At 39.6% G+C, this 53,670-nt stretch overlaps 1 protein-coding gene across 1 annotated transcript; it reads left to right on the top strand.

Moving 5' to 3' along the window:
• The first annotated feature begins 17,041 nt into the window (after positions 1-17,041).
• Positions 17,042-49,829, top strand: BVES (blood vessel epicardial substance). The gene is made up of 8 exons (XM_039255696.1): positions 17,042-17,088; positions 20,918-21,153; positions 24,084-24,208; positions 27,224-27,411; positions 28,158-28,266; positions 34,018-34,185; positions 35,077-35,218; positions 49,592-49,829. The coding sequence occupies exons 2-8, from the start codon at positions 20,928-20,930 to the stop codon at positions 49,714-49,716; spliced, it is 1,083 nt and encodes a 360-aa protein (XP_039111627.1). The 5' UTR covers positions 17,042-17,088; positions 20,918-20,927; the 3' UTR covers positions 49,717-49,829.
• Positions 49,830-53,670: the final 3,841 nt, after the last annotated feature.

Here is a 53,670-nt window from a genome sequence, read left to right as displayed (position 1 = left end):
ACAACATGGGTGTCTTCCAGGGCACATGGGTGGCTCAGTTGGTTGACCTGCTCTTGATTTCAGCTCAGGTTGTGACAGCTCAGGTCATGATCCCAGGGTGTTGGAATCAAACCCTACCTCAAGCTGAGCATGGAGCCTGCTTAAGGTTTTCTCCTCTCTTTGCCTCTGTCCCTCTCCCCTGCTCTCTCTCCCTCTCTCTCTCAAAGTGAAAACAACAACAAAACACACTGGAGTCTGCCTTACAGCAGTCCCTTCAGAGTCAGATTGCTCAGTCACAGATCTGATCCCTATCTTTGGAAAACACATTTTCTGGAGATCATATGCAGGCCATGCTCTTTGGTTGAAAGATAAATCATCATGCATTTAACAAATATGTATTGAGCACCTACAAAGGCTCTAGGTGCTGACCTTGGCACTAGGGATACATGAGGTAACAGAGATTCCATCCCTCATAGAACTTGCATTCTGGGAGTGAGAGGGCCAGATAATAAAATAAAACAGAAAAGCCTAGAGTTAGAAAGAGTGTCATAAAGATAAGTTAGGGAAGGTAGGTGGGAAGGAGCACTGTAATTTTAATAGGATGGTCAAAGAAGCCCTGAATGAGAAAGTAATATTTGACCAAAGATCTGAAAAAAGCAGAGGAACAATCCTTGCAGACAACCGGGGAACAAGCAGTCCAGGGGGAACAGACAGAAGAGCAAATGAGGAGGCCTTTAAACATGACCAGGGGCAGCTAGATGGCCTGGATGGCTACCACGGAATGAATACTAGGGAGACAAGGCAAAGAGGTAATTTTGGGCAGATTTGTGGAGGCTAATAAGTCACAGTAGGGACTTTGACTTTTATTCTGAGAGTGACCAGAAGTCACTGGGGAGTTCTAATTAGAAAGGTGGTGTGATCTGCCCTATTCAATAGAATTACACTGGGTAGCCTAGTGAGACTAGACTGGGGGAAAAAGGGACAAGAGTGGACTTGAAAGGGAGATCAAGGTTAAGTGCAAGATGCCTACTATGAGACACAGAAGTAAAATAAATAGCTGGATGAGTCTAGAATTCTAAAGAAAGGTGTGGGCTAGAGATAAAGATTTGGGAGTACGTCACTTACAGATGATATTTAAAGCCATGAGACTGGATGAGGTGGCCAAGAGACTAAGTGTAGATTCAGAAGAAAAAATGTTGGAGGACCTTTCCTTGGGGCCTTCCATTGTTCAGAGGGCAGGGAGACGGGGAAGGGGCAGCAAAGGATACGAGAAGGAGCAGCTACTGAGGAAGGAAGAAAATCAGGAGTGTGGAGGCCTGGAAGCCAAGTGAAGCAAATGGTCAAGGAGAAGGGAGCAGTGAACTATCTCAAATGTGGCCGGCAGGTCAGGTGATGTGAAGGCTGAGAATAAACCGCACGGTTGAGCAGCATGGAGGTCACTGGCGAATATGACAGAAACAGTTTGAGAGGAGTATTTGGGAACAGACACTTGACTCAAGTAGGCTGAGGGGAAATGAGAGGCGAGAAGTTGGAAGAGCAAGTATAGGTAAGCTTTTCAAGGTATTTTACTGCACCAGAAAGTAGAAATTAACAATAGCCTGAGCAGAAGGTGGGGTCAAGAGAGAGGATGGTTTTGTTGTTGTTGTTGTTGTTGTTGTTTTTAAGATGAGAGAAATAATAGTATCTTTGTATGCTGATGGGACTGGTCCCGAAGAGAGGGATGAATTGCTGGAGGAATGACCTTGACCAGGTGAGTGATAATAGGATCCCCTGACCTTGAATAGGAACATGGACAATCAATCATCAGGAAGGAGAGCAGGCAGAAAATAGGTGGGAGCACACTTGCTGGCACGTGAGAGATGTACTGGGGGCTTGTGAAAGTTCTCTCATAATTACTTCTATTTTCTCAGTGACCTAGGAAGCAAAGTCAGCAAGGAGGGTGAGGGAAGAAGTATTGGGGTTATGTAAAGTACATTACTTTTCTGTACATTAGCATCTGTCTTAAGCTCGACGATATGACAAGGTCTGAATCATTAGTCTGGATGAGCTACTGAGCTCATCAAGTTCAGCATGAGCTGAAGGAATAGTCAGAGGGGTTCTGTCTCCCAGCCATGCACAGCCATCATGGGCAGTCATCACACAATCAGACACAATGGCTGCTCTCTGCTAGATACAATAGAAGCCTCTCAAATATTAAAGTCCAGAGCTCCCCAAGGAGAATCCACACCTTAAGTTAGTACCAGCTAGATAATTCAGTAGGGGTTAATTATCAGATAGCTATCTAACTGTGAAGGTCCACTGGGAACAAAGCCACATGGAAATGGGATGTAGATTTTTGGCTCAAATCGTGTTGGTGGAAGGAGAAGAAGAATTTTCATATGAGTTGTCCAGAAATCTAACCATGTTTAGGATGAGGAGATAGGAGTACAAACAGAACAGGATAAAGGGATGTTGAAAAAGAAGGTACAGAGATGAACCTCACCATCTTCACACTTGTGTGTAAGGCTGGACCCAGAACTCCTCCATAGGAACAGACACCTATTATCCAACACTTTGGTTTGCACCCTAGTGTTCTCACTTTAGCAACAAGAAAATATGAAAAATCCTAGAGTAACCTCTATGTAGATACTCCGTATGTTTGGTTTGGAAAGTCTAGCAAACCACATTTTACTATCTCAAAATTCTCTGATTAGACGAGATGGAAAGAAGAAATCAGAGATTAAAAAAAATAATAAGTACCTCTTATTTATTATTATGCACAATATCACAGTGCACTTAAATTTTAATTTCTATTAAAAATTGGGCTCATTGTGGGGCACCTGGGTGGCTCAGTTGGCTGAGCGTCCGGTTTTGGCGCAGGTCATGATCTCATGGTTCGTGGGTTCGAGCCCCGTGTCGGGCTCTGTGCTGACAGCTTAGAGCCTAGAGTCTGTCTTTGGATTCTGTGTCTCCCTCTTTCTCTGACCCTTCCCTACTCACGCTGTCTCTCTCTCTCCCTCAAAAATAACATTTTAAAAAAAAATTGGGCTCATTGTAGCTTAATAGTTTCCAGCCCTAAATTCCTTTGATTCACTTATTACTGGTAAAAGTACAATAAAACGAGGAACTGGCTTTTTCCCTGTGTTAAAAATGATTTATGGCTTTGTACACAAGATCTGTATATGCATAAATAAATGAAACACCTTGTTCAGAAAGTATTAAGAATTTTAAGACCAAGAAAGTAGGCCAGTGAACCAAGTGCAGGGCTTTTGTTAAGTCTGACACCCTTTGCATGCCCATGGAGCTGGCCCTGGAAAAGAGCTGGCCCTGTGACCTAAAGGAATTGGAGTGGCTGAGATTCTCTGTCCTAAATTTTGTGGTCAGGAAGGACCCTGAGAAGTAGCCTCAGGGGGCAAAGAAGTGGCTTAAAATGAGCCCATGAATATCCTCATCTCAATCGCCAGAGAAGTTCCCAGTTTATACAGCCTTTACTTCAACTGGATATTTGGAGGCTTCTAGTCCTCCTCAAGAGCTCGTCCTTTGAACTTGATTTGACCTCAGTACAAAAGTGCCCTTATGATTTGCCCTGGACTCTGCACCCCTAGGAACTCATGGTGCTGAGATTAATCTACCATAAAGCATAGTATGATGCTCTCTCAGCACTTACGGGCTGAAGAATTTTCTCTCTTCTTCAACAAAGGAGCAGAAGGCAATTCAGTTGCTCTCTGCTCATCTGGATAAGCTCTGGATGTCATTTTGTTACACTGCACAGAAGCAGAAGGACAGAACTGATCTGACAGAACAGTTATGAAGTGGAATCCTTTAACTAAGCTGGCAAGAGCCATAAGAAAAACGTACCAAGCAGACAGTACAAATTATAATCAGAGAAATACATTATACATCATGTACTTGAGACTCATGGTTTGACCAAGGGCATAAAAATACATGTGGTATTAGATTGCACAAACTGGATTCCACATTATTATACTACATATGGTTACAGAAGAAATGATCCTTCAGAAACGGGGTTCCCAAATTAATATTTTTTAGTAAATGACACCTTACTAAACTGTGGGCCATCAGTGGGCCCAAGTCCATTATTTTTCTTCATTCTACCAAAATTTCAATACCTAACATATCAATAAAAAGTACAAATAAATACCAGTATCTTATAGACTTATAATAAAATATAGGTTTAATTTGATAGAACTGCATATTTTTTGAGGTTCAAAAAGTCTTACAATAATGAAATGATGTGGCAAGAGGGAAATATTACTTTAGCTCCTGTAGTCATCTCACTGTATTACCATCATTCTACTGTGGATTGTGCATTTGCATATAACATCAGCATCGTTTCAACATAATTTGAAGCTTTATTATTATGCTAAATTTGACTAGTTTTAAAACCTGCTAGCTATTAAAGATTGACAGGAAATTTTTTTCCCCTGAAGAACTGATCATTTGTGTCTTGAAGTAAAATTGTTCCCATTTCTCTATTTCAACTCAACCTTTAGTGATCTTAATAAATTAATTTTATTTTATATATTGGATTCCAAAACTTTGTTTTTACATAATTTTATGGTAGGATTTTAGCTCTGTTTGATATAACAAGATATTTTGAGCTCCTTAACTTGTGATAACCACTGTTATTAAATATAAAATTATCTCCCCAATTATACAATTAACAAACAATATCTTACATTGGTTTAACACTTCATTGTTTACACAGCATACCTACATATGACTTAATTTGCTTGTTTCTTGGAAGAATTCCACTTTATGGGTAAAGGCAGAGAGACTGAATCACAGTAAATTGTGACGCTCAACTTAAGCCAGTTCTTCCAAATCAGTGTCCTTGCATTTTTCATGCTACACTGGCCAATGGCCCTGAGTGATTTGAAGAGAACTGAAACGCCCCCAATCTGAACTGAAAGAAAAGTCAAAGCCAAAATGATAGTTATACATCTGCTGAATTTGTTGGTGGTAGTCCAGGGAATGTTATCTAAACATGAACCTTTCTTCTTCAAAACCATCAGCAACTAGCTTGAGCTCAATGCGGTTTACAAGTAAAATGTGTAATTAAATGTAACTCTGTTAAAATGGCTATATGTTAACGTAATGAAAGAGCATGGCCAACCTTCTTTGATGCAGTTTAAATAAATTCTTTAAAATTTTGGATCTGTCCAATATCATTTCAGATATTTCCATGACTCATTTGAGATCTCACAGAAATTTACTGAGAAGCCTTCCTTATCTCAGGCCACCAAGCTTGACGCGCCAGCTCCCTAACTTATAGGTAAATTAATTTAGTGTACCCTTGTAGCGCTGTTTCTGTCTCTTTTCTAAGATGGAAAAAACTTTATGTACAGTGAAACTTTGTAAACTGAAACATCTTCAAATAGTAGCTAGTACGGTCCCCAAGATACAAAAGATATTTTTTGGTGGACGTTTCTGAAGAACGGGGCATTACTATGGGATATAAATTGGTTCATCCAAGATAAAAGGTTAGCCAATGGATGAGCACAATATCTATTTTTTTTGAGAAAAGGAATTTTCTTTTCAAACTCCCCCACTGGCCTATATCTGTTTAGGAACAGTGCCTGCACATGGTGGTTGCTTTGTAAATATTTGTTGAAAGGAAAGTAATTGCAACTGTCCCTGAATCCATATATAACTTTTAACACCAACTCCCCCTCCCAACTGGACTTCACTATGCAGTGCCATCGGCAGTTTTCTCATGAAATAAAATTAAAGACCTGTGATAATATCATTTTTCCTACATGTCATTTTTTCCTGCATAACACAGAACTATCATATCTTTAAATGATTTCAAAGCCACATTCTTCCAACTGATATTGTTGAAGGGAGTTTGAGCAGCACTTGTTCAGAATGCATGGTTATTAGTTTTCAGGTTCCAAGATTACTCTATGGGTTGAAAATCTGTAAGCTGATTTAGCTTAGAGACTCTTGGTGTTAGAAACATGCAAAGGATTATTTGTCCCCTGAGAGTAATTCCATTAAATAATATAGCTGTTTTTGTATTTCATGATTCCCAAAAATAGAGTTTGTATAGTTTGAGCTCCTCTGACCTCACTTAAAGCCAGTCTCCAAACTTTTACTCTAATTAAATTTTTCCTATGCAAAACCCATTAAATGGTCACTAAATTATTTTTTAATGAATAAAATATACAGCATTATAAAATGAGAAAACACTGGTCAGGCATGTGCAAAACACACCTTTCTTTTGTTTATTTTTTTAATGTTTACATATTTTTGAGAGAGAGGCAGAGAGTGAGCAAAGGAGGGGTAGAGAGAGAGGGAGACACAGAATCTGAAGCAGGCTCCAGTCTCTGACCTGTCAGAACAGAGCCTCACACGGGGCTTGAACTCATCAGTGGTGAGATCATGACCTGAGCCAAAGTCAAACACTCAACCAACTGAGCTATGCAAGAGCCCCAACATACCCTTCTTCTAACCTGTTATTGACTTCATCCTGTTCTCATACCCTCTTCTCCATGGTGGCAGAAAATTCTTTATCCTATCCTTAAAAGTAGTTTCTTTTCATTTTAAACAGTCATTTAAAGTAATTCCATCAACCTTTCTGCTTCTCTTCTTGTTCTACGTACAGAGGCAAGTTTACAAGGCCCCATGACAGAGCAGGAACATGTTTAGCCGCTCTCTATTTTCTGAGTCCTCCGTGAATGGACTGCAATGTTGCTTGGCCCCTTGGTCTCTAGGACTCTGGGCTGATGGACCCAAGAGTGTGACTGGTCCTGTCCGTGCCTCTGACATTGAGATCTCTGCCTTCTTCCTCCACTGCACCCTGACCCCAGGCAATTTTCACCATTCAACCACTCATTATTTCTAAATGAATGAATACATCTCAGGGTTAAGCCATCATCTCTTCTTCTCCTTCCAAACCTATCTTTTCCAACTTGTTCCTGTTCCATCATAAATCAGCTCGATGGGAAGGGGAAGGAGAGGAAGGTGGTGAAGGGGGAGTATGAGGGGGTCAGGGGAGTGAGATGTCAGTGTTATGGCAGAGAGGTCACCACAATTCTAATAAACTGATCTAAATCTAGTAGAACATTAAATGTCATTTTGTTGTTATTTATTCCTAATATGTGACCATATTATAAATAATTTGGAATGGAAAAAAAAGGACAATAATTCCACCACTCCAACACAACTTCTATTAACATATTGGTATATATTTCTTCTGTTATTTTCCCCATTCATAAAACAAAATTTAAAAAAAAAATTTAGTGTTTTTTTTTTTTGGGAGAGAGAAAGAGCACAAGCAGGAAAGGGGCAGAGAGAGGATGACAGAATCTGAAGCAGGTTCCAGGCTCTGAGCTGTCAGCACAGAGCCCAACGTGGGGGTCGAACTCACAAACTACGAGATCATGACCCAAGCTGAAGTCGTATGCCTAGCCAACTGAGTCACCCAGGTGCTCTAAATAACAAAATTTTTAAATATTTACTCTTTCCTCTATTGGAGAATAATAGTACTTGAAACAAATGCACTCAATTATTCCATCAACTAATAATTACTGAGTTCCAAATATATGCAAATCAAGTGCGAGGTACCATGGAGATGTGAAAGATAAATCAGACACACTTCGTACCCTCCAGAAATTTACAACTTAAAAGGAGGAATGACTTGTACATTGATAGGCAAAAGATAACAAGTGACAAAAGCAATAACAGAGATAGAGACTAACTGCTCTGGAGAATGTCATTTCTGTAATTTCACTTTGAAATGCATGAGAATCACATACCCATATTAATATTAATAATCATTAATAGTGTAAGTACCAAATGCCAAAGGCATGTTTAATGATTTCATCATATGGCATCTTCTAATGGTCATTAATAGCAATATCTTCTACTAGATTTTTCCCTATTCAACATAAATCTTCTAGGTACTGAAGTTTTATTTGTTTGATTAAAACAGTCACATGAAGTAATCCGCAAGATTTCCTGAGTCACTTTGAGATGCTTTGTTGCTTTTAGATGCCATTTTCTGAGCTTATAATATATTCATTATACTTCTCTCAGAGAGCTTGAAATGGTGTGTTAATGTAAAAAAATACTAAGAAATCCCTTAGTGGTGGCATGCATTACAACTGCATAAGAACAGTTTTGTACATGGTATGAAAACCAAATTGGTGTTCTGTGAGAAAATGTGCTTCTCCAAAGTATTTCTATCCTTCCCTTACTTCAGAGACTCAGTGATTCTAAAATCCTTACCTTGTCTAAGCACGACCTTTTTCTCCTATGGAAGTGTGTGAGGGTCTCTATAGATATCAAGCCAAATACCATCATAATCATTTCGTGTGGTTCTAAATTGTACCGAATATGTTTGATCTTGGACTAAATATCTATTTCATGTTGTTTACCACTTTTTATGCCAAATGATAAAACTGCTGGTAGCGGGCTCACAAATTTTTTATTAGATTTTATATATGCATTAAACTCAGGACATGTCTTATTTTCATGAATTTATTACAATAATTTAAGTAGTAGTAGTAATAATAATTTGCATCTAAACAATTCTTTTCTCCTGAGAACTCTGAGTGCTTTTGCACATCAATTAATGCCGGATGGCAGGGTCATTATTCCCAACTTTATTTTATTATTCCATCTTTATAATGTGTTGTTCTGGGTTTTTGTTTTTAGCTGAATGTCAATTACTAGGCTGGCTATTATAGGACTTCACATTTGCCTGCAAAACTAGCCCTTTTTGAGGATTAATTGCATAATGGAATGATACTGCGCAGTAGAAACTCTATGACTCAAGTTCTGCTTTCACCAGGTATACATTAAAAGTCAGGCCATGGCTTCACCATCCATCAAAACCTTGTCTATACCACAGATGACATGTTATCAACAGCTGCTGGAAGTTATTTTTCCGTCATCAGCAACTTTTCCTTTAGAACCACCAAACGCCTCTTATAACAAAGTTATTTACACACTACAAAAAACAGTACCTTTGAAAGTGTCCTCCTCAGAACTGTTGTGTTTCTCTTCTTTAAAAGTAGAGGCGCTGAACTGGAAATTCAGAGACAAGGTTCAGTGGTCTGTGAATTTCTAGAAAGTCCCAAAAGGGAAAGAACAAAACACAAGAAAGGTCATCACGGTGGTTGGAACCAGACTTCTGAGACTGCTGTTCTGGGGTATCTGCTGAGCTCCAAGACCCAGTTTTGTTTTCAGGAGCCAACTGGGCCCTGGTTTGAGGCCTTTTTGGGAAATGATTGTGAATTCAGAGCTACTTCTCTGATCATTTTTTCACACTTTTTTAAAAAAAACTGTAATTCTGTTATGCTCAGCTTCTTATAATAAATTCATTCTCTTTGAAATAACTTCCTAGAAGATTAGGAAATCTTATTACATGTTTCATCTAGGGCCTTTATTTGTTGCTGTTAATATTTAAGGCAAATAACTCACAAAAAATCTTCTAGTTTAGAAGGAAAGTGATGTGAGGAAGAATAGAAAGAAGGAACATCAGGCCTCTACTCTTTGACATTATAGTCACTGTATGCATGTTTCTGCCAACCCCAAGATGGTAAATTACTGTAACTTAGCTCTGCCAAGTGCCCGGTTGCTAGAATCTATACTACTGCATATTTCATGAGTTTGCTTTTGATGCCAATATCTCATTTCTGGCTACTCCAGGGAAACCCCAAACCACTGGAAATTTTAGCATGTGCCAAAGTTTTGCAATTTACAAATTTTGTTTGAAACATCAGTCTTGTACGTAGGATATATTCCATCTATTTTAAACAGGCAAACACATAAAAAATAAAATTACCTCTTAGCTATTTCATGTGTTCATAGAATATTTCAACTATTTCATCAGGCTAGGGAACTTTGATGATTAAAATTCTAATAATTTTTATTGATCATGTACCATGTGCAGAGCACAATAAGGGGATAGGAAAAAATATACAATTAAGCTATCAAAAACTTGATGCCAGACATTTTTTAAAAACATGGTCTCTAAAGGTCAAGATAATCCCATCAACTAAGAATCATTTGCCTGAATTTACAGACAAGTAATTGAGGCTCAGAAAAGTTTAATATATGATTTCAATTCACCCAGCTCATTAAATATAAAACCATGGTGTGAATCCAGCTGCTGGTTCCAAAATCCCAACCCGCCCCCCGCCCCCCGCCCCCTGCCACTTTTGATTACCTCCATAATTCACTGTCCTCTTAAAGTTCTGGGTCACTTTTCACTTAGGAGTTTTACCTTTGGGGTAAAAGCTCATTTTTTAATGAATCAAATGTGATCCAACTTATTTATGAATTTAGAAATATTTAGTTAGACACTGTTTTAACCATTTCTTAAGACTGTGAGCTTTGGCATACAACAATAAAATGAAAGATCACATCCCTTTGCTTTAAGATATTCCTTGATTTTTATTCAGTGCATAACCTGTTCAGTTATTTTGAACAAATTAATCAACTGAGTCCTTTTAAAAAGCAAAAAACATGCCCACTAAAATGACTAAAATAAAAAGCTTCGATAATACCAAATGCTAGCAAGAATGTGAAATAGCAGGATGTCTTTCACTCATTGCTGGTGGTAAATAGAAAATGGCACAGCTACTTTGGAAGGCAGTTTGGCAGTTTCACATAAAGCTAACACAGTCTTCCTATGCAATCCAGCAACTGCACTCCTTGGTATCTACACAAATGAGTTGTAAACTCATCCACTCAAAAATCTGCACACAAATGTTTATAGCAGAATTATTCATAATTTTTTAAAAAGTTTTAAGTTTATTTATTTATTTTGAGAGAGAGAGAGAGAGAGAGTGAGCCTGAGTAGGCAAGAGCAGAGAGAGAGAGGGAGAGAACAAATCCCAAGCAGGCTCTACACTGTCAGTGCAGAGCCCAAAGTGGGCTTTGAACTCATGAACTGTGAGATCATGACCTAAGCCAAAATCAAAAGTCAGATGCTTAACCCACTGAGCCACCCAGGTGCCCCGATTTATTCATAATTGCCAAACCCTGGAAGAAACCATATGTTCATAAAATGGTGAATGGATAAACAAACTGTGGTACATCCATCCTATGGAATATTATTCAATGGTTTTAAAAATGAGCTATTAAGAGTCAAAAAAGGGGTGCCTGGGTGGCTCAGTCAGATAAGCATCCGACTTTGGCTCACGTCATGATCTCATGATTCGTGGGTTCGAGCCCCGCTTTGGGCTCTGTGCTGACAGCCAGCTCAGAGCCTAGAGCCTGTTTTAGATTCTGTGTGTCTCTCTCTCTGACCCTCCCTTGCTCACACTGTCTCTCTCTCTCTCTCTCTCTCTCTCTCTCTCTGAAATAAATAAGATGTTTAAAAATATTTTTTAAAGAGTCAAAAAAAAAAAACAACAAACCATGGAGGAACCTTAAATGCATGTATCTTAGTGAAAGAAGGCAGTCTGAAAAGTCAATATTCTATATGATTCCAATTATATGACATTTTGGAAAAGGCAAAACTATGGAGACTGTAAAAAAATATCAAAGGTTGCCAGGAGTTAGGGAAGGGAGGAAAGAGAGCAATGAATAATTGGAGCACAGGAGATTTTTAGGGCAGTGAAACTATTTGGTATGATCCTATAATGGTGGGCTCATGACATTACTAAAGGAAAGCTCTATTTCCTCTACCTAACACTAGACATCAAGTGTGTGTGGGGGCGGGGGGGTTCCTCACACCAACCAGTTCTCCAACTCTCCAGACACCAAAAGGATGTCCTACAATTCAATTCTGACACTAACTACCCAGAGTTAGTGCAGTTCCCACTTGTTAAGGTCTCAGTTCCACAAGAGTACCTCTTTATTTCAGATGCCAATCACAAGCAGTGGACCCCGGGGTCACAATTCTGTCTGGCGTGGCTATAAAGTGGGGTTCCCATGACCTCGCCCTTAGGTTTGATAATTTGCTCTAATTACTGACAGAATGCACGGAAACACATTTACTGGTATATTATAGGGGATATAATAAAAGACATAAATGGACAGCCAGATGAGGAGTATAGAAGCTTCTGTCCCTGTAGAATTATGGTACACCACCCTTCCAGTATGTGGATGTGCTCACCAACCTGGAAGCTCTCCAAACACCTTAGGTTAGGGATTTTTATGGAGGCTTCATCATGTAGGCAAGATTAATTATTCATTCAGTCTTCCAGCCCCTCTCCCTTTCTCTGCAGATGGAGGGTGGGGTTGAAGTTCCAAGCTTTTAATCATGGTGACCAGGTCCCATCCAGAAGCTACCCAGAAGTCCACCCAGAGTCATCTCATTAGAATGAAAGATGCTCCTCTCACCCAAGGTATCTAGATTCCAAGGGATCTAGGAATGATGATCCTATCATCCCCATTCCTCAGGAAATCGCAAAGATTTCAGAAGTACTATGTCAGGAATTGAGGGTCAAAGACTAAATATTAGAACAAAAGATGCCCCTAAAACCTCTACTCTAAGGAAATTACATATAAGGATTTTAGAAGCTCTGTATGAGGAACTAGGAAAAAAGACTAAATATATATTTCTTATTACATCACAGGTAGATACACGATATTATACACTTGGCAAAACCCTGAGGACTATACAGTACAATACAACCTAAAGTAAGGTTTGTTAATAGTAATGTATCAATATTGGTTCTCCAACTGTCACAAATGTATCACACTAAGGCAAGATGTTAATAACAGGAGAAACTGAGTAAGGGAGAAGAGGGTATATAGAAACTTTCTATACCACCTGCTCAATTATCTGTAAAACTAAAATTGCTCTAACAAAACAAAGTCCGTTAATTATGAAAGGTTTTTTAATCAATTTTTGTTAAAGAAAGAGAAATTTTAAAAGTCAATCAGGTTGGTTGTCAAACTGGTCAATGAAAAGGTTAATGCAACATTTAATGAGAGGGATTTAGGTACAGAAAGAATCTAGTTAAGTCATTGTTTAATAATCCAAGTTTGATCAGAACTGTCTGCCTTGAGCCCATATCAGAAGAAGCTTCGGTCTCCATACAGTAAGAAAGTCTACACTAATATAAACCATAGGCAGATATAGATATGAAAGATAAGGCTATGTACTTCTAAAACCAGTGACTCCCTCGGGTCTTGTTTTATTTTTACAAAACTTATTCTATCTGAATTTTGAAATTCCATCAAGGCTTTGCCCAAATAGAAAAAGAAGACTAGGATGCCCATAGAGAAATAAAGGGAGAAATAATTATGTCAATATAAGCTGTGATAGCCAGAGTAGTTGCAGAGGAGACAGGCTGCTCTATATATTTTTTTACACCTTGTGTGCTTTTCCTTACATACTTCTGTGCAAGTTACTTCCTTGTATCATACCAGTTTTCAAATAGTGCTCAGAACCTTTCAATATGACCTTTCTCCATGACCAGCATGAAGAGACCAGGGAGCCTAAAAGGCATTCCCAAAACCAACTTTTTTTTTTAATTCTTTTTTTTAAAATATTTTTTTATTTATTTCTAGGAAAGAGAGAGAGAGACAGTGTGAGCAGGGGAGGGTCAGAGATAGACGAGATACAGACTCTGAAATAGGCTCCAGGCTCTGAGCTGTCAGCACAGAGGCCAACGCGGGGCTCAAACCCACAAACCGCGAGATCATGATCTAAGCGAAAGTCGGATGCTTAACCGACTAAGCCACCCAGGCGCCCCCCAAAACCAACTTTTGTGCCTAGAATTCTTATTTTAAATTTTGTAGAATTAATATTCATACGTTATTGATAAGTAACTTAAATATAGGGGTGCCTGGGTGGCTCAGTTGTTTAAGTGTCCAATGTTGACTCAGGTCATGGTCTCACCATTCATGAGTTCAAGCACACCGTTCTGTGCTGACAGTTCAGAGCCTGCAGCCTGCTTCAGATTCTGTGTCTCCCTCTCTGTCTCTCCCCTGCTCATGCTCTCTCTCTCTCTTTCTCAAAAATAAACATTACAAAAATTTTTAAAGAAACTTAAATGTAAAATCCTGTTTTAATTCTTAGATGGGTTATAGTGAGGGTCTTAGGTTTCATTCAGTCTCCTCTTTCTGTGGAATACATACTCAGAGAAAACACAGGCTCTATCAAATGCCAGTTCTCAAGTCTTATCATATTGAATCCACAACCCTTTTCATAAAAATATACAATCTTTATATGATCTAAATGCCTTACAGGCATCTTATTCTGCAAGGTAAGGAATGAGCATGTCCTGTAGCAGCTGACTCTGTAATCATACCTCTGGAGTCTGGCCTTCTCATCTGCAAAAGCCAGAACCTGGGCTCTACTATTTTAATAAATGTCTTTAAATTATTACAAAAGTACCATATAATCGTCATTGAGGAAAATTTAGCAGAAGGAGAAGCAGGAGGAGGAGTGGGAGGAGTTGGAAGAAGAAGGGGAAAGGAAGGAAGGGAAGAAGGAGAAAAAAAAGAAAGATCACTTATAATCTCCCCACTCTGCGGTAAGGGTAACGGTAAGGGTAAATGTAAGCATTTTAGGTTTTATCATTGTGGATGACTTGTAATATCCTACATACTCTTGTAACTTAGCCTTTTTCTACCGACATCTTTCTATGGGAAGCAGTGGAACTAAAGACAGAAGGTAGCAGACACTTGTAGCTAGTGAACTCAGGAACTAGACTGCCTGGTTCATATCCTGGCTCAGCCTTTCCTTAGCTGTGTGACTCTGAGCAAACCACTTCTCCTCTCTGTTACCTCAGTTTCCCATCTATAAAATGGAGATCAGTATAGCAACTATTTCTTCAGAGAGTCCATTATGAGGATACAATGGCTTAATATAGCTAAGCCACTTATAATAGTGTCTAGCACAAAAGTATACTCTTTATCAAGGAACAATAGTAAGCCTTTTCAATAAAGAACTAGTAAGTAACTATTTTAGGCTTTGCAGGGTCATATGGTTTCTGTTGCAACTCCTCGATGCTGCCTTTGTAGCACAAAAGGAGCCATAAATGAATGAGGATGGCTGGCTTCCAGTTAAACTCTATGGACACTGACTTTGAATTCCACATAATTTTCACACATCATGATGTGTTATTCTTTTAATTTCGCTTTCACTGTTAAACATGTAAAAGTCATTCTAGCTCATAGGCTGTCCACAACTGGACAGTGGGCTGGGCATTTAGACTACAGTTTGCCAACCTCTGTTCTATATAATTAGTTGACATTATTATATTTCCAACATTTCTAAAATATTTTTTAAAGTAGGCTCTATACCCAACATGGGGCTCGAACTTATGATCAAGAATCCCAAAATCAAGAATCTCAGGCTCTACTGACTGAGCCAGCCAATCACCCCTCTACAAATTATTATTATTATTATTATTTTGGCTGCTGAGAACAAGATGGTTTGGATGTTCTATAATTAGTTCTGTATGATTCTAACTTAGGGTTATTCCCAGGGTACTTTATTATAAGCCATCCTCCAATGAACATCCATGCAGAATCTTTATGCACAATTATTATTATATCTACACCTTAAAATGTATTTAGTTGTAGCTACCAAATGGCTGGCAGAGTATCTAGAAAGAAACAGACTCTGAGGAAATAGCCTTGAAAATTAATCTTGTATCTTTATAACAAATTTCAGGCATGTTAGAGGAGCTTTATCAGTATAATGTATATTCATATACGAAGAACTCACTGTGTACCACAGACCATTCTGAGCCTCCTGCCTATGTTAAATCATTTAGTCCTCAAAACACTCCAATTAGGTATAGGTGCAATCGTCACTGTCATCATCATCATCATCATCATCATCATCATCATCACCATCCCCATGGTGCAAAAAAGGAAACTGAAGCACAGAAAAGCTAAGTAACCTTCCAAGATCACACAGCTAGACGGTGGTAGAGGCAGGTTTCAAATCCAGCCTGTCCAGCACTAGGCTCTTGTTCAGAGTTACCCTGACTCTTCAGAGATTTGGTGAGTGTAAACTTCCAGGTACTTACCTTATAATGGACCTGTGTTCTTTTTCATATTTAGATCATGTCTGTCATACATGAACGACGTCATACTGTAATAATCGGCACAAATTCTATCCCACCATGGGGCACTTGGGTGGACACTGAAGGTCCGTCTAACCGGACTCTTTTGTCTTCCAACCCCTCCCCCACGCCAACTCTTTATTAATTTGCCCTGCATTTCTTACCCCAAAATGGTTGTCCTCTATGAACAGTAAAAATTGATTGGAGCACACTTTCATATCTTGCTGTCCAGTTTATAGTCCCAAATCTACCAAATTCACTTGGCCAGCTGAGCGGAGCTCTGCTTTGAGCGGAGGGCCCTGCACCGCCATGGGAATGCACATTTCGAGTAAGTACCCTCTTTCTTTGAAACCAAACGTGGCTTGTGTCAAAAGTCTCTCCCGCGTGGTCCCCGCAGCAACGAGGCTAGCTTGCTCCGACCCGGGTCCTGGAGGGCGGCGTCCTGCGTGCGTGTGAGCCAACCCGCCAGCCTCCGCCGCGCGGCTCAGACGCGGAGCTGCGCGCTCTCCCGGCCCTTCCTGCTGGTGCTGAGATGCGAGTGTCCCAGAAAAGGAGTTATGCGAGTGGGTCATTCAACTTGGAGGGGAACGAGAGTCTAGTTCTCAGTTTCATCCTGATTTCTCTCCCTGCTGGGGTCCTACTGCTTGAGTTCACGAGTTATCCCCAAGGAGATGAGCCACCAACGCCGCTGGTCCCAAGATGTTGCCCGCCCCCCACTGATGCCCAAACAAGGACAGACCGAGAAGTCGAGAGGAAACGGGGAAAGACCTAAGCGGGTGTTTCAAACAGAGCACGGCTGTGCAGACGCGGCGGTGGCACTGGAACAGCCCAACCCGGAGTCCGGCCGAGGCCCCGGGCTCCGCCCGCCGGGGGGCGCCGGGGCGGCGGGCGCGTGCGCGGTGCGGCCCCAGCCCGGGCAGCCACCGTCGCGATGCCTATTTTAGTCAAAGCCGCTGCCGGCGCGGGGACCCGGCACTGGCCAAGGAGGTTCCGGACCCGCGATCCGCCGAGGCTACCGCCTCGGGCTCCCGTCGAGCCGCCGCGTCGCTGTCCCCCGCGCCCTGCCGCTGTCGCCCCAAACTTTGGCCAGCGCAGCCCAGGTTCGGTGCCAGGGACGAGCCAGGTAAGGAGCGGGAGGCGTCGCTGCCGTCGGCTCCCCCCACCCGCGCGCCAGGATATTTGCAGCCTAGAGCTCCCGGGGCTAAATCGGGAAGCGAAAGTTGGATCCCTGCTCCACCGGGAGCAACTTTGTCAGCCTCCGCGGCGGCTCTGGTTCTCCAGCCGGGCCACCAGGAACCCCGCCCTCTCCTCCCCTGGCCGGGCCCTCGCGGGGTTCCCTGGTCTCTGAAACCGCCCTTCTCCCCCGTCTGGGGTCCACGGCCACAGCCCCTCAGGTGTCGCCTGCCGCAGCACGGGTCTGGCAGCACCCGCATCCCCTGGCGCACGAGCCCCCTCCGGTGCCGGTTCCCGCGCTCTGCCCTGAGCAAGCCCTTGGTGAGCTCGGCGTCTCCTCTCCCCGCTGCACTCGCGGGGTTCCGGGCCCCTAACCCACTACCACTCGTCCTCGCCCGCAGTAGGACCGCCAGCTCTCACGCTGAGGCTGCGAGCAGCCGGGCGCACCGTGTGGCCTGCCCTGGCCCCGAGCGGGCTGTGCCAGGCGGGGCGCGGCGCTCACCCAACACCCGCGTGGCCCCAGAGTTCGGGTCAAGGAGAACAGTAGACACTGAGTAGACGCTGAGCGAGGTGAGCGGGTTCCCTGGGGAGAACCGATGGCTGGGGAACCCGTGAACCTCGCGACCCACCAGCGCCCTCGTTTCTGAGGCTTTGGGGAACGTGATGTTGGCCAGACACGTCCCAGAAACGGCTTGTCTTAACACAAGAGTATGTGCGAAAAGTCCCTTGGCAACGTAATCCTCTTTGCCATTCTGAAAATGTGCAAAGGTTCGGTTCGATTTACAGAATGAATTAAGCCTGCCAGCACGACTTTTGTTCAATGCTGCTATCTTTTCCATTTTTGTAGTTTGGTGAAGGGTTAATGTTAGTTTCACCATTTAGCCATTTAATACTGCAGACTCGTAGCTATTGAAAATCGATAGAAGAACAGGACTTTACCAGAGCACGTAATTAAAGGAATTAGATTCTGAAGAACTAATAGGAGAAAGAAGACTTCTCTTGACCCAGTCAAAATTAACCTGAACGTTTACCAATTTACCAGTCTAGCCTTCCTCCTTAGACACATTGTATAAGTCTACTTCAGTGTAAACGATTTAAGTCCATTAAAAGTGATCAAAAGAAGCTGAAACCAGTAAACTCTAATCAATATTATTGACAACAGGTAACTGGCATTTCAAAATTGATGTGGAGATAAATATACAAGTAAATAATAAATTATATAATAAATGTATTATACAATATTAGTTATTCTATAAGGTATAAGACATACAGAAAATAAAAAATATATATACATATTTTTAAATAAGGTGTTGGGCATCAAAATATTTTGTAGGATGATCCCGCCTTTTAAAAATTCCTATTGCTATTTTCCTAGTTCTTGCAGCAGTGGATCATAGTTTTTCTATCATTTCTCTTGGAGCAGAAGTTGGTACTTTTAGTGCCACTTGAAGAACTTTTACAAACATGAAATTGAGCTAAAGTGGATTAGTTGGCAATACAGGTATAATTGGTTGGATATGAGAGGGAATGTGTCTTAACTAACTTCTTATATAAATGTGTTAGAGCCTCAGGCTATTAAAACTTGAAAGGGCTTCAAAGACCATCTAGTTCATCCACCTCTGTTCCTAGGAAGAAGCAGACCCAAGAAACAGAAGTGACTTTCCCTGACTTATGTGGCTCCCCAGGGCTTTTGGTATAGAGCCTGATTCTCTTATTCCCAGGAAGGCTGGACACTTTCCTGTCTTTACTCTAAAGTTTGGGGAGACTAAAAATGATTTCTAAAAGTGTTTGTCATGTTTGTGTCCCTTCTGTATGGCTTTTAGCCCTGGCATTCTCTACAGAGTCTAGGCCTTGGGTATACATAGATGAATATGACAACACCCCTGCCTGATAGAGAACACAGGGTAGTTAGAAAAGGAAATAGGAGAATGGAAGTGGAAGCCATAGAAATGTAGTTATTAGGGGCGCCTGGGTGGCTTAGTTGGTTGAGCGTCCAACTTCTACTCAGGTCATGAGTTTGTGGTCTGTGGGTTCAAGCCCTGCGGCATCCGGCTCTGTGCTGACAGCTCAGAGCCTGGAACCTGCTTCAGATTTTGTTTCCCTCTCTCTCTGCCCCTCCCCTACTTGTGTTCTGTCTCTCTTGTTCTCTCAAAAATTAATAAATGTTTAAAAAAATGTAGTTATTAGTTTAGGTAATGCTAATGCATAAGCAGATATTGACCTAGCTTTTGAGTGATAGAGGACCTTTAATATCATTCTCTATCCTGCAGAAATTATAAGATTAATTCTGATTTGGTCCTTTAAAGCAAGCTTTATATAAATGGAGTTATTCAAATAATTATACCTTTCACTCCAATAGGCTTACATTTTTATTGATTCAAACATTTGGAAAGTAGTTGAATATTTGTAGTTTCTTTCCTTTTTGCAGAAAATCAACATTTAAGTCAACTATTTCTCTTATGTTTTTGAACCATTTCAGAATTACATGAAGAGATCTTTAACTGACTTGATCATTTCATTCATAGTTTGTAATGCATGTCTGTTTTTATTTTTATCATCTTAACAGATGTAGAATTCCTTCAGATTTGTCTAGTAGCATCCTTTCAGAATGCCCAACCTGTACCAATTAATTATTCTACCACCTAAAACCTGTACTTTGGTATGATGAAAAAAATGAATGGAAATATATAGTTAAATTGTGTGACCTTATTTTGGAGAGAAATACTTATCAGATTAAATTTAAAGATACTTTTGGTACCCATTTGGAATTCTTTTTCTGAAGCAGGATAACTCATATAAATCTATAAATCGACATGGTTTTTTATCAGGGACCAGTTTGTATAACTAATAATAGAAAAAGTTTTTTAAGTGCCAGAGAAGGAAGACAGATAATTTAGTCAGGAAATAATGCCATTTTTTTAAGGTTTATGTAAGCATGTGTAATATGTATACTTTTTGAAATGTATTTATTATAGATATTTATTGTTATTAAATAGTTGAAAGAATATTCATTACTTCTCTTACATAAAAGTAGACCAAAAGTTTGCTACATTTTAATTTGTGATATGGTATCTAGTCGAGTTTTTATGGGAAAGAAAGTAGAGACTTAAATTGGACAATGAAAGAAGGAGTAAATATTGGACAATGAAAGAAGGACTAAATACATATCTGTGTATGTATAAGTGATAAGTAATGTATTATGTGCACATAGGATAATATAGATTCTATGTATGTATGATACAATGATTTAATGACAGTATAAAAGTAGAGCCTTCTCAATATCCTAAGCCTTCAAATAGTAGATATGAGAGTATTAATTTTTTGGAAACCATTTTAAAAAATCAGTTTTTCCATTTACTTTTTCTGTGTTTGGAATCAGTGTCATAGTGGGAATGTGATAGAAAACCTTGCTATGGCTTATGAATTATTGGTGATTGCCTTTTAGACTAATTAATTCCTCATTCCTTTCTCCCCCACTGTGTATGTCTATGTACAGATATACATGTCAGTGAATAGTTATGAACTATGCTAAATATTTTATGTATTTCATTTCATCTTATTAGAAAGTCAAATGAAGTATTACTCTCATCGTTTAACAGATAAAGAAATGGATACACTTAATATGTGACTGGTGGGGTTCAAACCTGGCTGTAATTCATAAGCACAAGAAAAATCTATTTACCAATATTTAGTTCACAGAAATAATTTTGATATAATACCTATAGGGGTAGTAAGATATAGCTGCCATTTTTATGATTGTCCTTTTGTTTCTTTTACAGGGTTTTCAAGATGAATTATACTGAGTCAAGCCCATTGACAGAATCAACTGCATTAGGTTTTACACCTGAGTTAGAAAGTACCATACCCGTGCCTTCCAATGAGACCATATGTGAAAACTGGAGAGAGATACATCATCTAGTTTTTCATGTAGCGAATATTTTTTTCACAATTGGGTTGGTTATTCCAACTAGTCTTCACCTTCATATGATACTTCTTCGGGGGATGTTAACTATAGGTAAGAAACCTAATTGAGATGTACGTAAGTTCTCTGTAACTGGCATCAGATGGGCTCAGGATTGGGGGCTTCAGAGTATTCCTGGTCAGGCCTATAGAATACCATAAATAGAAAGCTTTGTCAGCAAATAAGCAGTACGTAGATCAAGTAACTTATAAGGTAGGCCTTCACATGCCATATTTTTCCGTATTTATTTTAAATAAGACCATGTATGTTTTCTATGTTGTTAGATTTTCCAGACATAAAAATATCCATTTGTATATAGGATAGTGGACTTTGGAGTATATTGTGTAGTTCAAATCCTGGTCCTACCACTTGCTAACTGTGTAACTAGGGCAAGTGATTAAACCTTTCTATTCCGCAGTTTTCCCATGTGTCAAATAAGGGTAAAAATAATACTACCTCCTAGAGTTGTTGGAAGGATTGAATGAGTGTGTGTGTGTGTGTGTGTGTGTGTGTGTGTGTGTATAAGAGTGTGAGCGTGTGATATTTGACTTATAATAGGCCTGGCACATAATAAATACTATCCAGTCTTAAGCACTATTAAATAGGCATTTACTTAATGATCTGTAATGAAACACTGGAAACAAAAGTAGTTTCCTAAACACAGTACTTCAAATAAAACATTTTTGGGCATCTCCAATAATCCTGATGAAGCAGATTAAATTGATTCACATCAAATAGCAGAGCAATTAAATTTATTATTTTAGCCAGTGATTCTTGACAAATTACTCTCTATGTGATTGTTTCCTTGATAATTCCTTTATTCAGGTGCATTTTTGAGCACCTATAATGTGTCAAGCAAAGACTGAAGAAGGCAGTGACCATTTTTGGAAAAGATACTTTTGGGGGGCTAGGGAGACACAGACGGACAGTCACGTGGGAGGTGTTGGAGGCTGTGATGCACGTATGCACCCAGTGCCAGGGAGAAATGGAGAGGGTGACAGGCTCAGCAGGAAGGTGGAGCAAGGTCACACTGAGGAGATGACATTGGAGCTGGCTTTTGGAAGATGAACAGGATTTCTCTGAGTGTGAGTACGTGTGGTATCCAAGAAAAGGCACAGAAGAGAGAGAAATTCATCATATCTAGGGAGAGTGAAGAGTAGCTCATTATGCCTGAAATACATGAAAAATTACAAGGAATAGTCAAAATAAATCCTAGAAGCAAAAGACATGCTTCCAGTTGTGGAATGAATAAGTTATGGGAATAAAAGGCACAGCATAGGGAATATAGTCAGTGGTATTGTAACAGTGCTGTATGGTGACAGATGCCGGCTACACTTGTAGTGAGCACAGCATAATATATGTAAGTGTGAACATGTAGAATCACTATGTTGTACACCTGAAACTAATGTAACAGTACATGTCAGTTACACTCAAAATAAGTAGGTAGGTAGGTAGGTAGGTAGACAGTGGATAGATATATAAAATAAGAAGCGTCTGGAAGGGAAGCTAGCAAGTGGCTGGTGAGGTTTCTGTGGCTGTAACCTCTGAGTAAGGTAGGGATTGCAGTAGACACTGAGAGTGTTGAATGAAAAACAAAACCAAACCACATCTTATAAAAAAGCAAAAGCTAATTTTAAATTTTAAGACACAGTTTTAGAGGTGGGAAGGGCCAAGGAGATCATCTTGTCTGACACTTTATAAATGAAGAGACCTGGAGAAGTTAACTGACTCATCCAAAATTAAGATGGAGAGAATGTGGCTAATCCAGGACTGTAATTCAGATCCTCATGTTCCCAGTCAGCTGAAGCATCATGCTTCCCTGTCTTCTTTAAATAATAATATTTTAAGATTCAAAAACATTTGCTATGAAATATTTTTTAAAGAACTTATAAAGTTTTACATTTTGGTCAATTCAGATGCCCAAAATCATTCTGATAAAATAAAAATTGCAAATGAGTAACTTTTTAATGTGGGAGTTTAGCTTTCATATGCATATTTGTTGTTGATATATTTGTATCATATTGATCATTTCATTTCTAATGAAAACTATATATTCACTCTCCCACCATTCATTAATCAAAATAAAATGGGGTATTTTTCCTAAATTAAGATAATTGATAAGAAAAAGCAAGAAGATTTCCACAGGTGAATGGAAAATCATCAGGTGAAGATTGAGATGGTTAAGTGTTTTATAAAATATTCAGACTCACCAGTAATCATGAAAATGCAAAATCAACTAAAACACATAATTCCTCACTATCAAGTGAAAAGACTTCAAATTTTGTAATATTGACAACTTAATGGTAGCATTCCCAACTAGTAGGATTGCAAATGTCTATATTACCTTTGGAAAACAATTCTTTAGTCTCATCAACACTATGAAGTTCATTTCCTTGACTTACTGTTAGGTAATCCACCCTAAGAAAATAGTAAAAAACAAAACAAAAAAACACATCAATTTTTAATGTATAAGTATGTTTTGATGATGTATCAATAATTACACCTCAGAAATCTCATCTATTTACCAGTTGGAAAATGGTTAGATAAATTAGGGTTTAGTCAGTTGTAAGTTGTAGTCTTTAAAAACTATGTATACGAAGAGTTTTGACACAGTAGGGAAATTACCACAGTAAGCAAAATACGTTAAAGACTGGGTTTTAAAATGTTATAGATGGTAAGTTTGCCATCAGGTAAAAAATGCATTAAAACTGTAAAGAAGTATAAAGTATTGACAGTGGTTTTTCTTAAGTAGTAGAATTATGGGGGTTTTCCCCTTTAATATTTTCTATATAAATTTTCCACAATGGAGCACATTTGCCTTTTGTGGTAATAAGACAAAGAACAAAATGGAACCTAATGTGATGTTTGGCTTAGGTATTTGTAAAATGTGCTTGACTATTTTTATATACAGAGAATAAAAAATTTATTAAGCTACATATGATGCTATTCCAGTCATCTAACATGTTAACTTTGTTATTCAACAGGATGTACCCTTTATATTGTCTGGGCCACTCTCTACCGATGTGCCTTGGATATCATGATCTGGAACTCGGTGTTCCTGGGTGTCAACATTTTGCATCTGTCATATCTTTTGTACAAGAAAAGACCGGTAATGACTAAAATTAATTAATTAGGAAGAGATTTTATTTTATTTTTAAAGTTTATTTTGTTATTTTGAGAGAGAGTGCACATATGTGGTGGGGGCAGGGGGGCTGGAGAGGAAGAGAGAGAATCCCAAGCAGGCTCTGTGCTGACAGATGGGCTCAGTCTCTCAAACCTTGATCTGATAAACCATGAGATCATGACCTGAGCCGAAACCCAGGGCCAAATGCTTAACCAACTGAGCCACCCAGGCACCCCTTAAGGAAGTGATTTCAAAGCCAAAAAGCTTTTAAAGTGCTTTGTTCATACTTAAGAATGAACATCTAACATCTTTGGTCCCTTTAATATCATTTCTCTGATTTTGTTTATATATAAAGTGAAATATTTGAATACTATGAAATTTGTTCTACATAGGAGTTTCTTAAACTCTTTAAATCATTAAGGCAACTTGGACATAAGAGAACATGTCAATATTCTCTGTCTTTTTAGTCATGTAACTTCATTATTTCTTTTGTCTATTGACACTTGATGTCACTCGGAAATATCTTTGCCTACTTGTAAAATCAATTACAGGTTACTGCCTTGAACATACTAATGATTTACAAATAGTTCATGCTATTTTTTATTTTTATTTTTTTGAGTATATATATTTACTTTGAGAGAGAGGGAGAGTAAGAGAATTCCAGGTAGGCTCCACACTGTCAGCACAGAGCCTAATGTGGAGCTCGAACTCACAGAACTGTGAGATCATGACCCGAGAAGAAATCAGAAGTCAGATGCTTAACTGATTGAACCACCCAGGCACCCCTCATGCTATTTTTTAAACGTAGTGACTTTATTTTTTTCCTTATGCCCAAAATACTCATTTAAGGAGATCGCCATTTGGTGAGGATATTGCCAAAACACTAGTATTTAACTCTAGTATTTAACTTTTTTTCCCTAGTTCTGATTTATTTTGTGTTTCCTTGGTCATTCTAAGACAAAAAGACGTAAATAGGATTAAGAAAACAGCATAGCTACTGGAAATCACTCCATAGGTGTTTACTAACTGTTCAAATTCCACATGATTATCTAGTAAGGTAAAAGACAACACTTGTACATGTTCAAAGCCAGACATGTACACATAAAACTATTAGAAAACAACATATTTCACAGGAAATTATTATTTGAATGATATAGATGATATGTAATAGGCATTCTATTACACTGTAACCTCATCGTTACTGTAACCCAGGCTGTTTTGCTGAGTGTATTAAGTTTCTCTAAGTTATCCTGTGTAATAAACAATCAGAAAATCTCAGTGACAAGTAACAGTGACAGGTGTTTTTTTTTTTTTTTTTCCTCACCCACCTTATACATGGACTCTGGCAGTTGTGTGTCAGTGGTGATTCTGCTCTATGGCTTCATTTCAGGGTCTCTGCACCAGGTTCTGTTTAGATATACATTTTCATGGCGGAGAACAAATGAGAAACACCCGGTGTCTCTTAAAATTTCTCAGAAGGAGCAGATGTCACTATGCTCACATTTCATTGGCTAAAGCAAGTGACATTGCCAAGTGTGATAATGTGAGAATAGGGTGGGATAAAGGGATGGATAATCTTTTTATGGGGGGATAGGAGCACCACATAGTTGGGAACAAAAACATCATCTACCGCCTAACTGTTGTATTCCATGTTCCTGTCAACCATGATTGTCACATAACAAGTGCTCAGAAAAACACTTGATGAGTGAATGCTTTCAAAAGAATTAAGAAGGCTTCATGAAGGAATTGGGACTTGAGATAAGACTTGCAGAATGATCAGATGATGATTATGAGTCAATAGATTTGTTTAGTTCCTATGTTCATTACTATGCCACATTGGCTAGTATGTGTCCTGAAAGTGGGACATATCTGTGACTAAATTATTTTAAACACTCATTACCAGAACTCTGAAGTGGAGGGTAAAAGTTCTGAATATCAGAACTTGTTGGAAACCCAAGTTCTGAACATAAGGTTCAGAAGTTGCTGGTGTGATGGGTAGTAGCGTCAAGTAAAACATTCACACAGTATCTGTGCTTTTGTTTCTTCTCAGATTATAAACTTACTTTTTTTGAAAAATATAAATGCTGTTTCTTTGTTGAAATGGAACATGGCAAGAGCTTCGCAAAGGCTATAGTGACATCTGAGTGGCTCTCATCATCTGGGTCTATAAGCTCCATGTTGTGTTTGCCATAGATTTTTTTTGGATGGATGATCATTTAAACCCCAGAGTACATTCAAATGCTTTACAGTTTTCCTAGACTAATGCTGGGCCCAAATATGGAATGTGATCTGGATCTTGACTGAAAGCAGAGGTGATTGAGCCATTTTGCTCTTCCCTTCATCTGCTAGCCAGACTTAATTGGTGGGTTCTCCATTCTACAAAGTATTTTAGCTTTGGATGAAATTACTATACTGAAACCCGTTTACTCTCTTCACTTTGCTTCAGAATAAATAAATTAGAAGCAATGAATGCAGCCGTGAATGTTTGTTCTCTTATTCCGATGCATTAAATAATACTTACATATAGATAAAATGCTTAATGTATGTATTTTCATAATTTTTTTTCTCTGTTCGTTCCTATGTTATGTGTTTCTTTTTTTGCTCTTCTATTTAAAAGTTCATGTAATTTCTTTCTGTGAAACAAAACTGTTATAATGACAAAAAGATTCTGTGTTATTTATAGAGAGTGCTAAGATTGGGAAGGTGCGTGTTGTGATAACATTCAAAACCTCCCCAGCCGCTTTACAGCTCCTGGGAAGAGATGTGATCAATAGTGCAAATCTTTCCCATATGCTCTTGGAGTTGTTTAACTGCAAAAGTGCCCTTTTAGCATCTAAACTTATGTCACCACTTGGTCTCTGTGTAAGATTCTATATACTGAAATACAGGGCCATGGTATGTGTTGAAGACGTGTTTACTCTCAAAACTGTATTGAGACCACAGAGCCAATGTTTCAGTGTTGCTGGGTGATTACAGCATGTGGTCATTGCTGCATTTCAGGTAAAGATTGAAAAGGAGCTCAGTGGCATCTACCGCCGATTGTTCGAACCACTCCGTGTGCCTCCAGATTTGTTCAGAAGATTAACTGGCCAGTTTTGTATGATCCAAACATTAAAAAAGGGCCAGGCTTATGCTGCAGAGGATAAAACCTCAGTTGACGACCGTCTAAGTATTCTCTTGAAGGGGAAGTAAGTGCTCTATGGAAATTGAAATTCCCAGTTTGCCCTGAATCTTTTCATGTCCCCTGAGAAGGAAGTGACTAGAAAGGAATGATACCAGCTAATGGCGGAAACGGTCACAGAGTTTGCTAGTGGTGAAATTCCATTTTACAACTGCATGTTAGAATGCTACAGAGCAACATGTTAGAGTTACATAGAATTGACTACCCTGATTCTTGTTGATGTTAGGATTTTCACTTGTGACTATTTTGAACGCTGATTGACCCATTTTTAAAGTTAATGAATCAAAATTAAAGTAGGTGTAAGTTGGGCATTAAACTTCCAAAAGCCTGTGCATGTTTCAGAGGTGATTTGATTATTTTTTGAATATCACAGACGTATAACTTCTAGAAATACCAGTCTTCTGGGGAAAGAGAGCCAGTGTATATTGTTTTGGCATAATTATTAATTCCAACCATTTCCTTCTCAAAAGTATCTGAGTTTGAGTGATAAATTTATGGCCACTCCAGCTACATGAGCAATGATAACCATTGGAAGGCACATGTCTGTTCAATACTGGAACCTGTCTTTTTTTTTTTTTCTTGTTGATGAAATTTATTTTGAAGTAAATATTATGCTTTTCAGGAAGTGCTTTTAATTATGTCTGTCATCTCTGGAGTCTTTAAAACTTTAGTACAAGATACAGACCTGTAAGATTAAGGATCATGTTATTTGTGAACTGTTATGCATCTATTAACATTAATTTCTGTTATCAGAATGAAGGTTTCCTATCGAGGACATTTTCTGCATAACATTTACCCCTGTGCCTTTATAGATTCACCAGAATTTAGATCAACTCAGATGCACAAAGGTGAAAAATTCCAGGTATGTTTTGGCGTGATTTTTAAGAAGATTGGAGCTAGTTCATGTCTCATTCAAAATCCAAAGAATATTAATAGAAAAGTGATTTATTGACCAAAAGAGATTACTATAGGTATATATAGCATGATCCCACTTTTGTAGAACTTAAACAATAGTGCCTATACGTGCATAAAAATAGGTCTAGGAAGATATTTCCTACTTTGGGCATAGTGTTAACACTATTATTTCTGGGTTTTGAGTTTGACTACTTTTTTATTTTCTTCATTTTTGTTTATTTGACTTTTTATAATTTTTTCATAGAGGACATCTAATGCTTTGATTATGAGAATAAAGGAAAATATCAGTTGTGGATAATCAGTGTTTCTAAAACATGTAATTGGTTACTTTTATTGGGAAAAAAGAGAAACTGGCTTTGCCCTAGAGATCTTCTGTTAATCTTTATGAAATAACCTAATCACTTTACAATTTTATGTTTAATGAATATTTTAAGGACAAAATATAAAGTTCTTCATAGTTAAAAATTGTTCCATTATGGGCACTTTGTTTTGATTCTTTCTGTAAGTGTCCAGCCCTATTTTATCCCCCTCTTGATTAATAGGAAAGTAACCAGGAAAATGGGTGAGAATATCCTTTGATCTTAGCCTCTAGATAAATAGCAGAATAGGGATGCTTATGAGCAAGAGGGTAATTCTATGTAGGTAGAAAATGGTATAGAAGGAATGTTATCATCTGAGGGATGAAATGTCAGTGTTTCTTGGTGACCGGTATTACTTTTGAGTTTCATTTTGAGACTCTGTACAGTTTGGGAGGCCACATGGAGATAAAAGGGAAAATTTACAAACATACAGTTTAGTTTAGTTTATATATAGTGGTTTCAGCCTTGCCCCGCTCCCATTCTGCCTGAGTTAAAAAGGTCTGCGTAACCACAAAACTTGGTACAGTTATGTGTATTTACTACAAGGTCTCATATAAGTTCATTAACTGGATGTAGTACTGTTCCCAAACAGGCTGAGCTTAAGATACAGAAGTAGAAGGCTAATGCTCTATTGTGACTTCCTGAATTTACACTCTAACCTTTTGTTTGTGAGGGTCAGCTATGCATCGAGACTTAATGTTCTTACTATATCCTTAATCACCACCATTTACAAATGAGTACAGGACCACTTATTTCTTCTCTCCTTCTTTCCTCTGCCCTTACATTTCTTCGTCCAAAGCCCATTTATCTGTGGATAGTATACACATTTATCTGTTGCATCCATTTCTCTATGTATAGTAGCAAGTGGTATTACACAATGACCCAGTGTCATTATACCCTGAAGAGACTGGGATTTGGCAAGGGGGTAGAAACTGAAACACTTTTGTTTCCAGAAGCAAATGCTCCCTGAGAATCCAGGGATATGAGCGTGTATTGTCTTTTCCACCGGACTTCAAATTATATTTTAATTAAGTTAACAAAAAGGAATTCCTACCACTAGCTACAGTTTCTTCTTGGGGACCAGGGATTGGGATTTGCTAGCTGAGAAGTGTTCATGATAATTTCTGTGAAGTTCCAAAATACGAGCAAACTCAAGGTATCCATAGCTGGTAAAGGATATTTATTCAGCCTTTCCAACACCAGCCATCTCTTGTCTGCGTAGAATGTACTGAGGCATTTTCTGATTGGTCAATGGAAAGAAACTACTCTAGCATCATGGAACTTGTGCTCTGTACAGTTGGAGCAGACTCCGTCAGAAGAAGCCCTCAGGAGAAATTGTGTTTTGATTGTTTACAAAATGTTCCCTTTGGCAGATACTCAAGAGTAAAAATAGCTGTTGCACATCTGTGTAGGAGTATATAGTGCCTCTTTGTGAAGCATGTTCCCAGAGAAACTTTGCTGCAACCTCTCACTACCCATGCTCGTAACAGAAGACATTTGAGAGAGTCAGTGGTCAGACTTCTCCACCCACATGCTTTTTTTCCTGCTAATCTCATTTTTCTTTAATTCTGAACAATTAAAAATATTCTGACAAAGGAGCTACTTCCTTTGAATTTGTATTTCTTTAAATGCATCTTTGGTAGGGGGTACTCCCAAAGTACGTTTCACTAAAGTGAAAGGAGAAAAGAAAGGCAAATGAACTCAATGTCTGTCTCTTGAGATTGCACAGCAAATGTTGGTTGGGTACATGTGTGAAGCTTGTGACAGGCACAGTGACAGGGATGAGAAACAGATTCTGAACTCACAGGTACTCGAGAGGTGCTTACAGCCATTTTGTACTTACGCACAAAAGTTGCTACTTAGAACTGTTGATAGAATCTTGGGTATTTTTATTATAAGAGGGAGAGGTAGTCTTTTGTGTTTGGTTTCTTTTTCTTCATGCAATTGCTTTATATCAAGTGCACTTTACCATTTTCACATATATCTTTTGTATTCTGTCTCCTGCTATTGCTTTGCCGTAGTCAGTTGCATGTCCTGTGCTGGGAAGCCTGAAAATCAAAGCTTTATTGACTTGAAGGGAAGAAGAATGTCTTGGAAGTCCAGGCTCTTGTGAGATAAATGAACACTAAACTTTCACCTGTATTTAAATCAAATCTTATAGTATTAAGTAAATCTTTTGGTTAAGTGGTGAAGCAATTTAATCTGCCAGCTTTGACTCTACTGTATTTTGGTGCTCATGAGAACTCTAAGCCTTGGCTGAACACACCAGTCCTAGGACATTTTCATGTTCCTGATGTGTGAAATGTGATGCAGTACATGAAGAAAATAACACATTCTCTCCTGAAGACACTCATCAGTCATATTGTTGGACCGCTGTTTCCAATTCTGGCACATTCAGCTATTCCCCTAGACACCCTTGTTCTTGTGCAATGTCTTCTCATTCTGTGAGGGTGTAGAGTCTAAAGTGAGGGGCAGGCCTAGTGCCTTGAAGTAATCAGGGCAAACCCGACTGAAAAGCCTTAGTCCAGTTCTCTCCCTGAAAGAAATCCCTTTGTATCTTCCATTGCCATGTTTGCTTTTATTTCTTCACAAGAACTGAAGCAGGGCACTGCCGAGGTGCCCTAATGACTAAAGAAGCAAATTTATTTTATGGAAGCTTTAAAAAAATCTTACATTGCTTTGTAGAAATTCCTCATTAAAATATGTTTTACTTGGCTCTTGTGACAGGAAATCGTTAAACACAAATGTCTTTTGGCAGAAATGAAGCATCAGCCATCACATAAAATGACCTCAGTCAATATGCTAACTACCCGCTTCCAATTAAATGCCTGCGCTCATGGACTTGTGAGTTACTCATACATACTCTAGGTATAGCTTATTATTAGAATGCTGTTACTAAATCTAAATGTAATAACAATTTAAACAAGTTCACAGTATTTTTCAACCACCAATAAGAAATGTATTTGCTAAACAAATGATTGTATCAGAAGTGTCATTGCCTCCATGGAAACTTGAGGTTATTGGAATGGTTGAAAAGAAGTTAAATGCATTAAACATCACCTAGGTACAATTCATTTTTCTTCTCTTGGATTACTTCCAACTCCTCTTTTAACTTCTTTCCCCGTTGCACATGAATTATGTTTTCCAAAGTCACAGATAACCTCTTTGCCAAATGAAGCAACAGTGCTCGGTTGCAGGGCTGTGCTACAGTGAGTACCAGTGCTCACCCTTCTCTAATTATTCCTGTGGAATAGTATTTAGTCACCTTGCATTTATTTGCCCATATTTTAGCGTTTCTGGGAACCCCTAGTACTGGCTTGACCTTATACTTCTCTTCTTAGAAATCTTTTTTTTTTTTTTTGTAACACATCTTTACTTATTACCAGCTTTCTCCATTAAGTGTAGGCTTCATGACATTGTGTTCAACTGTTGTTTGTATGAGGAACTTTTGATGGACTCTGAGCCAACCTTGTGGTCACTTAGCAAAATTACTTTCAATGTGATTGTGTTGGTGAATATTGGATACATTGGGTAGGATTTGGCTGGAAATGTCGGGGCTGGAAGTCAGAAGTACTCACCTCACCACTAGGTAACGTGTGCTCATGAATAACTTTTGGGTTCTTCTCATCTGGCATCTGAAAAATGAGGAAGAATATTACTTGCCGTATCTGAAAGGCAATTTTGAGGATCCACTTATAGATGTAAAAGCACCTAAAAATATTTAAAAGTACAATACGCTTTTAAAGTGAGTGGTATTACGTGTGACTGTCATTCCCTAGAGATTCTCTACTGCTTTCCCCTGTTGTGTATTTATCAAAACACTTGGTGCCACCTGAGGGCATCATATTTCTTTATTTATTATCTACTTCCTTCACTAGAATGTAAGCTTCCTAGGGCAAGGATCTTGTCTTTCTTGTTCACAGTGTAATGTCTATGCCTTTAACAGTGTCTAGCATAAAGTAGGTACGTAATGTACATTGAAAGAATGAGTAGAACTTTGTGTCTTATCGAGTCATAGAGTTGGTAATGAATTTCTTAAATCCAAATGTGTTTGGTTTTTGGAGATTCCTACTCTCAATACAATAAATAAATGCAAGCTTTTTTTCTAGGAATATTGACCCATTTTTTAAAGCAGTTAAACCCTCTACTTTGCTACAGGTCAAATTTCAGCCATTAACATTAGTTTAGAACCTGGGTTTTCCATTTTGTCTCTTAGTAGACAAAGTACTGCCTCGTAATCAAAATATGTTTAATTTTGTGACAAACCAAGGGGAAATTGGAAATATTTGCTCTGACAGTCAGATATGATTTCATGTCAATTCAAAAACCCTTCATTAATTGACCAGGACAGGCATTGGGTTTAATGTTGAGGATATAAAAATAGTTGTTGCCTTCAACAGTATTTGTGTTCATTTATTAATTCCTTCATATAATAAATACACACTGAGCACCACTCTGTTGGAAGCTGGGCAAGCAGACATAAGATGCATAATCCCTGCCATCAGATTGGAGGTGCCTGGTGGAGACAGATGTGTCCACAAATGAGTGTGGGTTCAGTGATATGAGTGCCATATGAAGCTCAGAGGAGGAATACTAACTGATGGAAGGGGACCGCCATGTGGGAAAAGGCTCCTGACACTGAGTTGTGAGGCTTAACCTCTCACCCTGGAGAAAGGATTTATTTGAAGAACTTGAGCTCTATGCAGTTCAGTTACAGTGTTTCCACACTTTCCTGTGGAACAATGCTCAAGGAAAAGATATAGTTTCCCAATACCCTGGACCTAGCCCTGAAAGGTCACACTCAAGAATTATCTATGACAGAAGGATGCAGAGAAGGACCCTCACTAGCCATATTCCTCAGCAACAGCCCAGACCTAAAACCAATTCATAGGAGTCTGTTTTCTTATTCACTAGTATTCATTTGCAGAGTTGGCTGGGCAGGAGATCTTTCATCTATAAATTGCCTCATGAATCTTATTAGCTCAGTTCTCTTGCTTGAAGCCGTATTCTTAAACCTCTGTTGTAATCATCAGTGTGTAAAGAAATATTTAACCATAAATTATATGTCTAATTGGAACATTGGTCTAGTACACTCTATAGCAGTGTTTTTGACACCAGACCTCATAGAACAGCACAGCAACGAAACTTGGAGAATTTGCTTTTAGTCTGCAGATTTCTTGGTTTTAAACATTATTTTATTTTAATTTAACTAATATGATAAATCATTCCTATAATAATATCCACTAACTTATTCTACTCTTCCTTTCCCCCAAATTATTATAGTCCTAATTCATATATACAGATGTACTTTTTTCTTTCTGTGTTTGTTTCTTGGGCAGGTCACCATCATTGCAGATGATAACTGCAGATTTTTATGCTGGTCAAGAGAAAGATTAACTTACTTTCTGGAATCAGAACCGTTTCTATATGAAATATTTAGGTATCTCATAGGAAAAGACATTACCAATAAGCTCTACTCGTTGAATGATCCCACCTTAAATGATAAAGTAAGTGTTTTTCTGAGGCATACCTCACTGTATGCAATATATATTTTTCTGAATTTTAATTAATTAATCATAAGTGAAGTGGCAATGCTTGCAATTTAGAGACCTTCAGGGGAATCATTTCTCAAGAGCATGGAAATATTTTGTAATTATTATATTTGCCATTACCTGGTGAGTTGTCTTCAGATGTCAGGGACCTCCATTTGTGGTGATGTGGTGCTGATCTCTCATCAAGAGTCAGTCAGTCTAAGGAAGATGGTAAGTGAGTTGGAGCGATGGATGGGAGGTAGAGTAGGCCAGGGAAGACGGGGCAGCAGGAAGGTTTCAGACTGAGAAACACTGACAAACTCAGATGAACAGGAAGTTTGCATTTTAACCCTGGTGTCTTACATGTCCTCCTGGCCGAGCCCCCTTCCAGAAAGCCGATAACTGACAAGAGCGGGAGGGGAGGGAGCCTGTGGCAATCCAGTTAAGAACTTCAGAGCTGTATGGATCTTCAACAATTTGCAATTTGATCTTCATTTCCCCACAATTGCGTAGAAGGAAATTAAAATGATGACAGAAGAGAAATCGCAGAACATCAATTCTGTGATAAGTAGCAATCTCCAGGGACTATGCATATGGGTATGTGTTCTCTAACATCTTCTAGTCTAGGCCCTTTGTCAAATTAGGTTGGTGCTTGTCATTTTTCATTTTAATAAATAAGCTATTGAGTATGTTAAATTTTTGTAATGTATGTATAGTAATAGCTTATGATAAAGGTTATACCTAACATTTTTTGGCCACTTACTATGTACCAGGTAGTTTTCATTTCAAGGAAAATAAATGCTGTTTACAGGGAATGTCTGACCTTAGTCCCAGAGGTCTCTGAAATCTTAAACCTTTGTTTTGTAGAAGGCCAAAAAGTTGGAACACCAGCTCAGCCTGTGCACACAGATCTCCATGCTGGAAATGAGGAACAGTATAGCCAGCTCCAGTGACAGTGAAGATGGCTTACACCAGTTTCTTCGGGGCACCTCCAGCATGTCCTCTCTCCGTAAGTTTTTCCACACTGATAATACTCCAGGACTCTGCTAGATGTCATTGGAAATAGACAAAAGACAACTTTGATCAGAAAAGTAACTTTGCAAGTAAAGATTTGGCAATCTGTCAATAAAAATAATAATTTTTTTCTTCTTTTTATGTTTATTTTTGAGAGAGAGAGAGCACGCACAGGTGGGGGTGGTGCCGAGAGAGGGGGAGACACAGCAGAATCCAAATCAGGCTCCAGGCTCGGTGCTGACACAGGGCTCTAATGAACTCCATGAACTGTGAGATCACGACCTGAGCCAAAATCAGATGCTTAACTGACTGAGCCACCCAGGCACTCCAATAATAATTTTTTCTTGCTTTTCCTTTTCCATATTGCACATCCGTTATATCCAACTTTAGAACTCTTATTCCTATTTCAGAAACTGTTCCCTTGTTTTGCCATGCACTTTCTTAAATACGGGTTCACTGGGATAATGTGAAAGAGTCCATATGGTTTGCTGGATATTCAGCATTATTGTTTTCATGATTTTCATGTAAGTGAAAGCCTAGACCCAGCAGTGTGTTAAAGATGATAGGAAGTAACTGTTGGATGTTTTACTGCTGACTGGGTGTCAGTATGAGCGCCAAGAGTTAACAGGTGTTCGGTAATGGAATATTCCTGAGGATGAAGGAAACCACTCATTACCCCTGTGAGTTACCTCTTTCACACACACACCCACCAAGAGGCGAGTTTTCCAAGATTGGAAACATTAAATCTTTTCCAAGATTTAAAACATTTTAAGTAAGTAACATTTCAAAACAGAGATGTTGAAGATTAGTAAGTAAAACGGGAGAAACTGAATTATTTTAAGAATTAAGTGCTTAAAATTAATGTTTAAAATTATTGTAAGAATTATCCCAAGATGGGTAGTATAAGTAGAACTTTGAACAAATTCATTTGTATTTTTAAAGTTTTTTAAAATGTTTTATTTATTTTTGAGAGAGTGCAAGCAGGGGAGGGGCAGAGAGAGGGGTTAGGGGATCTGAAGCAGGCTCTTCACTGAAGGCAGTGAGCTTGATGTGGGGCTTGAACCCACAAAAATGACCTGAGCTGAAGTCAGACACTCAACTGACTGAGCCGCCCATATGTCCCTAAGTTTACTTTTTATTTTTATTTTGAGAGAGAGTGCATATGTAAGCAGTGGAGGGGCAGAAAGTGAGGGAGAGAGAATCCCAAGCCAGCCCTGGGCACTCAGTGCAGAGCCTTATACAGGGACAGAATTCACAAACCATGAGATCGTGACCTGAGTCTAAGAGTTGGATGCTTAACCGACTGAGCCACCCAGGTGCCCTGTGAACAAATTCATTTGAAGTAGCAACAAGTCAGACAGATTCTACCACTGCATAAACTAAAAACTATTAATGTTTCCAATTGTGTGTTAATCCAAAATAACTTTGAAGGAAATACAGGTACACATTGTACAATCCCTAAGTGTTTATGTAAATTATCCTGTAACTTTGGATGCTTCAGATAAATTGGATTAAGGATTGCATAGTTGGGAGAAGCTGGAATTGACAAAGCCATGTAGGTGTAAGCTTCCAAAGCAAAGTCTAGGCATAGAAATGTGTTGTGGACCAAAAGGAGATTTTGGGAGTAACACAAGTGGGAAACAGGAGATGGTTGTGTCTTATTCTAATGTAACTTTTGCAAGTACTGACTGGGGCTGACCAAACTGCAATCTGCCAGCATATCAAATGCCTTATCTGCCAAACTGTTAAAACAGTTTGAAGGTCAATAAGCATTCTCAAATGGACCTATCTTAATTACATGTACAGTGATTACTATACAATGAAAGGTCTGCAGGAAGAGAATTAAATAATAATTAATAAATTTTTATTTTTCTATGGTATTTCATTGTATAATCTAAATCTTTGGGGAGTAAAATAACATTTTAGAAAAAAATGTTTAGAGTATGTTGTTTAAATAGAATTAAAACATGTGTTTGAGATTAACATTTGTACTGTTTGTGCCACCAGAAATCTACATTTCCAGGTGGATTGGTCACCCATGTTGTACATACAGACTTGGATTCAAATCTTGCTCTAATAATTAATAGTTGTGGAACTTGGAATCTCCAAGTCACATGACCTTTCTTTTTTTTTCTTTATATTTTTTTATTTATTTCTAGGAGAGAGAGAGACAGAGTGAGCAGGGGAGGGTCAGAGAGAGAGGGAGACACAGACTCTGAAATAGGCTTCAGGCTCTGAGCTGGCAGTCAGCACAGAGCCCGATGCGGGGCTCGAACCCACGAACCGCGAGATCATGACCTAAGCGAAAGTCGGACGCTTAACTGACTAAGCCACCCAGGCGCCCCATCACATGACCTCTCTAACCTGACGTGAGTTGTGATATCTCATCACAGGCTTGGTTCTGGCCACAACTTCTAGTCTCTTTCCTTCCCTCTTCGTTCTAGTGAGTCGTGAGTTTAATCCAAACAACCATTCTCTGCATGGATAATTGGTACTTCTGTGTTTGTACATAAATGTGCTCCCCTTGAGTGCGGGGTTGCATTTTACTTCTCAGGTCCCTTGTCTAGTTGTTTTTCGCTGTGTTAGAAATATGTACAACCTGGGGCGCCTGGGCAGCTCAGTTGATTAAGCGTCTGACTCTTGATTTTGGCTTAGGTCATGATCTCGTGGTTCCTGGGATTGAGCCCCGTGCCAGCTCTGTGCTGACAGCACAGAGCCTGCTTGAGAGTCTCTCTCTCACTCTCTCTCTGCCCCTCTCCTGCTTGTAAGCACACTCTCTCTCTCAAAATAAATAAATACACATTAAAAATAGAAATATGTACAACCTGCTTAAGTTGCTTATTTAATTATTTTAGCCTCAGATTTATTATGCAAAATCTTACATATCGATACAAATGTATATGGCTACACATGAGAGCTTATTTTTGAATGTGGGTGTATGTGAATTGCACAACAAAGCCATGCTCATATGTAATTTCCTTTGACCAACCCTCCTTCTAAGTTTCCTGGCTTCGCTTCCTGCAGTTTCATGAAAGACATTAGTACTTGACCACATCATGGATACTATGAATTATTTAATTCATCCTAGCCTGAAATTCATCAGAAACTTGTTTCTCTTTCTTAGATTTTAGCTCAGAATTCCTGGAGTCTGGGTGTTTTGGTTTGGTTTGGTTTGGTTTTAGGCTTCTTTTTGCCAGACCCATCCATATGCCATCTACTCTTCCATAGTACAGATTATATTTTATGTAAAACAGAGAATATAGAACCAATCTCATAAGATTGTTGGGCTGGAATAACAAAATTTCCACTTTTTGACTATGTGGTAGGTCTTCATAACTGTGAGGCCCATAAAGCAAGTGACCGCCCTCTTACCATCCTGGGTTTCTGCCATGCACATGGGAGCATTTATGTCAGCCTTACTCATCAGTGCTGGCGGCTTCATGAATGCTGAGGAGAGAAGGGAGCAAACATTTATGGACAAGAGTAGCTATTGTTTTTTCAGGTACTGTCTGTACATAATCACATGTAGTCTTCATTGTAATCCTGCATAGAGATGCATTCTAGCTTTTGCTAGAAGATACAGCACTACTTCCCAAATCCCTGGCTATGATGAAGGGGCTGCTCTCTCGCTCATGTGTACACGGGGTGCTGCTCCAGGTCTGTGTCCTCTTCACTCTGGGATGCCACAGAGCAGCTGCTGTTTGGGTCATTGTCACTTAGTGCAGAGGGTTTGTTTTGTCTTGTTTTGATTGTTGTATAGAACGTTGATTCTGAAATGTAAATGTGAATCACTTGGAGATTTTATTACAGGTTCTAATGCAGCAGACTGGGACGGGGTCTGGCGTTCCCATGTTTAATAGGAGCCCCAGCGATGCTGATGTGGCTGGTCCCTGAACTACACTTTGAGTAGTGAGAAGTAGGACTCACTCCCTACAGCCTGTAATTTTGCTGATCGCCTCCCCGTGGCGGTGATTAAGATGTTTCTTGTATTTCCCATCTACTGGTAGGTGGATCTACAGGCCGGCATAGATTCCTGTGAAGGCACGAAACAAAATTGCTGCTGATCCTATTTCTTACGTTGTGCTCCATTTTTACACATGTCACATGATGCTAAGTCCAGAGCAAGATCTCTACTCTTTGCCACACAGATTCTGCCTTCTACTTCAAATGATCCTTTAAAGACAAGAAAGTGAAGTAATGAGATAGTCTGACAAAAAATTGCTTCCTACCTGTTTGTAGCCTGTAATCCAATTAATTTAACTCATTTTCACTTTCCTGTTGCTTCATTACTTGTCTCATGTTTGGAAGTGTGATTATGGAACAGAAGGACAGGAAGGAAGGAGACGTCCAAGACGTGTGGGAAGGATTTCATGCCCTCATGTGTATATGTGCTGCCGAAGCGAGCACTCATGCCCTCATGTGGACAGAAGCTCTCTTCTCTCCGCTCCTGGATCAAGTGCTCATCAGCATACCTCGCCATCTTCTCTTCCTTTTGAGGTTTAGCTCCCTATGTGGTGTAGAAAACACACGACACACAGATTGGTTGTACTGGACAGGTCCGTTGCTGATGAGCGGCACCGAGTACAGCATCGTCATGGCAACTGGAGAGCATATTATGCTTCCTTAAAAGTTGTAGAACTTTATTTTCATTGCTTGGGGTTAAATAACCTATTGTTTCATTTGTGTGTTTGTTTCTTAAATTCTGAGGCAGTATAGGCAATGCAGTCTGTTGGAACTCATCTTTGAAAGGGTTTGTTAGTTTAAACCATGTATTTTTTTGTAAGTTATAATTTAGTAATAATATATAATTGTATAAATTTATGAGTTTTAAAGATACTACAACATATTTAGAGAGATACTTCTTACTGAGAAAAAAGTCTCTTGAGATTTTTTTGTTATTAATATCAACATAGTGTTCTGGACAACCTACTAATTTCATAAGACCTACTTGCACAAATATGCTTTAAGTTCGCTTGCATCTGGTTAGTATTCTTATCTGCAAAGACGAATAGCATATCTGACATAATGAGTTTCTCTCAGCCATCTTTCCCGTTTATTTACCTGGAAAGATAGAAAAAACCAATACAGAATTCTTAGTTTCAAGGCCAGTCTCATGAAATAACCTGTTCAACTCAATTTGTATTCCATTCCCCCTTATAAACAGCTGTGCACATATAAACAAGCTTTCCATGGATTTTATGGAGAGGTAGAGAGGAGACATGATCAGGCAGCAGGAATACCCAGGGAACAGTTCGCAGATCCACCAAGAGGGCTTAGAGAAAAGCAGTGTCCCTGCTTTGTACGTAAGTAAAAAGTGGCTTAGGGAGGTTAAGTAAACAGGGGTCAAGGTTACTGAGATAGCTCTGAAACAAAGAAGTGTTGAATTTGTTATATGTTCTTGTCTTGCTTTTTACTGTGCAAATATCTATATCCATGTGGGAATGATAATCTGTTCAGGGGTTCTTACCCGCTGCTGTGGCAGCAGCCACGTCTGACCATGTTCATAGATGCTCTCATGTCATCTTCACAACCACCCAGTCAGGTGTGTGTGGTGTTTTCCCCTTTTAAGGTTGAGAAATTGGACATTTCTCTCCTCTGGGTCCTTGGTCCCCCAGCCAGTAGGGACTGTGCTGTGTGACTCCTGAATTCATCATCACCAATCCATTCGCTTCATTTTCACTCTATTTTCACACAGTGTTTTCTCACCTGTAAAATGACAGTCAAGAGATTTTATACAGTTACACATTTTTCAATAATAAAAAAATTAAAAATTAACAAGTTAATACATACACACAGATAAGTAGTAAAATAAAAAAAAAAATTTGCAAAGAAAAGAACTGACCCCCTCCAACCTATTTGCTCCCTAGGAGCAATCACATTGGAACAATATTTGTCCAAAATGCAAAATAATGTCCTGTTATTTATTGATTTATCCACTTAAACTGTATCTACTAATCTAACTTAGCTCATTTTTAAAAAGTTTTTTTAACTTTTTTTATTTTTTTATTTTTTTGAGAGAGCACAAGCAGGGGAGGGGCAGAGAGAGAGGGAGACACAGAATCCAAAGCAGGCTCCAGGCTCTGAGCTGTCAGCACAGAGCTCCAACTCACAAACTGAGATCATGACCTGAGCTGAAGTTGGATGCTTAACCAACTGAGCCACCCAGTCGTCCCTAATAACTTAGCTCACTTTTAACTTCCCTTTGCCCTTCTGCTCAATATGGTGTTATCACTAGTTTTTATTCTTTTATTATATACCTTTGTAACATTAAATAATACATTTACATCTCAATTTTGTTTTCTCTCTGAAGCATTTTTAAAGGTGAGGACATTAGCATCTCTGCCCTTTCTTATTCTTTCCCCTTCTGCCTTTACATTGTTGTGGGTCTCTTCCTTAACTTCTAAACACTCAAGGTTGATAACAAATATACTCTGTTATCTCTTTTTTTAAAAATATTCTTGTCATAAAATACACATGACATCAAATTTACCATCTTAACCATTTCTAAGTGTACAGTTCAGTGGTATTGAGTACTCTGTTCTCTTTCATAACAGCAATTAGGTCTTCCTTGCTTTCTCTATGATTTGTTTTGCAAAGTTTAAGCAAATAAACAGAGTTGACTTTATTACCCTTTATTCAGAACCAAATAGTGGGCTACGGCTACATTTCTTTCTTTTTGATTTCAGTCTCATGATTCCTGTTCTGTTCCAAGGAGACTGTTTCTAGTATCAAGTTCAAATGGGTTCTCCTCTCACACAGAGCACAAAAATCAATCACAGTTTACTTCATACCTGACCTTTTTTTTTTTTTTTCCTGAATGTTTTTTATTGCCTTGCATTGAGGGCCATTTTATTCACCATATCCCTAGTATCTTCTAGCTTTTTGTTCATTCTGTCTTTGGGTTAAAACCCAATTTATTTCTTCTTAATGTCTGAGCAGGTGTTTCATATTTGAACCATGCCTTTTCATACTGCTTTTTGTCTTTATAGATATTTCTAGTTGCCTTTCTTTTTCCTCATCCTTGAATTTTTTTTTTCTTATAACTCTACTCTCTCAGTACATCAATTCTGTGTGCCCTTTTTCTCAGAGATCTTTCTCACAGAACCTCCCATTCTCCTATTTCATTTTGGACTGGTTGTTCCCTGGGTCTGTGCACAGGTGCCATGCTGGAACTGGCTTCTGGTTCTGAGTTTATCCACTATCTCCATGATGTTACAGCTTTCTCTTTGTGAGCAAGAAGGGGCTACAGGACTTCCACTCTTCTTTGGCTGTTCACACCATGCAGCTCAGGGCCCTGACCACCCATGGGAGTAGTTAGAAATTGATCTGGGAATGACCCGTTGGGCCAGAGAAAACCTCACGGGAACCACTAACCCCTTTTGATCTCTCTATTTGCCATAATTTGCCATAAACTTCTTTGCTTGAGTTTTCAATGCTGGTGCTGAGTTTCTCCAAGGGAAATTAGGTATGAAAGCCATACTAACCGTCATCATTATTGTTCAGAAAGTTTCAATCCAAACACAATCCTTCAATTTAAAAAAAATATTATGATATACTTAGGCAAGGCAGGAAACGGGATGATAATCCTCTCTAGCAAAGAAACCATTAAATCCTTCCCTATCCCCATTCATCAAAAATTGTATAATCTAATTAAAATTCTAAACCCTTTGTAAGGTTTTTAATTACTTGCTAAAGCAGTTGGCCAGATGGTTAAACATAATAAACATAGGAACACTTTGAAAGGAATGAGGAAAATGTCATGAAAGTTAACAGAAGAAAGGGGGAAAATCGTATAACATTATATTAGATAATTTACAAAAGTGTTTGCTCTTTTTAAAAATTGTGGTTCTTAAGCAGAGAGAAAAAGTCACTTGACAAATTTCATATCATGATATTCTATTTATTTGAAGAGCAAACTTGAGGCTGCTTATTCATTCTGTGGAACAGGTGTGACCTTCACTCTGAATTTAAGAACAACAAATATGTCTATTTACTTTGACTTGCTAAGAGATGCCCTCAGGTCCTCATGTAATTAGAAGCACACTGAAATAGAATAAGCTTAATAAGGACAAAATTCTGTCAAAAGGAATTTCTCTTCCCTAATTTTTCACTTCTCTGGCTATCCGAATTTTGACTGATTGTTACATAAGATCTCCTTGGTCTGGATGTAAAAAGCCTTCCTGTGTTACTTTGGGAATGTTAGAAAGACAGGAAAGGGTCAGGTCGGGCAGGCTAAGCCCCATGACTTGCTTATACTTGCAGGACACACAGCGGGCCTCAATGCAAACTCCTGTCCTCCTCAACTAGGATCCGGCACTGGCTGCTATCTGAACAAGTCTGCTCAGAAGAGACTCTGCTTCCAAATCTTCCACAAGTGTTGTCACCCCCTGTGATCTGGCATGAGTGAAAGGGGCCACTATTTGGTTCAGGGCTCTTACTTCTAAACCTACATCTTCTACATCAAAGCCTATATTTTTGAGTTTGAGTTTTTCTTCCTTCTGCTCAGGATTGCTGACTGATGCTGCCGTTCTCTCTCTCAGCTGAATACACTGAACGTGGAGCGCAGCTCAGAGGAAATTCTGCTCTGCAACTGTGCCTTCTCGGTGCCTTGTAAGAAAGCAATGTTCTGGGTGCATTGTGATCTATGGAAGGGATGTAGAAGTCTTTTTGACAGAAGATTTTCTTGCCGTTTGGTGTAATAGATAACATCCCCAAACAACAGTAACTCTTGACATAACTGTTTAACAATTTCACACCTGATAAATCTGTATTGCAGCTCAGCCTGAGACTATTTGTTTTACATATTTTTATAATAAACTCTGTTAACTGGCACCCAGAGCCAAGTAGAAGATGATTATAGCTCATAGCAGAAAATAATGCTAATTATCTCTTCTTAATTATAATAAATTCCAAAGGATGTAGCTAACCACTTCTGTCTCCCAGCTGTAAATGTGGTCTTCATGGAAGAAGGATAAAAATCAGTTTTCTGGAAAATTTATGGATATAGAATGATTTGCCTCTCTAGAATTGGGAGGAATAAATGAAAAGTAAAGCATTGTACAAAGGTCACGTATCTCGTGGATATGTCCTTGAGGGGCAAAAGTGATTTGAAAAGCACTTAAGTAAAGATAAGCTCCATTTCTTCCTCCTCTCCTCATGCTCTTTCCTCTAGGTAAGGTTGGGCCTTCTGGGCAAATTTTTGCTGATACATCAGTGCATAAAGTTAATGAAAAACCAGGCAAACTTGTAGAAAGAATTTATTAATGCTCAGCTTGTGATATGTTAAGATGGTTCCCTTGAAGCAGAAAAGTCTCTCTCTCTTTCTCTTTTACTAGTTTTTAGGGGGTTGTTATTGTTTACACTCCAAATTGGGTTTGGATTTATTAGCGGACAAAGAAATTCTTTCTAGTGGCATAGTAATGGCGACTGAGTCTTTCCACTGAACCAGTGGGTCCCCTGCCAAGGTCAGAGGGCATAGGGTCTAGGGCAAGTGAGCTCCTTGTTCCTCAAAGCCTGTCTTTGTCCTGGCTGTCCGTGCCAGTGACAGATCCACAGGTAGACCGGGTGAACATCACCCTTGGCCCTCGGAGGTACAGGAGGGTCAGGCTAAGTGAGGTTGGGACAAAGCATGGGCACTCTCTCTGCAGCCCTGATTCCTACTGAGGGTTCAGGTGGCCAGCTGGCACTGGGTAGCTTGCCGTGGTTACAAGGCAGGCTGAGTTCCTGTTGCCTTCCAGGGCACCTGCAGGGGGGAGGGAGAGCGCCAGGGTGCTGTCATGGGAGCTGGGACCAGAGGGGCTTGTGGGCGCCTACCCAGCCACCAAGCCTGAAATGAGAGTCTATCTAGTATCCTGTGAAAAGAATGGGAGCAGAGCTGTTAGGGCCACCCGATTTATCCTGCCGGATCTGATTGTGCCGAGGCAGTTCACTTGCTGGTGAGGAAGGTGTTCACCCACAGCAGCCTCCCCACTCTTTTCTTCCACGGGCTGTCCAGGTTGTCTTTGCTTTCCCTTCTGAGTATAAAGTAAAAAATAGTATGGATGTGGTGAGCATGAATTGCTCTGAAAAGTGTGCTGAGTTCCTGAGAAATAAAATGAGATCGAGTCAGAGACCCCATTTGATCCAATTTTATTTCCCTACCATTTAACCCAGCCTCAAGTGCCCTGCCATCACTCAGGGACTCTTTTTGCTGATTGGATGAAAACTCTGTGGCAGGTGATGATGATACTGCCGAGCCTACTGATGTTTACCTGAGGGGACGGTGCTCTTGCCCATGCTGTGAGCACTGTCCGATCATGCTGTATGCACTGTTGTCCATGCTATAAGCACGTGCTATAACCTGGGCTATAAACACTGTTGTTGAGTCAACCATATAAAAATGGTTTCCCTCAGTGAGCATGACACAGAATATAGTAATAGCAGTCTCCGTTCATAGTGAGGTTTTACTGTAGCTGGAGACCTGTCTGCACTTAAGGAATGCTGGTGATTCCCCACTGATGTGGTGGGGAATTGATCCATCAAGCATTAAAGGTGATGGCCATGTGTCTTTCCCTCAGCCTCAAGATCAGCAGGAGGGGAAGAGGTCTACAGCCCTCAACATGCTTGTTTTCCATTCAGGGATAGAGGCTCGTACTTGTGCTCACAAAGAAATATAGAATGTGAAAGGGCTGTGGGTTTCTAAAGAATAGAATCTCCCCACACAAGGAATTACGGAAGACTCCAGATGAAGGTGGGGTTTGACCTTGACTTTGAGGGATGGATAGGAATTTGACAGGCAGAGATGAGAGTGGAGAGGCCATTCCAGGTAGGGAGAAAAGCAAGAGGAGAAGAGGGAAAGGAAGGTTGGATTTGGGGAGCAAAGAGTTTGCCAGAGCTTGCACTGTAGGAAGTAGGAGGCCCAACTTGGACACATGTCAGTGTCGCCCCAGAACTGTCAGTGATTCCTGCATTGCTGTTTTCTTAATGCTATGTAGTACGCACCCCAGCTCTTCCTTGGCTGAGGCAAATGTACCAGGGACTGAATTAGGCCTTTCACAGAGAAGTTGAATGTTCTCGGACGGTTGTCACCACGTCATTTCCAGTTCTGTTGGGTCCCCTCTTTATTCTCCCTCAGTAGGAAAATGGACTGATTGGTGATGGAGCTGAGAAGGTGGGGAGCATTTTGGCCCACGTGTAGATAGCAGCCACAGGGTGCTATGGAATGTCACCCCTGGTTTGATAGATGGACTTAAAAACCAGATCAATTAGTCTTACTTCCCCAGTCAAACTTAACTGGGTGTGTTTCTGTTTTGTGTGTTTTACAGGTATGTTTGATTGCTTTCTATTACTGATCTGGTTTAGTGCTCTTAGGTGTGCCATCTTGTTGCTTTTTCTGAGAGGTTTTTTTTTTAGTTTATTTATTTATTTTGAGAGAGAGAGTGACAAGAATGAGACCATAGGAAGAAGCTGCTTTATTGTGGGAGTAGCACCAATCAGAAGTCTTGGTTTCTTGTTAAAAAAAAAAAATTTTTTTAATTAAATGGGCGCCTGGGTGGCTCAGTCAGTTAAACGTCTGACTTTGGCTCAGGTCATGGTCTCATGGTTTGTGGGTTTGAGCCCGCCTGGAGCTGCTTCAGATTCTGTCTCCCTCTCTCTCTCTGTCCCTCCCCTGCTCGTGCTCTGTCTCTCTCTCTGTCTCTCAAAAATGAATAAATGTTAAAAAAAATTGTTAAGTCTTGGTTTCTATTTTTTTTTTAATTTTTTCTTAAGTTTATTTATTTGAGAGAGACAGACAGTGCGAGTGGGGGAGGGGCAGAGAAAGAGGGAGAGAAAGAATACCAAACAGTTCCATGTGGTCAGCACAGAGCCCATCACACGGCTCAATCTCAAGAATTGTGAGATCATGACCTGAGCAGAAATCAGGAATCAGATGCTTAACCAACTGAGCCACCCAGACACCCCTGCTCTGAGAGTTTTATCTGATTGTGGAAATTCAGCCTAAGCTAATGTTTTATGAGGCTTGACTATTACTTGAAGCTAGACATACGATGAAAGCCATGGCCAGTCTTTTTTTTAAGACAATTTTACTGCACTCTGGACAGTTTAGAATGAGAAACACAAATCCCTATTCAAGTACAGTTCCCACTTCTTTTTATTCTTCCTAGAGGCAATAATGAATTTTAGCAAGTTTTCTAATTACTCAGGCCATTGTCCTCCAAAGACCATATTAATCACTCATTTTATTGACCTACAAATTGACAAAATGATTATTACATCCCAGGCACTGATGTAAGAACTATACAAATATTAAACCATTTAGTCCTCTTAACAACCATATGAAGTAGATTATTAGCTTTATTTTTATTATACAGATGGGGCAGTTGAGGGACAGAGAGTGAAGTAACTTGCCCAAGTTCACACTTAAAGCTCACATGTTCATTGCCCTCTGAGTAGACATGCCCATCAGAGGTTGTGGTTAGTGGTCATGCTGTCCTCTGCATTAAAAAGGATAAAAAGAGCTTTCCTGGGAGATTCTGCCAGGCTTGCTCTCTGACAGAGTTGTGTTCCTGGACCATTTTAATAGAGCCTTATTTTCTACAGTTTATATCGGTAGTTGTCTTTCAAAAGACTCAGTATTTTTATTTTTTTAAGATTTATTTTTATTTTATTTTTAAATAATCTCTACATCCAACGTGGGGCTCGAACTCACAACCCTGAGATCAAGAGTTGTACACTTAGCCAGCTAGGTGCCCCCCCAAAACTCAGTATTTTAATTGACCATAAATGCTTGAAAATGAACAATTTCCATGTATGTCCAACAAGCACATTAGCCAAACCAAAGTCCGGCCCGGTGTAATTAATATCCTTTTTGTGCTGGATGATGTGACTGTTGGGAGTGGCATCTCCCCAGTGCGTGACTGGGACTGTGCAGTTAATAATAAACATTCAGTGGCATTCTCTGTGTGCCCAGCACAATGCTGAATGATTATTTTGTTTCATCCCCCCAACAATGCCATGAGGCAGGTCCTTGGAATATCTCCTTCTACAGATAATGGAACCTGAGGCCTAGAGGGGCTTAGTAATGGAGTGCAGGTCACAGAGTTAGGAAGGAGCAGAGCAGAATTTTGAACCCAGATGTGTTTTCTGATCCTCTGGCCTTGACTACTCTGCACGCTGCCTGTGCTGTGTGGCTCGCTGCCAACTGCATCCGCTGTCAGCTGGCCAGCCCTGCTGTCTGCTGCTGACTCTTGCCAGGGATTAACAGCTGATCTTGATAAATTTCTTACAGCAGTTCTTCATGTTTTAGCAAGATCCCACCTCCGTCCCTTACTCTATACCAGCAAATTGAAAACTCAGGTTTCACTCATTGTGCTTCCATTGTCAACCTCACACCCAGCCTAAGTTCAGTATTGGCTAATTGACAGCCTACGGTTCCATCCTGTTAGGGGACACCAAGAGCACCACACAGGTGTGGGTGGGGCAGAGGAGACCCTGATGGAACAAATGTGAGAATTGTGTGGAAGGGAGTTTATGCTTTCCTGGGAGTTGTTCATTAAGCACCTCAAGAACTATTTATATTTTATTTATAAAAATTCTACCATTTATAGTAAGTTCTACTCTTACTTTTAAACCATATTTTTTTTCTGCATCAATCATTTTGTCCCTTATGTGGTAAATGCTCAATAAACAGTTGGCAAATGCATGAACAAACGAGGGACTGACTGATCATTTGTTACCTGGCTCCTGCCATTGGTTGTAATGGCATCCTAAAAGGCTTTAGGCATGCTCCTGCCCCCTCTGCTACTTGAGATTGTATTTTCTTCACCTGGCTTTACTTTCCTGTGTGCTTGGGCTCTAGCCCCTTCCCCTGCCCCTGTCCCTCTCTCCTCCCACCTCCTTTCCACCCCTCCCTCTCCCGTATCAGTCCAGAGAGTGGCCGGACAGGTGGTAGCAAGATGATAGCTATAGCTGATGTTAGCATCCACAACTTTAGGACGGAACTATTCATTATGGAAACTAGGAGTTAAATCAGCTTTTGTGGACCCCGAGCCACCATGTATGATATTAATGTAGAAAGATGCATTCTGAGTCCTAATCAGACTTTAGGGCAGCTCACTGGAAACTGCATGTGTTTGAGAAGCTCATATCATCCAAGCACGTGTAGTGGAATCCATTCCACGTGTGTTCTTACAACTGAGAGTAATTTCTTGACCTCTGTTTTATTGAAATACTGAATTGCAAATACAATATGTAGGGAAATTGTATTGCTGGTACCAGCTGTAGATTCCCAGAGAGTTTTACATTTCATTTGGAGATAATAATTGATACATCACACCAACATCAGGGCAGACTATCCATTAAGTGGTTTTTCTTTCTGTGTCTTTGACAGATGTGCCATCCCCACACCAGCGGGGCTCTGCCAAGATGAAACCAATAGAAGAAGGGGTGGAAGATGACGATGAGGTCTTTGAGCCTGAATCTCCAAATACAGTTAAAGTCCATCAGTTGCCTTGATTGGATAGAGGAGCCAAGTTACCAGGATGGAGGCTGTCTTGAAGAGATCCTGAAAAATACCAGCACTTCTTCATGGCTTATTGATCACTCTGCTTGAGCATTGGTAGTCTGAGGGCAAGAAAGTAAGGAAGGGTCAAAACCTGCAAAGGTTATTTTAGCTCTCCTTTTTATTGATCAGCTTTTTAAGCAATTGTTTTACTGAGTCTTCTGACTAAACCTAGTTCTATTTTGAGATATATATTTTCACAGTACTTTCTAGATATATTATTGTTTTAACTTAGCACTCTGTCAATGCAAATGCCTTTTCACTTACTTTTTCCGAGTTGTGGTTCATTTTCCTCACAGTTTTTTCTCCACTGTGGCAATGGGGTTGTCTATTTGTAGTTATAATGAACAGTAGAAGTTTGAAATCGAAATTGAGATAGGATTCAGAAGCAGGGATTCTTAGGCCTTGTTCAATTGACTTTTTAGCTGGAAAATTTCAAAGAAAGATGTGATTTGACTGGCATTTTTTTATGTTTTTTTTTTTCCCCTCCCAGGTCAGACACAGTACTCCAGTAGATCACCTTACTTACTGGGCATTGTGTAGAGAGCTTGATAATGAATAAAACTCATCAGACTTTGCTCACATTACCCTTATATCATACTATTTATAATCGGGTCTGAAACCCACAGCTGGAAAGATAGTGGATGGAAGGATTCAGAGCTCAGTTTGACCGATGGCAAAACGCAATGTACTTGTGATTTGGAGCCATCTTGTCCTACACACCCTGGTGTGGGGAGTGCTTCACTCAGGGTAGGGAGTCAAGTGGCCAAGCAAATGTTACAGAATGAGGTGACTGAAGGAGCAATTTTCATTCTTTGGTCGGTATTCTGAAGTTTCAAGCTGTTTCTCCAGAGCCGTCGATGTCTTTTTAAAATGTGTGCCAGATACCCAGTGCCGCAGTTACAAATGTGAACACAGCTTTGGGGGCAGACAGTTCCCCGTAAGCCAGGCGATGGGGACCCAACCTAGATGTTGCTGTGAGGGCTTTGATTCCAGATTCCTCTTTTCTACTAGAATCACATTTCAAGGAACAGTGGCATGGATGGTGGGAGATGAGAAATTTGCTGAAATCATCAGTCAAACAGGTCAGTGTGGCTGTGGCATTTGGTTGGGCAAAGCCCGTTGACTGGCTGTGCTATATTATACATCATGTTGATTTTATTTTATCCACCAGAACCAACTTGAGTCAGTCTCCTGTTATGTTAAATAGCTAAGAAAAATTGCAAATGAAATTATTTTCAAGTGAGCTGAGCCAAAAGCCTCATCTCTTGCCAAGAGGTGATTTCTGGTAGAGAAGGTAGATAAGCTAGTCTGGGGTCACCTCATTTTCCTAAACCCATTTTTTTGAGGCTAATTATGTTAGTAATTTCACTTGAGTTAAATTTACATGCTCGGCTCATTAAAAAAAATTTCCACAGTCTGGGAATCCAGCTTCTCACGTCTTTATCAAATGTTGATTTATTAACATCACAGTAGAAAGGCTAATTTCACTTTCCTATGAGAGTGGCTTCTTCAGTTTTCTAAATTATGAATTTATTTGGGGGAACTGAAGCACAGATGAACAACTTAGCCTTGGCTTTGAGATTGTAAAGATTCATTGGGGTGAAGTCTCTTGTTGTGGCCAAGATCACATGTGTGGATAACTATAACGTAATGGCTTTAGAACCACTTTCCTCTAACTGTTAGAGTAAGGTCATGTCGACCATTTAGTTTACACATGCGTAAGACTCATTTACAAAATCACTCTATAGAGTAATTAGAAATACATCCTTCCCTGAATAGAAAGTAATTTTAGATTCCGCTGAGGCCATGATTTTAATGTTCTGTGGATTCACAGAACCTTGGGGTTTCCTTAGCCTGACCCATCTTCAGGTATAATTCCCTTGGTTCAGCTCAGACGCTGGAAGGGATCATCTCTCATGATCAACCTGCATGTGTTTAGAAGTTTTTTTCTGTGGCACTGGGAACAAGCATTTTTAAAGGCATACTGCTAATGATATGATATGAATTCATTTACTGTTTTTATTAAAATCTGTGTGTGCGTGTGCACACACATCCGTGTTGTTGATAACAAAGATTGTAATCACAAGCTTAGGAATCTTAAAAGGGCCACTTAGCCTGAATGGGAAACACGAAACTATTTTTAAATACCTCTAAAGAAGACAGTGAGACTCAGAGAAAAGGAGACACAAGCCACTGAGTAGCCCTCCCGCGTAGGCTTCATAGCAAAGAAGCAAGATAAGAAAACAGAACGGTTTTAAGTGTAAGATCTCCTATGGATGACTTTGAATTCATCTGTACAAATGAACAAGTGTGTCTTTGTATAAGGCATAAATACATAGACACAAAACATGCCTGCTGCCAAAGCCACCACCACTGAGATGCTTCCTGTGTTTTTCAGTGTTCACTTAACTGTGTGACCAAGGTTCGGAAAACGATCTGCAAAAATTATTCTCTATATAACCCCAGATCTACTATGTTTAATTGTAACATCAAATCCATTGTATAATCAGGAGTGTAACATTTATATGAGACTGTATGTGTCATTTATAATGTTTTGAAAGCCCTCATATTTCTATTTATAAAAGGATAGCAGAGATACTAGATAGAAACTCAATGCTGTTTATGGATCTTAAATTAGCAATAATGGGTGCTATATAATGGTCAGCTACCAACTGTTGCTTTCTGAGACCTTTTCCACTTCTCCCTATGGTTCAGTTGCCCTTTTGTCATTGGACAGCCTTGTGCTTTGCTGCTAATAGTGCACGCACTGGCAGATGCCACCTTCTTCGTATTTGGCTCTCCTTCCACGCATCTGAAGCTTTTCTGATTTATAAGTTGGAGCTGCCAATTCCTGCCTCCCAGTCCCGTCATGGCCCCAAAGACAGAGATTCTGGGATGCCGGAAAAGGCCTTTGGGGAGAGTTCTTGTAACCTACACATTCTGCCCTGTCCCTGGTGCACCCAGGCAACGACTCCAGCTTCCAGGGACACCTGGCCTGCCAGTGCGTGTGCGGCAGCTCCCAGCAAGCACTTGGGCACGCAGGTCAGTCTCTGCATGCCCCCAAGTCCTGCTCGGTGCCCTCCTTCCGGCAGACCCCATGGTGCAGCCCCAAGGAGTCACAGTTCTTTATTTCTTTTATCCATTTCTTTGGACATTTCTAAAGCTGCTCTGCAGAAACCTCTGACCTTGCCATGCCTCAATTTCCCCTCCCTTCTTTTGTTCCAACCCTCACTTCCCAATCTCTTTCTAATTATTCCCAACCAGGGTGATTAGAAATTCTCACCTACTCAATTCAAATTCCTGAGGACCTGAAAGGAAAGAATACTGAGTAGGGAACTCAAGGTTGCAGTGTGATCACGGCTTCAGTTTTGCTCCAGGGATGTCACGTTTTCTCACTGACAGCCATTCTTCCATTCTCACAGAAGTCCCAAATACCTTGTGTGCAACGATTTATTGTGTCACTTTGAAAACCTGCTTTCAAGTGCTATTTACAGGTTATTCTGTTATACTTGCAACCTAGTTTTAAAGTACACAAGGACTTTATTAATAGTTTATACAGACACGTTTATAGGAAACCCGTTCTTTCTGTTTTTAGGTGCCACTTACATTGAAAACATTTACTTTATAATCAATTTACATTTTGTCCGAATAGAGCCTTCTGGTTTGAAATATCTTCGTATACTGTCATTTGATCAAATAAATTTCTTACTTAGAAAATATGCATATTTTTATTTCATTCCTCTTACGTAGAGCTGATTTGTTGTGACTCCGTGCCTGAGGGTGGGGATTGGTGCAGTTACCTTCAGGTTGTGGAATTTGCTCTGGTTTAGGAGTCTGAGCAGATGTACAAAGGGGGTGGCCCTGGGTCAGTTCCACTTAATTTCAAAGCTTTGCCATCTTGGCTG

Source organism: Hyaena hyaena, unplaced genomic scaffold (assembly GCF_003009895.1).
Source record: "Hyaena hyaena isolate Hyena2069 unplaced genomic scaffold, ASM300989v1 scaffold_538, whole genome shotgun sequence".
Taxonomy (NCBI): Eukaryota; Metazoa; Chordata; class Mammalia; order Carnivora; family Hyaenidae; genus Hyaena; species Hyaena hyaena.
The sequence above is the reverse complement of the archived record's forward strand: the minus strand, read 5'-3'. Positions and strand labels throughout refer to the sequence as shown.

Excerpts from the sequence above, each read along its gene's own strand:
- BVES (XM_039255696.1), top strand. The coding sequence starts at position 20,928 with ATGAATTATACTGAGTCAAGCCCATTGACAGAATCAACTGCATTAGGT. Across the intron at positions 34,186-35,076 it reads ATCCCACCTTAAATGATAAA|AAGGCCAAAAAGTTGGAACA; the intron begins GTAAGTGTTTTT and ends TTTGTTTTGTAG. Across the intron at positions 35,219-49,591 it reads CTCCAGCATGTCCTCTCTCC|ATGTGCCATCCCCACACCAG; the intron begins GTAAGTTTTTCC and ends TGTCTTTGACAG.